The sequence below is a fragment of the Amblyomma americanum genome, chromosome 1, assembly GCF_052857255.1.
Source record: "Amblyomma americanum isolate KBUSLIRL-KWMA chromosome 1, ASM5285725v1, whole genome shotgun sequence".
Taxonomy (NCBI): Eukaryota; Metazoa; Arthropoda; class Arachnida; order Ixodida; family Ixodidae; genus Amblyomma; species Amblyomma americanum.
In genome coordinates, this window is record NC_135497.1 from 382,712,586 (window position 1) to 382,784,290 (window position 71,705).

Genomic DNA, 71,705 nt, shown 5'->3' on the forward strand with positions numbered 1-71,705 from the left:
GACATTCAGATACATCCGTGACTCACTGACGTTTTATTTGCATGCCGACTTACGGCGGTATTCGCTTCTTATCTGCGGCGCACGCGCTGTCATCTTTGTATGCACAGTTCTACCCCATGTGGATGGAATTAATCCGAAGCCCTCCGCTACGGCGGCTCCCCGCATGGCTTCGTGACGTTGCAGCCCACGTACCGCAACCACTGTTTTCTTTTTTTTTTGTTGCGAAATTTTGTATGGTCGATTTATTAGTAACTGTATGATTGGTCGAGAACAGAAGATTGCAAGGCAGACCACTGCCCAAGCAGAATAGCTTGTTTGAAAAATGGATCTTCAGTGAATGACATGAATGAGTGTCGTGCATTGACAGTGCTCTAATACATTTAATCTTGTGTTAATGCAAAGCTGCATGTGGGCTTTGAGAAAAGCCATTGTGGAGGGCTCTGGATTAATTTCAACCACCTGGGGTTCTTTAACCTGCACTGACATTGCTCAGTCCACGGGCATGTTTGCATTTCATCTCGACCGAAACCTGGCTGCTGTGTCTAGGATTTGACTCCAGGACCTAAGGCTCGCAACTGTTATTGTCACTTCTGTTCCTTCTGTTCTATTCCTTCGGTTACTGTTAAAGCCATCTTTTATTCCCACAAGGAAAAATATGAGCAAGAAATTGTGTTTATGTTTGTGCTTGAAACAAAAGTTTGCTTTTAATAGTAAGGGAAGGTGTCATCCCTGAAGTGTTTGTTGCTGCCTATAACTGTAATCATAGGGAAGAAAGAAAGTGAGAGGATGCATGATGAATGAAGTGTTGAAGATTCTGGATGATGGTGTTTGAAGAATGCGTGCATATCAAGAATTTGTGATGTGGTACAAGACAGTGTGCAAATATTAACATCTAACACTCGTGCAGCCTTAGCCAGAACTTTGTGGTGCTCTAGCTATTCTAACTTGTTACATTGGAGAAGAGAGAACATATGTTGCATTTTTTCAGAGTTGTGTGAACTACAGTGTCGTGCACGTATGCAACAAACCCCTCAGTTTCACAAGAACACATCTAACATTTAAAGAGTTTGAACGCTCTGGTGTGCTGTGCATTATTGTGAGCACAACTATGAAACTTGCCAATGTTAAGAGGTGACATATGTGTACAAAGTATACATGCCCGTATCTGTGCACTGTCAAGGAGTTAGCTCGTTATTTTGAGTTAATTTTTCTTTTTTTATGTGTGTGTGTGTGTGGGTGTGCACGTGTGTGCGTGCGTGTGTGTAAGATGTCAACAGCAACACAATAATTGCTGCTGGAATTTTTCACAATGTGCACTGCCATTGCTATATAGCACTTTTTTTTTTCTTTTTTCACTCATCGGTTCCATCTCTGTTCTGCTGTGACTTTATGCTACACTTGGGGGTGTAACCTCTTAAGGTCAAATGGCCTTATAATGTTGAATCCACTTTTTTTTGTTCCTTTCTAAAATATGGCTGAACCTATGTACACGCTGAAAGTTTCCTCTCATCTTTATCTCTCCACCTAAACCTGTGGTCTCCGGCCACCTTAAGGAAGTTTCTGGTTTCAACCCTGACATTTTAATAATGTTGGTGGAGGATTCTATGATTTGGATTTTCTAGTTTATCAGTAAGGCACCAGTGAGGCATTGTCAATGGTCACTTAATGCTGCTGTCATTTTACAAAAATCATTTCGCGCTGTAATGAAAAGCAGCAAACAATGTTACACTACAGTTTTTTTTCATGTGAAAACCACTTTCTAACAGTCGGTTCATTCAAGCAGCTGCAACTTCCAAGAGGGCCAAATGGATTTGTATAGTAATAATGCTATTCAACAAACGTTAAAACTGCCCATGTGAAATCAGTGAAGCATTGGTTACCAATGACATAGACCACAATAGTGAGGGTTTCACTAAGGTAAATGCTGAACAGTCAGACAAGTGCACTTTTAAATAGCTATGGTTTTTCAGCCGTGATACCATATGTGCCACACATAATAAAAAGAGTACTAATTTTTACTTAGAAGAATATAGAGTTCTTGCATTTTAATGCAAATTCACTGTCCCGAAGTGCAGTTGCAGTATCAACTTCCACAGATGCAGAAAGTATAAAACAACGCGACTTGCTGCAAAAGTGAAGCCGCCAGCTAAATAACATAAAATTTGTGCCTGAGGCTGAAATATGCCTGCAATGGGCATTTTTTTCAAATGAATAGGTATTTGATGGATTTGGCTGTTTGCTATTGAGTTGCTGCAGATGCCTAACTATGCATGTACAGATCTGTTGCTGTAAAACAAGAATCATCTTTAGCTTATTTATTGTTCCTCCTCACGTGTTGTGGACAAATTAAAGAAGTCGGCTGACTATCCGTTTTAATTGTTCACAATTAGTTTTTGTTACCAATAGTGAAGCTGCCTTTCTGACTATGCCTGCATACCTACCTTCCTGGTGTATTCATGGCCCCTAGTTTGTCACGATTTTTTGCAAAAACGTGGATTTAAGCATTTTTCGTGCAATTTTGTGTTCGCAGCCAAATTCTGTTTTTTTTTATACGATTGTTGTCGCAGACTATAGTAGGAATGACAGAACCATGGGAAAATGACTAATTTACCTTATTTGCCCAGATGTAACACAAGGGGGAGTTAGAGACATCAGGAAAATTTTAAGAAATAGTACGATTAAACAAAATCCCAAACTGTTCAGGTCAACTGTAGCTAAGGGAGGATGCACTGCAGGTCAGGTTTATACCGGAAAAAAGGTTGGAATTTGCAAGCGTGCCTGGACTTATTTGAGAATTGCCAGTCCCAGCTGCTGAGTGTCCGGCATACCTGAAAACTGCTCGAGAACTGAAATCTAGTTACAGAGACCTCACACAGTTTCTTTCTGAGCAAGACAAGGTGGAGATTTTGTCCTGCCTTTCTTGAGTGGAATGGAAGTGGCCCCAACACACTCTTTTATTGATCTCAAATATTTGTCTGTCACAATCAACTCTGTTGACACAGGTATCATTCAGCCATGATGAAGGTCTAGTATCAAACAAGTGGCATTCTTTTGCGTGGAGATAACAGGAAAGCATTACTTCATGCTGAGTGGCAGCGCAACAACCACCTTCAATTTTAGAAGAGGGAACTCTGCAGCATGCAAGGCATGTGCTCAAAAATAAACTTTCACGTTTCTTTCACGAGTCTTATGCTTCCCACAAAATTTCGCGGCTTCTTAATTCTGCTTCGGCGGAATTTAGAATTTTCCACTGCAGAAAGTTAGGGGCCTTGTTCATGCTGGTGTTAGTTCAACAGAACCTTGCTTGATCAATGTCTTGCCTCATAGTGGTACCTTGAGTTCATTCATAGAAGTTTAACAGTGTAACAAGGCTTTTGTGGACCCCGCCTGCCCACTAGTCATTTACCACTTTTTTCTTCCAGTGAAGGAAAAAAGCCAAGCAATCTGGGAAGGTTGGGCATTGCAGTGCTAGGAAACCATGAAAAAAGAACTAAGTTGCAGATGTTGCAAGAACCTGTGCTAGCTAGAGTTTCAGCGATGTCCTGAAAGCAACTCTAGCTTATGGAAGAAGGACTTCTTGCTGCAATGTGTTGTTGCTAGATACAAGTTTAAAAAAAGGCAGTTGGCAACAGTAAACCATGGTCCACAGTGTCCTGTATTCTGCTGACCAATCGCATCAGTAAACGAAATCACCTTTTTTATGTTTGTCTATATCAAACAGGCCAGAGGTGCCAAAATTTGTGACTTTATAATTTTGTATGGCAGTTATCTTCTTGCTTAGGTAACAAGAAAAATTTTACTTTTTTTGTTATGGAGGAATTTTGTGCGGTGGCCCTGAATATGGGTGGAGCTTCCCTGCAGAGTTAAGTTGTATCCGAATATAATATTTGCTGTGGTGCTGTGTGAGGCTAAGATTGCACTGAACCCTCTGCCCTTAGCGCAAATTTGGGCAGAATTGTAGTGCCTTCCTACTTGATATGTATTGCTTGTCTTGTCATGCATGAACCATATTACTTCTTTTTCTTCTTTCTTTTGGTTCATTGTACACGTCATGATCATTATTTTCTAGTAGAAGTTCTTTTATTTTGGTTCACAGCCAGTTCCGATATCGGTGCTGTTTTCGTTCTACGTTTTTTCCCTGACAGTCAAAATACATTGAGACATTATGCTTTAATTGTGAATGTATGCACAATTGTCACTGCCCTGCATATTTTTCTTCTCACTCATATAGCATTGCCATACTTTGTTATTGGGGGATACTTGTGATGCAATGGCACTAGATAGGAAGAAAAGGTGTTGGATGTGCAGGGGACAAATGCTACAGCCAGTAATGCAGACTTCCTGCGGTGCTCTTTGTAACACGTGTGCAAAAAACTAAGGCTCACATTTTGCTCCAAAACGTATTAAAATTAGTTTTACTGTCATGGGTTTTCAAAGTTTGCCTTTTTATGCATTGTTTTAATGGTATACTGAAAACCCAGTCCAAACTTAATGTGTGATGTGAAGTCTGAAGAGTGCAACAATTGTCAGGGGCTTTTTCTGATGACTGTCATGGTCATTTCTATTTCAGTACAAGCTTATTTTGTACAAAGAGAAGCAACAACAGGTGGCTGTTGCTGCAATAAATGCACAGTTTGTCATCAGAGTAAGTGGAGCCCATCTTTCATACCCTTCTTAATTGCTACTGAGGGGATAATATGGGTAACAAGCCAACTATTGCTCACTGTTCCCTCCCTGAGCATCACATTTTAATCGTGATCCAAAGATTCATTTGTACCTCAAAGAGGCTTTTGAGCAGATTGTATTAGGGGTAGCAGATTGATTGTAGCGCATATGTTATGCTGCACTCACTGGCTTTTCTACTTTGGTAAGGCTGTGTACGCCTCTTTTGCCCTTTCTCTCAGAGCAGACCTCATGTCACTAGGTCTGTAGGCATAAGCTTAAATAAGGGCAGTACATACATGCAATAAGCAAGGTTGATATCTTAAAGCTTTGTTTATACGATCGCAATTTCTGCAAATTCATGGGTATGCAGGCCAGTTTATGCCATGCATATTGACTGAGCAAAAATTGCGCTACAAATTGCACTAGAAAATTGCACTACAAGACCCTGAGGTTCAGTGCGAAAAAGGAAGCAGTGCCAAATGGCGGGGACAAAGAGACTTATGACTCAACTTTCAGGCTGTATTCTGAGCTTCATGAAGGTACAAGACACTTCTAATTTGCAGATTGGCTGTTTGTTTCTGCTTCTTTTTCTCAGTACTATTTCATCCATTTGCTTGTATTTCATTCAAAGAGTATGAAATGTCAGCATTGGCTTGCCTCGTTACGCAAGAGGGGAGTGTGCTTTCATGTCTATAGCCGAAAAAAAAAAAAAGTGAAGAAAGAGAATATGGTGCACTGACATAGAATTGGCTAAGCTATGGAATAGTTTCATATGCAGCACTGGGTACGGCACCAGAGGCATTTTATGGCCCCCTCACATTAGTGCTTTGTGTGTGAAAAGGCATGAACTAGTGAAAGACTTTTCAGTTTTTTTTTCTGCATTTCACTGATGCTTATCTCTATATAGATAGGGCTCTTCATTTTTGGGTTTTATTCTTCTAAAATTCAGGAGGTAAAAATCGCGAAATATTTTTTTAGCTTAAATTCAGGTAGAAATCTGGTTTCTCAATATAAAGATCCATAATGCAGGGTTTTTCCAGCTGAGAGGTTTTGTAGCAGAAGACAATTTACTATAAGCGCTTGTCTTTGTATGGTGCATAAAATGGTCTTTTTTTTCTCATTGTTTTCATGAACAATATCGGAATTGAAATTGCACTAAAAAAAACTGTTTACCTGTTCAAATGCTCTTTTTTTCCTCGTTATCTGCAATAATTATTTTTTTGTACATTGCCATCTCCTGCACAGCACTTCCGTGCCTTTGCAAGACCTCTCTGTCCTTGTACATTGTGAAAACATTCATTCAGCATCACAGTGACTATTTTAAATACACAAGAGCCTTAGAGCAGGATGTCGCTTTAGCAGCGTTGAAACAGTAACATCGATAAAAATATCTAGTCAATATGTCTTTGACTGTCGCTCCTATAACATACTTATCAATCTTATTCTGAAATTCAGCTATGTCATGAATAACACGCGTTAAAAGAGGGTTAAATGATCATTCAGCTGAAAACACTCTTCAGTACTGGATACCTACTATTTTTTTCTGGGCGTCTTCCTTCTCTAGAAGGCGATTTTCATGTAGAAATTGGGTTTAACTCGATCTTTAAGAAATGTGTTTGGGGTGAAAGAATCGGGTAAAACCGTATTTTACACAAAAACGAAGGGCCCTGTATAGAGCATAATGCTGACACTTGCATATTGTCACATATTTGAAACCACTGAAGAGTTATCCCTCAGTGTTATTGTCTTGTGCAAATGCATGCAAATGAGGCTAGAACATAAGCAACATGAATGCTTTTGGTTTGTTGTGGTTTTATTGCTTTGGTGCAGTGAAAGATTGAGCAGTGTTTAAAAAAAAAATTGAATAGAGGTTTTTTCTTTTGTTTGTGGGCCGCCGCGGTGGCTCAGTGGTTATGGCACTCGGCTGCTGACCCGAAAGACGCGGGTTCGATCCCAGCCGCGGCGGTTGAATTTCGATGAAGGCGAAATTCTAGAGGCCCGTGTACTGTGCGATGTCAGTGCACATTAAAGAACCCCAGGTGGACGAAATTTCCGGAGCCCTTCACTACGGCGTCCCTCATAGCCTGAGTCGCTTTGGGACGTTAATCCCCCCTAAACCAAACCAAACGTTTTGTTTGTAGAAATTCTTTAGTCGGGCAACTAAAGTTCGACTTCAGTTTCAGACATGCAAATTACACTGGACATCATTAGAGCAGTGCAAAAACATGAAGACAAAGAAGGGCAGGACAACGCGATGCTTTGTATAATTGTAGCCGAACCAACTCACCCAGCCTTGGCTGCTCTTCTGTGTTCGTTGTCTTTTGCACTGTTGTAACTTTGTCAAATACAAAACCTTCCGTCCTTCTGGTGCAAATAATGTTTACAATGCCGAAAAAAGCTGTTGTATTTTGGTGCAGTTTCCTTTGCTGTATTGATGTATTTTGGTGCCTTTATGCAAGTTGCATTTTTTTTGCTTGCTGCTTGTTACTGATGGGCACAGCCTTTTTGCTTGCTTCATTTGTGGCAACAGCTCTTTGGGAACAACTTCTTGAGCTTTGCCGATGAGAAGCGCTGCAATTGGTCTGTGAAGTTTGGCAGTGAAGAGGCAGTCGTCAGTTTTGCAAAGCAGGTTGGTTGCATCTCTTTTTAACTCTTGAAGACTCTACATGGTGGTAAAAAATAATTTCCTTGTGACATATCTGGCACCTGTCCTGACATATTTGAACGGTTTTCGCTTATCCTTTTCAGGAAAGTCCTTGCTGCTCCTGTTTAGTCGTGTATTATGGTGCTGTCTGTTTTAGTGGAGAATATATACTTTTGAACTTTGGCCTGCATACTGTCTCCTCTGAAGGCAAACTCAGATTCTGAGGGTTTAGATTTTTTGCTTGTTGGGAGCTGTGATTGTGATTGTTGTGGGTTGAAATATGTGTGCGGCATGCACACAACGAGGAGAAAGCTCTCATAGGGCTGAACCAAGTGCGTTTTGTGGAAGAGGCAGGCCCAATTCTCTCCTGCATTGCTGATGGGCTTAACTTTTCTGCCACTCCCATTCCAGGCTGTTATAGCCAAGGCCCTGAGTCTTGGTGGTAGTGTTACCGAACTCAACTACTACATCTGCCAGGACTTGGTGGTTCCTGGTGAAGGTGATGGCGACAGCCTCGTGCATGGCAGCTCAGCAGTCATTAAATACACTGCTTGGCTCTTGACTAGTGAACACAGCCTCAAAAAGGCGAGTATAATGACATTTTCTTGTAGTGTAGTAGACAAGCCAGGTAGCAAATATTGAATTTTTTAAGTGACCATAAATACCAAAATTGAGTCTAATTTATAAGGCTGTCTTTCCACAATATCAGATGTGTAGATGTCTGAAAAAACTGTGTTTTGTAGCGTAACTTGGAAGTATGTGTGGCAGCTTACAGTACGCTTTCCTTCACTATGGGTGACGGTGTTTTGTGATGACCAGAGTTAAAAATAATAAGAGATAGCAATACTCTGAGCTCCTGTAGTGAAACTGTGGTCAGTTACAATCCATGAATGCAGTGGCATATACCCCTCAAGCGAGGCCCGCCAGCCAGTAGTGTTGGCCAATTGTCGTGACGTTGCAGTTAATCCCATTTCACAGAGGCACCAGCCATTTAAGCTAAAGGATCAACCGTGACGTCTGGAGAACTGGTCGATGCCATGGGCTGGAGGTCCTCCTTTGAGGGGCGTCAACTGCTAAGCGTTCTTGAGTTGTATCAGACTGTACGTACATTTTTTAGTTTGTAAATAGTGCAATTCTTTTTTTCCAGTGATGTTTGAATAAGAGTACAAATAACAAAACATGAAAAGGACAAAAAAAATGCCTTCATTAATATTTATGTTCTACGTAGCAGCTGATGATCGAAACTAGCAGTGCTGCAAGACAAGGTGGTGAGAGGAAAGAGCCTGGCTTTGCTCCTTTATTATGCTAGCCTCCTGCCTTGCTTGATTTTATTTAATACGGCTTGTGGGTGATATAACCTTTACTATCGATTTTCTTTCATTCATTTGTTGTAAGCAAACCTTGTTCAAGCTTCCCATGTTGCATGGTCGACCTTTTCTGCTTCCTTTTTTAGTGGTGCAGTCATGTCACAGATGCATAGGTGATCATGCTTGATGTCATGAATTCAGTCACTGGACAGGCAAGACACCCTTATTCCTGAGATCATCAAGTGGAAAAACACCTCTTGTTGCCAAATGAATGCTGAAATAATTTCAAGAGGCGTAGTGATTTGATTTCACTAAACTAATGCAATGCTTAAAAATTGAGGTTGAGTTCATATATATTTTGGATGGCCTGAAAGTGGTCTTCGTTGCAATTTCAAGTGGTCTGTTCAAGTGTAAAGGTGCAGTTCTGCCAAGATTTGAGTGTTCATTTTTCGAATCACTTTACAAAGCACATCGCCAGTCTATGGAGGCCCGTGCTAGTACTTCCCTTGCATCAGTAATCAAAAGATTTTTTTTTTTTTTGAGACATGGCTGACACCAACAAATGATGTGATATGAAGGCCATTTTTTTTTCTTCCCCTAAGGAGTAATAGTCTCAAAGAGAACTCTCAAGAGAACCTTTCTTTGAAACTTGCGAGAGGTTGCCTGTGAAACTTGGCCCAAATGAGCTTTCAAAATGTCCATTTTTAGCAGGATAGATTGTTTAGCAAGTTGGTCACAAGAGAAGCAAGATGAGACAAGCACACTTCCTCGCTAGTCCGGTTTTGTCTCTCTTGTGAACGTCACTTATGCATAACCCATCTTGCCATACTTGTCAGTTTTTAGCCCCATTGTGTATTAGAGCTTCCTTCATTACCTTGACCCTTGAGTTTCATCAAGCCCAGAGTGGAGTGCCTTTTACCATGGACACATTCTTTTAGTAGATAGCTGCGTGTTTTTGCATTCATTTTTTTTTTGTGTGATTGAAGCCGACTCGTCTGTCAGTTGCTGACATATTCCATTCTCCTTGCATTGTAGCAGACATGCATGCCTGACTCCTGTGCTCTTGTTCTGCTTGTGATGTCTCGGCAACTAATCCTTAGCAAGAGGCAGTTTTCGCCAGAAGTTGCTTCTGGCACTAGTGGGAATGATCCTTAAGGAGATGGGTATACGTGACTGGCTCAGATTAATTAGTTAGCTTTGCATATCACATGTGACAGTGATAGGAGGGCCAGATAGTCATGATTTCACTCTCTGCTTTTGCAGGCATTTTTTTTGCACTTGAAATGCATTCTAGGGCTCTTTCAAAAAGTAAACTTTAGGTTATGAGACATTCATAGACTTTCGTGCTTGCAGTGTAAGTGCAGAATAAAGGGGACTGAGGTTGTACCCGTTCTGTTTTTTGTCCATTTGAAGAATCTCAAACGTAAACATTTGTTGTGGGCATGAAGTTTGTTATTAGAAACAAACATAGTAAGGAGTAGACAAATTTGAACTGCCAAATGGCATTCGGTGGTGATTTTTTTTTTTGTAAACGTGTGATTGGCAGCCAAGTTACCTTGCGACTTTAGTCATAAAACCAGAAAGTGCCTGCTTTGATCACTGGGGTTTCAGCTAGGGAACTTTCACAATTGATTGTACATTACTAATGTTAGTATTTAAATGTGGAGATCTGGCTGCTGCATTTTGTTACTGTCTTTTCCAAAGGAATTGTTGTAGTCACGATTCTTTGTCACGGTCAGTTGCAGTACTACCACCAGCATTACCAACATAAGAATACATATAGTAACTCAACTTTTGTTTACCTTCTCTGATTACAGCTAGTGCGCTCTGTATCAATTGTTGTGACAGATTGCTTGGAACATTTTTTTTGTGGGGTGTTTTCAGGCTAGTAACATTAAGAGTGATTTATGACTGTTTTCAGGTCTTTGATACTACTGAGAGTGATGAGCCTCAAAAAATTAAGATTGGAAGAGGAAAACATGTGAAGGTGAAATTGTTTTCACTTGCCTCTTTTTTTTTTTAATCGCTGCTCTCTGTGTGACCTTTGAATGAGTTTGATTTTTTTCAGCCTGTGTCGCACAATTTTGATAACTTAAGGTCAAATGATTTAACATGATGGATTTGCACCCTGGGGAAAAATAACACATTTTGTCAGGCTTTAGCACTGCTTAACATTGTCAGCTAATATGGCTTTTAATTCGTACTGTGCCATTGTTCATGTCTTGCTTGTGTTTGCACATGATTGCCTCAGTTTTCGCTATGCCATTAATCCTCAGCTGTTATTACCATGCAGTTGGTCCCAGATTGAAACAGTTAGGTGTATTGGTAATGCCATTATGATTGGATATGCCAGTAGATCAGCTTATCTGTAACCTAGAAGCAAGAATATGGTGCACCCACACTAGCAGTGTGCCACCTGCCTACATACTCGTAGTACGCCACTCACTGAGTCACGAAGCCTTGCCGGCTTGGCATGGAAGCCACATCAAACGGAGCTTTGCAGCTGGTCACTGACTCCTCATAGAACTGTTATTCTTGGTTTAAAGGTGCCAAAATGAGACAGAAGACGACAGGAAGGTCTGCCACTCGCAACAAATTTTATTGTACCGGACAACATGTACATGTATTGCTTCTGCCTTCACGTATGCATTATGCACCCCCCAAGCGTAAAAAAAAGAGATGCAATAACATAATTATGAAAAATTTGCTGTCAGCCACATACTATGAAATTAGTTTCAGATGTGCCAGTAAGGTATGACTCACAAGTGCAGGAAATGCATGATTTTATGTGCTTTGGCAGATATCCATCTTGCTTTGTGCTGCTCGTATCTGTGTTGTGCTATTGTTGTTCAGTTCTTATTTGTCTGAGCAATTTACCTGCTTGAGTTACCCACCTAGTATAAGTTGTGCCCTCTTTTTGTGTTAGCTGCATAAGCATTTGTGTGCATTGATGCACCCTTTGTTGTGAGTTTGCTTCGATCTAAAGATTCTTTCTGTTCTCTCTTTTTTGATGCTGCAGGGCCTGGAGGAGGGCCTTCTTGGCTGCAAGAAGAATTCTCGCAGGCTCCTCGTACTGCCACCCTCTTTTGGATATGGCTCAAAAGGCTTGGGGACCACAATTCCACCAGACTCTGTTCTGGTGTACGATGTCTCAGTCAGCTCTGTCAGCAAGGTGGGCCATTTTGCCTCTGTGGTCAGCGCATGCAGTACGCCACTTTGCTTATGCATGTTGTATGAGAACTTCTCAAATCCACACCGGCCAAACCATCCAAGGTTCATTCGAATGTCTCCATAGCTTACTTGGTATTTGTGGTTGTATCTACCTCCTCCTTCTGAACCATCTGTGTTCATATAGTTTGTTTATAACCATTGGCTGCAGTACATATGCCAGCACCTCTCTGAGTTGGGAGAAGCAATGAAAGACAATACTGTCTGCTGTGTGTGTTCACATGCAGAAGGAACCAAAAGTGAGCACCAGAATCACTGCATACAAGGCTTGTGTTAGGTCCCGACTTGAATATGCGGCAGCAGTGTGGGACCCGCATAACAAGAAAGACATTGCTCAACTGGAGCGTGTTCAGCGAAAAGCAGTTCGTTTTATGGGAAATATAGAAGGATAGACTCTCCAACTGCATTAATTCGAAAGAGTAATTTACAGTTCTTGGCAATAAGAAGAAAAGTTACCCGTCTAGTACTGCTTCATAATTACATGTCTGGAAATCTGAAGGCAGATCTTCCTGATTGTGTGAAGCTGGCGAGCACTAGGAGAACACGTCATGTACATGAGCAGTCATTAGCACCAATTTTCGCGCGAACTAGTGGGTTTAAGAACAGTTTTTTTCCGAACACTGTCGCGGAGTGGAATGGCCTTCCTTCGGGTCTATGTAAGTCTAGGAATTTTGAGAAGGAGCTCAAGAACTTATTGTATGGCTCCCAGTATCTTGTTTGATGACTCTGGTTTTGTGTCCTGTTTACTGACTCACGGTTTTGTAGCTGGTGCTCTTTTAGAAATTTTTTTAGTTGTATGCCCCTCCTGCTTGGGCCAACTCTGGCTTGCAGTATACTGAAATAAATAAATAAATAAACATAATTTTTATAGCAGGCCTCTTTAGAGTGCAGGCTTCTTTAGAGGGCCTCTTTAGAGGGGGACGACCCATTGCGCCGTGGGCTTCTAACTTAACACCCACCAAGATTAATATTGCTTATTGCAAGAAGCATGTCATTGCACTAATATGTTTGCACATGTGCATTGCCTGTTTCCTGATATCTACAGGTCTGTGGGCACACATAAATGTGGCTGCAGTTATAAATTTACTTATTTACTTTTGTTACTGTACTCATCGGAGCTCCGGTTCATTTTGTGAATGCTGTACAACTCATGCTGCCATTTAATGACTGCACCTCTGAATGCAATATTTTCAGTTTCCTGAAGTGTCTTGATAGGCTCAATTTGCTTTTTGCTGGCAAAGTGTACTCTTGTTAGTTCATACTCACTTCATTTGAACTGGCCTTTTGTTCCTGTTAACCATTGGGGCTTGTCAGTGTTAAGTGCAATAAGGACTTTTTTAATTCAGTCAGAAAAACTCTGAACATTTTTAGTACCCTTTGAATTGTAATTATCAAGAGCCAACTGTACTACAGAGCCAGATGCTGATTTTATATTAGGATTATGCTTCAGTAAAAAACAGGCCAGATGGGTTTTTTTACACTGTGCGATCAAACAATAAAGCACCCACAGACTCTGCATCAACCAAAGCATTCTCGTAGTGATGCATAGGCGCTGCCAAAATAATATGGAGCATGCTTCAGCATTAGAACTTTTCTTGTGCATTCTGTATACACTAGAGTATACTGTATACAGAATGTATGCAACTTATACTGTATACAGAATTTTCACAGGGTCGTGAAAAATATTTGCATTATTCAGAATCCGTTAGCAGAAGCACGGGAAATACATTAATGCAGGTCTTTTTACGGCTGATGGGATTTATTTATGGCTGCGCACGACCGCTCAGTACTCGCGGTGCATACTGCACCACTGGCGATCACGGAGTCAGAGATGTGAGGGGCAACACTTAATGCTCGCTGGTGTGATTAGAGCAACTTATCGTCAATGTGGCGCGGGAAGACATTTGGAACATTTGGAATTTTGCTTATTGCACACAGTACACTTTGGCCAGGGAATTTTACACATTCGTATCAGCTGTGATCGTATTATGAAGATTGCATGGTAAAGACATGACTTTCTTAGGGATATATGTGAGCACAAAAGTGACATTTGCTAGCATATGTATCAAGTGCCTCCTAATTCGCACTGGGTGAGGAGCTTGATCACCAAAGCATGCTCAGTGTTTTTTCGGCTGCGACTGTACATTGGTAGTACACATTGAAAGTTGGTGACACTTTTTAGTACCCACCATTGTGGATGAGAGGCTGCTATTTTGCTGCTGTGCACAGGGCCACATGTGTGGTGCTCAGCCATGGTAACCACGATTGGATGGAGGCAAAACACAAACACCCATGCATATACTTAGATTTCAGAGCATGTTGGACAACTTCAAGTCCTCAAAATTTACGTCTGGGGTGTTTGTGCGGCATCCTTTGTAGCCTGTGTGCAACCTGGAGATGCAGAATTTAGTAGAGTTTGACCATCTCTAACATTGCCACAACTCAAGCTGATGGCAGGGCAGCATTGTTGCTGAGGAAATAGCACTGCTATCAGTGACATGGATCATTTGCTATGGCCCTTTTTGGGTTGCTTTTAAATGTTGGCATACTTTGCAGTTTTCTTAAAGGGACTAGGAAGTGCGTTCGAAGATTGCTGGTAAATGTTTCATGTTTAGAACGAATGCTTTTGAGTATTTGCACAAAGTATGAGTCCTTAGAACGAAGCTAGCAATTTATAAATTTTTAAAAACTGGTTTAAAAACTCACGGGCAAATTGGTGTGCACGTAGTGACTGTTTTTGGCGCTATTTTTCTAAGAGTTATGCGTCACTAGTATGGTGTTGTCACGGTGAGCAACAGGGAGCCCGGCACTGCCATTTGCTGCTAGCATGACGTCACAGCTACACTTCCGCTAGGGGGACAGTCATCTTCTCTGTCATGGCGTCTTGATCGCCCGTAGCTCTGCAGTCATCTCTGTTGCTGCCGGCCACGGTCGTACTGGAAGGGGGGGGGGGGGGGGGGGGGGGGGGAACGACGCCCCTGTGTTGCCGCCTGTGTCAGCCCGTGCGCCAGGCGACGAGCCATTGCTGCTGCCGCCGGCATTCAGTAGCCGGTTTCTACGCACGGCATGCTTGTAGGGTTCAAAGCCTATCACGGTGGTCACTTGTAGAAGCTGTGCCTTGAGATCCGGGTTCAAAATGCTCTCACAATGACAGCGTTGAAACGTACGCAAACGATTGCGCCGATGGGCGGGTAAGGGGATGCTGCCACCGGAAGTAAACAAACTGGGTGGCGACATGTGATGGTTGCATGGGTGGGGTGCAGTACCAGCCTATTTTCTTTATTTTTCGGGTGCACCAGAGTGTATGAGTACAGAGGGGAGTGGAAGAAGGCCATTTTTAAACGTTTCAGTGTTCAGCCATATACTCCCTTATATGGCTGACTAAAAAACCGAATCCGAAACTAGACCACAGTTCTTTTACAACACACTGGGTGGTGCTACCTATTAAACAGCTGTGATAACGACTTATGCCCATTTGCATCATCATTCAAATTGATTAATTTGAATAGGCATAGTAAGGAAAGAGTTAGAATTGCTTGGAAATGGATACCTTACTGGTGCTTGGTGATTTGGTGCTCGCTTTTATTGGCAAAATGTTTCTTTGGGCTAGTTGATCTGGCATATACAGTGGACACATGGATGCAGAAGGGAGCACAGAAAAAGTGACAAGACAGTGCACTGACCAGCTACTAATTGTGTGCTCTTATGTGCTCCTGATTGAATGCACAGAACAACCAAAATAGTGATCAAGAAAAGGAAGGTAACAAACAAAAGGTGATTACAGGACACGACATGTATTGTGTTGGGCGAAGAAAGCATTTTGTTCGATAAAGTCTCCTGTCTGGGATATGTACTTTTGTGCTTCATCTAAGCGACCAATTGAAAAGGCTTCCAATGCAAGCGCTACCAAGTCCGGATTCCACTGGCCTCAGTTATCTCCCTTGTTTCTGGCAGCTGCTATGGGCAATTACACTGGTCTTTGCAAGTTCCAGTATGCAATCACAATCTCTGCAGTGAAATTGTAAAAAGCCAGAGACAAAAGAAAGTTCAGGACAATCTTTTGAAACAAATGTTTGTTGTCGGGTTGGATGCAAGTGCATTTTAAACAAGTATGTACTTGATATGAACTCTTAACACAAAAGTGCCCTCTATGGCCCCTTTATAAGACAGGCAAAAGTAAAAAAGTGAATACTGGGTTCTCGTTAGATTTTACTGACTGTATTTCGTTGTCCTCATTGCTCTCATTGTATGGTTGTATCCGTTTTACTAGATTTATTTTTTTTTGTTTCAACCTCTTTGGCTTTGTTCATATGTTGTTATATGTGTGTCGCCCCCCCCCCCCCCCCCCCTTATGTAATACCCTGTAAAGGGTTCCTTAAGGGTTCAATAAATGATGATGAAAAAAGTTGCCATTCATTGTTTTTGCAACTTCTTTGTTTTATTCAAATACAGCCTAAGCCAGCAGCCAAGGACAGCACCCCACGGTCTTCCACTCCTGTCTCTGCTGCAGCTGTGGATGCAGACAAGAGAGAAGCAAGGAGCTCCTCACATGGGTTAGCTGTGCATCTTTTCATTCTTAATCACAGGGTTCGCCCCTTTGGTCTAGTTGTGGCATGTCGCAACCTGCGACCCTTCCTGTGCATCAAGCAGGAAGGCATAGTTGGTGCTGCGGTGAGGGACAAACTCGTCCAACCACTGGCTTGGCCATTTGATTCCCTGTGGTCTGGATGGCTGAAAACTTCACATTGTGGCAGAGATTGTCTCCAATGTGCAACTTACACTGGAGTGGCCAGTAGTGCAGCGAGCTAGTTCTTTGAGGTAGTTCATAGTGCCATTAAAAGTTGAATGTTAGAGTTGTGCTTACCACTGGTACATTTTGTGACGACAAAGTAGTTGACTGTGCATTCTTAACTGAAGCACTTACCTAGGTTATCTTTTTCTCTTTATTTTTACATTGCCTTTCCGCAGGGGGGCGTCTGCAGCTTGCAGGCGTTGGTGAGTGGCGACACCACGGGTTCCCGAGCATCCGCAGGGACATCCCCCAGGGGGATGATGGTGAACAGTGCATCACCACGGACCCGAGCACCCGCGCCTAGCCGTGCGTGGCATCGCCGTGTCCGGGGAAAAGGGGATCCTGGTAATTGAGCCGATGCCGAGCGTTTGGACTTTTAAGGCCCCTCGGTGGAGGCAATACACCACTTTGGCCCCAGCTTCCTGTAGACGGCACCTCCGGCCTGACCCGACCGGGCGGAAATCGGCAGTCGCCTTTTCCTATCCTCCCCTTCATCTTTCATATTCCTATCTCTTTCTAAAAGCTCTCCTATCTCCTACTCACTTCTTGGTTTTTCCTTCTTTCCTGGCGGCGAGGGTTAACCTTGTGTGACCAACTACCCTGAGTTGCGTCATATTTGGTTATAGTTGAGGTGTACAGCTGGCGTGGGCAGGACTTGCTATTAAGTTCCTGTCCCGTCCCCTTGTTGGCCTCCGTGGTGGGTGGCTGGCACCATGACCGAAAAACATTTTTTTTTATGGCTCCCCTACTTTCAAAACCTGATCGCTCTCTCAAAAGAGGGCGGAACGAGGCAGGCAACTTCTTTCAAAAAAGAAAAGTAACTTTCCCCAAATATCACGTGATCCACAGTGAACAACAAGATAAACAGGCAAGAATAATATCCCCCTTCCTTGTGTCAAAAGTGCTTGACTGAAGCCTTAGGCATTGGCTATAAGCTGTCAAAAATGGCCAGCGGTGACTTATTGCTCGAACTGTGTGACAATGTCCAACACTCTAAGCTCTCCAACCAAACGTCCATAGGGGAAATCCCGGTCTCCGTGACTTCTCATCGCTCACTTAACACTGTCGGAGGCGTAATATCGAAAAATGATTTTGTTCACATAACTGAAAAAGAAATGCTCGAAGGGCTCATCGAGCAAAACGTCATAGATGTCCACCGAATCAAAATCCGGAAGGACAATAAGGAAATAGACACAAAACACATGATCCTGACGTTCAACACCAGCACCCTGCCCGACACAATCGACATGGGATATTTGAAAATCAATGTAAGACCATACATACCAAACCCTCGCAGATGTTTCAACTGCCAAAGGTTCAGCCACGGCTCACAGAGCTGCCGCGGTCGCAAAACTTGCGCAAAATGTGCTTCGAATGATCACAAGTCTGGTGTATGTGACGCAGCCCTGTGCTGTGCAAACTGTTAAGGAGAACATGCTGCATACTCCAGGGCATGTCCGTCCTGGAAGAAAGAAAAAGAGATAATCACCATAAAGACAAAGGAAAACATTTCATTTAAAGAAGCGAGAAGGCATTTTGCGCTTACAAACACATTCTCCTTCACCGCAAAACAAAACTTCGCTGACATGGTGCGCAGGGGCGTAGCACCACACAGCACTCCGGCACCTGCCAAGGCCGCTTCCACCGAGCCTATGGCAGGGCCATCCACGCCCCAGGCAGGGCCAGCGAAAGCTGCCCTGTCATTGCGAAAGCAGGGAGCGCCGGTCCATGGGTCGGCATCCCACAGGACCTCCACCCGTCGGGAGAGGCCTGAAACTAACACAACCGCGGCTGCGCGGTCCTCCAGCACGTCTGTTGAGGTGGTGGATATAACCCCCAGTCCGTTTGCTTTACAGTGGCGGAACAGCTTTCTTGAGCGAAAAAAAGACAGGCCTCTCATAACGGACCCACCATATAAGTAAATCCCCTTTCATTTCCTCTCAAAAGCATAAACTTGGCTTTTTTAATTCACTGGAATTGTAGAGGACTTATGCTGAATTAGTGACATAACACATATTTTAGGGTCAATGTTACCCATAGTTTTATGTCTTCAGGAGACCAATCTTGGTCCACAACATGTGCATATCCTTAAACATTATAAAACTTTTAGACGCGATCGCGAGCAGGCAAATCGACTCTCAGGAGGCGTCGCAGTTGTCGTCCAAAGCAACGTCCCTGCTCAAGAAATCAAGCTCAATACAAAACTTGAGGCGGTTGCAGTCAGCATCGTCAGCTATAAAACACTAAAAATCTGTTCCATATACATTCCTCCACATTTTACATTAACAGTCCATGATCTAGAAGAACTGATAGATGAACTTCCAGAGCCATATCTGGTAGTTGGGGATTTTAATGCTCACTCCCCTTTTTGGGGAAGCGAGCGCTGCGACTCTAGGGGGCAAACAATCGAAGATTTTATTCTCACAAACAATATATGTCTTTTAAACACGGAAAAGGCCACATACTGCTCTCCAACCTCTGGAAATATGAGCTGTTTAGATCTGTCTTTTAGTTCTCCATCTGTTTCTAACGATTTTAAATGGGACGTTATCGACAACCCATATGGCAGCGATCACCTTCCGGTATTAATCAGTTTGACATCCGCGCCAGAAATCATCCCAACTAAACCGCGACGTTGGAAGCTGCATTTAGCAGACTGGGAAATTTTTATAGCACAAGCCAATTTAGAGGATATGGTTTTAGAAAATCTCAGCATCGATGAGATAAACGAAGTGTTCACGAATTGTATCATTAATGCCGCATACTTAGCTATTCCTCAGTCTTCAGGAGTGGTGCGGCAAAAACACAGTGTGGTGGACAAAGGAATTCAAGGAAGCAAAAAAACAACAAAATAGAGCTTGGGGCAAATTTCGCAGGTACCCTACACATGAGAATCTCGTACGTTTTAAAAAGGCAAGAGCAAAAGCTCGGTACATCTGTCGCAGTGCCGAGAAAGCCTCATGGCAGAGTTACATCTCATCTATAAGCTGTCAAATAACATCAAAGAAAATGTGGGAACAGGTTCGGAAATTAAATGGCAACTTCTCACCGTTCACGATTCCTCTTTTGACACCACCCGGCATACAAACAAGCATAGGGGAACAGGCAGACATTTTGGGGTAACATTTCGCTGCAGTTTCTAGTTCATCTCACTATACGCAGTCCTTCCTGAAATACAAAAGTATTGCTGAAAAACAAAAACTTCCGACAAGTGGAGGTGCAAACCAACAATACAACAATTTAATCACTCTCCAAGAAATCAGTGCTGTACTGTCCGCCGGCAAAAAAACTGCTCCAGGACATGACCAGATACACTATCAAATGCTTGCCCATCTTTCCCAGCCTGCCATAGAGGCACTCTTGAATTTCTTTAGCAAAATATTCACAGAAGGAAAAATACCTAAAGAGTGGAAGAAAGCCATCATAGTGCCATTCCTGAAACCTGGAAAACCACCAACTTCCCCAAGTAGCTATAGGCCGATAGCCCTCACAAGCTGTCTCGCGAAATCTTTCGAAAGTGTACTTAATATAAGATTAACATTTGTCCTTGAATCCCGCGAACTTCTTGATGTCCATCAGTGCGGTTATAAAAAGTGATGCTCAACAAAAGACCATTTAGTTCGCCTCGAAAACACAATAAGAGAAGCTTTTATACACAAACAGCTACGAGAGCATTCACGCATGGTGCTCAAATTTTGTTGTAATCTCCTATGGAAATTTCTTTGTTTATGCCACTACACCCTGGCCAATCCTCCCGTGTGGGTATGTGCCATGTATTAAGAGGCAGAAGAAGAAGAAGGTGCGTTATGCGTGTGTTCGAATCATATCCGTTATGAAGAGCTCTGCGTGGTATCGCCGGAATGGATCAATGTGCGCCTCTCGCGCTCGTCTTTATGAACGCGCATGCTTGTTTAACCTATGCAGCGGTGTGCTGTGGGAAAATACAGTGAAATGCTAGCAGAGCTGCTTTGTTGCCAGTACGCTTGTGCTTTTATAGCTCATGTAGCTATTCTGCAGCGCTTGAGCACGATTGCTTGTGAAAACTGTTGTCCCCAATTGTTTTCTGTGCTACAGCGCGCACGATGTTTGAATCCACCTTTCATGGATGGCAGGCATATACAGCGGAAAACGTCAACCTCACTGATCAGGGATATTTCATTGAACATTATGTTCCGAATGTAGCCTTCATTTCTGAAGCGGCGGCCCTTGCTCAGCTGGTGTTCGCATCGCATGCCGGATGATCGGAGATACTGAAGAATTTGCTCTTTGGTGGGCACTGCAGCCTGCCTCAGACTTCGCACCCAGCCATCAGTCAATCCTAGAAATCCTCCAGGTACCAGGTGCTGCCCAGGACACGCCATCGTCGACAGATTCCAACAAAACGTGCTCCGGAGCGGCACTCAGTCCGGCGGGGTCGGACGCGCAGTACCCTACCAGTGAGCTTCCAGCGTTGTACGCGAGGTGGCAGCACAGGAAAATGAAAAAGGCGGATTATTCTGGAGCCCTCCATTACAGCACTTCTTTCTTCCTTTCTTCTCTCAGTCCCTCCTTTATCCCTTCCTGTTGAGCTCCTGCACAATTTCCTTCCCCCAACAACCAATTTTCAACATGGGCGGTATGAGACAAGCGACAACTGCCCGCGACAACGTCGGCGACAAAAACAAGTTGACAACGATGACAATCCGGCTGCCATCTCGAAGTGTCAGAGAGCGCAGGGACCTCTACTGGCAACAATGAGGTACCGAAAGTATGTCAAGCCAATCCAAATGCAGTGTAAATCCACTTCAATCCAAGATGGCCGATTCTGGCCCACAGGCGACTGAAATTAGTCCGAAAAATTGAACTTTCGGACTTTTAAAGTCCGAAATATCCGTCGCGAATATGTATGCGCTTCTATGGGGTGACTGACGGTGCCTCATCGAGGTCTGAAATATCCTACAAGTCCGAATTATTGGAGTCTGAATTACCCGTCGGCTACTGTAAACGCACTGAAAAAGAAAGCCTCCAGATCCCTAAATATACTCAAAGTACTGTCACATAAACGTTGGGGTGCTGATAGGAGACGTCTTTTACAAATCTATCGCTCAGTGGTGCGCTCCACCTTAGACTATGGATGTATTGTTTATGGGTCAGCGAGACCTTCGTACCTGAAACGACTAGATCCAATACATAATTTAGGTTTGTGTCTTTCCTCTGGTGCTTACAGGACGTCGCCGATAAATAGTCTCTATGTAGAAATCAACGAACCGTCACTTACAGATAGAGGAACCATGCTCACCTGCTCATACATCTTAAAAATCCGTTCACTGCCCAAACACTTATGTTACCCAATAGTCACAAAGTGCCCATCTAGAACATTGTTTAACAATTAACCACTCGCTATTAAGCCACTCCTGCGTTTTGAAGCGATGTGCCAAAACCTCGGCGTACTAGATACATTACCTGACATTGCTCGGAGACGAGATTCACTACCTCCTTGGTACAATTTTCCTGCAATCTGTGATCTCACTCTTACTCAGTTCCATAAAAAACAAACTCCACACCAACATATACTACAAGAATTCCTTGCACTCGAAGAAAAATACAGTAGTTATGTAGGAAGCGCAGTGGTCCGAGGGAAGTCGGAGAAAACAGTACGACTTCCACAGTGCTCATCCATCTTCACTGCAGAATGTTACGCAGTCTGTGTGGCCGTAGAAAAAATAGAAAACGAAAACCTCACCAACAGTATTATTTGCACAGACTCCCTCAGTATACTTACAGCTCTGCACTCTAGAAATGCAGTCACTCCGATTCTTGGTGACATCATACACAAAATAGTTGAAGTTGAAGTTTATTCCTTTTTCCTTTCTTACAAAGGAGGAGCCGGGACTAAAAGGTGCGGCGACAGCTTGACAATGGTTCCGGCTCCTTTACATACCCGGCAGTACAGGAGGAAAAGCGACGGCTATACATACAACAAACATACATACATACAAAGCAAAACTAAATAAATCAACACTTCGCAGACCACCTACGCACATCATGCAAAAATGACAAAATAAAATGCGATGCGATGAAAAGGTCATAGATAATCATACAAAGAATGGTGCATAATAATCAGAAAGATTGCATCTGAAATTCTCAAGGAAAAGAATTCTCCCGGCAGTATTCCCGAATTTCGTGTTTTGATTTTCAGGTTATGTCAAAATTTTCTTCGTTAATCTGTTCAGCAGAATTGGAAGGTTATAACATAAGGATTGATTCACATAATAGGCTCTTGGTGTTGGGGTAAACCAAATTTCTCTGTGTCTTGTCTCACGGCAGCTGGCGTTTTCTCTGAGTTGTGCAAGCAAAATGATGAGGTTGTCGGGGTGTTTTAGGTGAGATTTGTAACATGATAGTAGTCTATAAGTATATAACGCAAATATTGGAAGGATTTCATACTTTACAAAAATATTCCTGGTGGGAGAAAAGAGTGGTACATTGGCAATACATCTCACTGCTTTTTTCTGAAGCAGATGTATCTTGTTAAGATTTGTTATGCCTGTTGTGCCCCACACTATGTTACAGTATTGCAAATGAGAAAGTACTAACGCATTGTAAAGTATGATCTTTACCCTTATTGGAAGAATGTGCCTAAACCGCGCAAGTATACCAAAGGCTGAGGCGACCTTTGAACGTATGCAATCAATATGTGTATTCCAAGTTAAATTGCTTGAAAAGGTAACTCCCAGTGTTTTTACGGACTCAACGAGCTCTATAGGCTGGCTATTGAATACGGCTTTGATAGGTCGCGATATTTTCTTTCCCTTAGGACGGAACAACATAATTTTAGTCTTCACTGGATTTATTCGTAGATAATTTGCTTCTGCCCATAAACTGAGTTGAATAAGTGCATTGCTTGTTTGTTTTTCAACGTCTGTTTCGGAAGTACCTGTGATAAAGAAAGATGTGTCATCAGCATATGATACTACATGAGCGCTACTTGTGCTGTAGCAAATATCATTTATATAAATTAAGAACAGTAATGGCCCAAGTATGCTTAGTTGAGGCACTCCAGATGTTATAGGGAGAGTAGAAGAAGTTGCTGCGTTTATATTTACATACTGAGCTCTGTGTGATAAGTAGGATTCTAATAAAGTTAGCGCTACACCATGTACACCATACCAATTTAATTTAAAAAGAAGGACATCATGATTAATGAGTAACAGCGAAAGCTCGAGGACAAAACATAAAACTCTGCTGGGTTCCCAGTCATGTCGGGATAAGAGGCAACGAGAAGGCAGATTTCTGTGCTTCTAAGGCTCGTGGGAAGGAAATAACAAAAGTAAATATACCTTTTAAGGATTGCATAAACTTAGTACAGCGTAAATTAAGAGAAAAATGGCAGTCCGCATGGAACGGCGAAGTGAATAATAAACTACATTTGGTAAAACCGGTTTTAGGTGAATTTAAATCATGTGCTCACCAGGAATGTTTTAAGGAAGTGATTTTATGCCGTCTTTGAATAGACCACACGCACCTTATGCACAACTTCCTGCTAACAAAACAAGACAAACCTGTTTGCGAATGCGGAGATGTTCTTACTGTTAAGCACATTTTATTTTCATATGTGAAACTTGAAACACTAAGAAAGAAGTATTTTACTCAATTTTATAATGAATGCATTCCTTTTCATCCAGCACTGCTCTTAGATGATAATGCTATTGCTAACATACCTTCCGTTTTTAGCTTTTTAAAAGAAGCAGGGCTACTTGAAAAACTAAATTTTAAACCACTGGTTCACTTTATTGCATGGTAAACCTCAGCCACTTTATCATTCCTGAGAAGAAGGCTGAAGTTCTTTATTTGATTGGTTGGGAGCCTCAGGATCCTTGCCCAGCCTAGGATAGCTGCTGAGGCTACCTTACCGTTTTTGGGGCTTTTACTGTTAACTGTTTCCAGATTTCCTCTTCTCTGTTTTTTTCAAAGCAGTTCAATATTTTTAGGCCGTCTACACCATCGACGATTTTTAATATCCCTAAACATTCTACGGAAAACCATCTTTATACCTTGAGCTTGGCGCATGATGGCCTTAGCTGCCTATGTGCCATAAAACCCAACACAACACAACACACACAAGAGCAAGGTAACCATGTGCATAGTAGGAAATGCACCTGGCGAATTATTCTAGCATTCTAGATGCAACGGTCGGTTCTAGGCAGCCTTGCTGAGGCATTTGGCAACTTGGCTGCTGTGGTGGCTCAGTGGTTATGGCACTCGGCTGCTGGCCCAAAAGACGCGGGTTTGGTCCCGCCATGGCGGTCGAATTTCGATGGAGGCGAAATTCTAGAGGCCCGTGGGCTGTGCGATGTCTGTGCACGTTAAAGAACCCCAGGTGGTTGAAATTTCCGGAGCCCTTCACTACGGCGTTCCTCATAGTGGGAGTCTCTTTGGGACATTAAACCACCATAAACCAAACCAAACCATTTGGCAACTGGCAAAGGCACCACACTACACCCATGTGCAGAGGGCCAATTTTTTTGATGTCCTGCCTGTCTCCTTGTACTGCTGGCATGCGAGCAATGCAATAGAAGCTCCATAAAATGCTGAACTAAAATTTTGAAGTCTTCTCTGAGGTGTAGTTCATCATTTTACTCAATAATTTGGCTTTGCCATGTTCCTTGCAGCGTTCATAGGAAGGGAATAGCAAATGTGGTAGCTTTTGACAGCAAATGACAAACATCTGGTCAACAAATGTAGTATTTTATGGGGTTAGGTCGCTTGAGACAGTCAGCAACTTGCACAAAATCTGCTTAAATAAGAAAGAGGCTCAAAATCTCGTGAGAGTCCTTGTGCTCGGGTAGAAATTGAGTGTGTGCATGGTGGCATGAGTTGCTTAAAGGAAACCGTGATTTTTTTTTTGATCTCGTCGAATTTAGCACTATTCAGATAGCTTGCGTGCTTAAGACTGTAGGAGACTTGTCAGGAACAGGAAAGTAGGAAAGATGTTTTTGTATAAGGTGTACCAAGGCACTGTTTCTTTTTATTGTGCTAAGCTGCCGCTGTTGCTCAGTAATAATGGTGCTTGGCTGCTGATCTGAAAAGACGCACCATCAATCCCAGCCACAGTGTCACATTTCGACGAAGGTGAAATGCTGGAGGCCTGTTGCTGCACATTAAAGAACCCCAGTTGGTCTAGACTGTCCGGGGCCCTCATCTACGACGTCCCTCATAGCCTGAATCTCTTTTTGATGCCAAGCCCCGTAACTAAAACCAAACAATTTTTGTGATAAGTGTTTCTGCACCAGAAAGAACCTTGTGTCATATCCGTGTAGTGAGTCTTTGATGCCACCACTGGAGCTTTGCCTTGGAGTTCTTGTTGGACATCATAGAGCAGGCACTCACTTACCCTTGGGTGTGCTCCTGGTTCATTTGAAACGTTGGTGGATGTTTGTTCTATGCTTACACACAACTGACAGTCTGTTTTGTGCAGTTTATGCACCTCTGCTTCAAGCTTAACATTCACTTGCAGGCAAGACAAGTTGTTTCTTTCTTTCTCTGGTGCAGTTCTGCCACCCAGCTTCACAGAGTTCTGCCTCACCACCACTTTCACCACGAGGCCAGGAGAGCTCAGAGGTTTGTCGCTTCCTTCCATGTCCCAGTGCGCCTGCAAGTTGTTTGAACTTGGCCTCCGCTTCATTGATTGTTCGAGCTCTCTCCCTAGATTTATACAGAAAAATACTAAAGGTAGCATTTCCTCACTGGCTTCCAGATGCAGGAAACAGTGGTGGGATGCTGCACCAGCTGCACAGTACCTAACTGCACCACAGAATCTGCACTTTGCATGTTTCCACAAATGCTAGCTTCGCAGTGAAATCGGTCCAGTGTTGCACCCAGCTGTTTCCAATAGGAACGGGAACCATACCCAATATCATAACATCTTCCATGTACTGTTAGTGTGGTGATGCCTGTGGACGCATTAAATAGTTTTCTGTTGGTGGCATTGGCCGTATATAGTAATTAAGAACCAGTATGAATGAACAAACAAAGGGTAAAGATAAAATTTATGAAGCCCATTTAATTGCATTTCAACAGCACATACATAACACAATGGCTGCTATGTACTGCTGTTCATGCTAGAATGTACACCACTTAAATTGCCTCTCGAGAAAGCCATATTTCAGGTCCTGCCTCCCGGCTTTGCTGCTGTGTCTTGAAATCTTGTTTCTTTGGTTCCAGACACTGCATTAAAATTTCACCATTTCATCGTCTGACCCCTCAGTTTGCCTCCTGCATTCTGCATCTCTCTCAGCTTCTCACTGGTGTCACTGCACATTTCTTGTCTGCCTGCATCCAAATTCAAAGTTCTTTCCAAACTGCATGCTCCCATTATTGCATTTTGGGTACTGGCGCAGCAGGGCATTGAGGAATCAACTTCAGCCTATGTTTCTTTATCTTCTATACATCATGCATCTTTTCGTCAATCATCCATTTCCCTCATGATCATATCGCTTCACTCTTTCGAGTGGCTTCTAAATGACATGGGAGCTTTGGCAAGGAGCGCAATATCCTCCTGTGTGCTTTTTTTCTTGCTTTAGTTTTACTGCCTGGTTCAATTTTTTATTCAGAACCAGATGCATGCAAAATGCTATTGCGCACAAGAAGCGACCGTTTTTTTCTTGAGCTGTGATGGAATGGAGTTTGGTAGCACATGGTCATGTCACTTAGAAGTAGTAGATTCGTGAACTTTTTTTTGTTGGGTAATAACCCAGAATAGCACATGAGGCAATGAGCATCTCAACACATAAAACAATGCATTCCACCGATTAAGGAATGAAAGATTAAGAGCAGTCATCAACAGGTGTCTGCATTGCAAAATTTCTTGTTATCTGGCGCAAGCAAGATGCAATGCACCAGTAGCTGTGCATGCTATGTGGGCAGAGTTTGAGGGTTATTTTGGAGCGACTCATTTTCTTTTCTGGCTCCATCTGACCACAAAATATACTCCATGCCAGTAGTTCCTTGCGGCACTACCAAAGCTGCGATGAGTGTGCAGGCAACTTTCTCACGCTGTGGAATGTAGCACTAGTATAAGGTAAGCATACGGGCATATGGGATAGCATTCTTTAAGTGCGCATGTGCCAGACACTCTCATCTTGAGACTTAACGTATTTTCACGTCACATACACTTTTTTCGGAGTTTAACGTTTGCGACTCTCGCATGCTCTAAAACATTGTTTTCAAAATGGGGATACCCTTCGAAGCAGGATCCTTTGCCTCAGACTGCATTCATCGTTGTTACTGCGGTTTTCTGTACATTCCCTAGCCATAAATAAGGCACCAAGCTTTCTCTTCATCTCATCTCGCCTATAACAAAACATATGAGCGATAAATTGGCTCTATTTTTTAGAGTGACAATTTTGCCGTTTGTAATCCTAAAAAAGAAGTGTTTGTTAACAAAAATGGTTCGTGTTTTAAAAACCAGATGGCACCACTTGGCTGGACTTATCGTTGTGTCTCCATTTGCATACTTTGAATTAAAAGTGCAAATGTGACAAATGTCATAATGCCCTGCAAAATGCTTTCGGTTAGGTGATGTAAGCGTGCTTATGCTTATGGTACATACATAGCGCCGATTTATACTCCTAACCATATCTGTCTACACCGCAAACAGACGACGCGCAGACTGATAAGCACGCAAGAACACATTTAATGCACCCTCTTGATTGGGTGAGGAGGTCTCTGCCTTGGGTAGTGCTGCAAGTTATGGGATGCAGTATAGGCTCTGCATTCATGCTCTCGCCATCGTTGTGGGTGAGCAGAAAAGGGGTGCCCTGCATTCGTTAGTGTAGTTTTGATGTCTGTGCATTTTTTTATTGCGGGTGACATATGCCGATGACACCACGCCAAAAGCTGGTGAGTGCATGTCGTGTTCTGAAATGACTGTGTAAGTGCTGTGTTCTATCTCCTTCTACTTTGTGTAGTCTTTTGCAATGACCGATTGCGTGAGCAAAAAGTAGTGCGACAAAGAATGCATATGTAGTAAAAAAAAACGACATCAGGAAATTGCTGGAGCACAACAGATTATTCATTTGATATAGCAGAGCACACGTGTGTGCATCATTGTGAAGAGCACAAACCTATCATGCGACCACTGCAGAAAAATTGGTACTATTGCTTGTGTGGGAATAGATTGCTCTTCAGGAGCACAAATTCACTTATACAAATCGTCACTGAGCTTTTTGCACATCCCTTCTGCTGCTGCTTTCTTCCGTGCTAAATAGGTACCAACTGTTCCAGGTAGCCGCAATTCTCTGTGGGTTAGCGGCACTGGCGTTAACTTGTTTACACAAGTACGACGTTGCAATCAAATGTAACAGGATGAGGAAGTTTGAGTTCTCGCAAAAAGAAAAACAAGTTGATTATAAATTATAATGCAATCTTAACTTGTTCGAACCAATACAGCCAAAGGCTTGGGGGAAAAAAAGGTAACTGAGATTGGTAAAATATACGGAAGCAATGGATTTGTTCATATTTGTGAGGCACGAAAATACATGTGGCACCATTGGGTGAAGCAAAGCCTTTGACGTCTTAAAGGGGCTTTGAAAACGGGCTCTAAGAAAGTTTACGTGTGCCTGTGATGTTAAAAGATGCTGCTTCATGAATGTTCTCTAGGAAAAATTTTTGATGTGCTTTGTAGAAGCTTTGTTATCTGTAATCGAAATTAGAATTTCAGTGTCTTCGCATCTTTTCCTCGCCTCTTGTCACCTTGTGCACACTGAAAGGCCAGAACTCCTCCACCGACCCCATAGCCGGGGGTGCAGCTTCGTGATTCGCTGGAGCTATGCCACTTGTTGGTCACATCCATGGTAGCTGCGTGACGTCTGGAAGACTTTAACCAATAGCCATCTCTGAACAGCTATACATTGGAGCGGTGCAATGGAGGAGGGTGCGAGCATGAAAAAGCAGTCGGAAAGGGCTTGCCAACTTTCGGGCGTGATTGTGGGAACTCTTCTGTGTGCAGAAGTGTATTATTCGGCTCTGGTACTCATGACAAACAATACAATGATTGAGTGAGTTGACGTGCTCTCCTCGGAAGGCATTTCAGAGCCCCTTCCTTTCATGCAGCAGTGGGCGCCGTCAGCACCTTGTCAGCGTTTCTTTCTGTTTCGTGCAGCCCATTCCTATGCCCGTTCTCCCTCCTTTTCTTTCCCTGCTTCACTCAGTGCGTTCTCTTATCAGCGAGTACTCCATCTCTCTAGGGTCTTCTAAAAGGCGGCTTCTGCCAGTGTCTTATGAGTTGTATGGCGCGGGTTGCTGTAGCTCTGTTGAAGGGCAGTGGAAAAGGGATCTTTTTATCGCTGTCTGGCAGGAGTCAAAGTCGGGACACTCAGTCCCGATGTTCGTGTAAAATTTGTGGGCCAACCATTTGCCGCAGAATGTTCCAGTGTCATATGATTCAGCGTTTCGTACAGCATAAACTTACTAGTTAGAGCCTAGCTCGCGGCATGGATTCAAACCGGCGACCTTTGTTCGGTGTGCTAACGCTCGATATTCGATTGCTGCCTCAGCGTCGAGTTGATTTTTTTGCTACGCTGATGCAATTAGGTTGGCTGCTTTTATACGTCGAGCAGTAACGCCACTGTTTGCGCTGCTTACGTGATATACAAGTCCTATTTCAAAACACCCCCTCCCCGCCCAATCCCAGCACTGTGGCTGCTCTTTTTGTGTAGCTGGAGCAATTCATGAAGGTGATACCTTGAATTACCTTTGGCAAAAGAAATCTTTTAATACCTAATTCAAAAAAATTTGTCTGGGTCATATCAAACTGGGTTATATCGCAGCTACCACTTCGGGGCACCCGACTGAGTGATATGTCATCCTCAAGGCTCATTTTACTCGGCGGGGTCCTAGCCGTGTCTCTGGTCCATAGTCATTTCGATATCTGAATGATATAATCGTTACTCCCACTGCCACTTTCCAGGTTGTAATTTTCTGTCTTTCACGCTTCCATGCCACCAACTCTGAGCTTCCAGGCGCGACATCTGAAATGATGCCAGCACGATGCGACCGGAGCAGGCCGCCACGAGACATGTGACATCACCCCCGTCTCGCGCCTGGTAGGCATGCACGCACGAAACCTACGAAATAACGCCATTTGTGCAAAAATACAGGAAATAAAGACTGCAACTTTGGATAATCGCACCTTCAGAATCGAATTTCACAAAACGTCGCAATTTAATGCAGTATCTCTTTAAACAATGATCCCGGGAATAAATGAAAAAAAAAATGGGCTGCGCTCTGTGGCAGATACAATAATGACAGTGTACAGGCACATGCTACTGCAATAAAATGAAACTGCAGTTAAATGATTCTGCTTAGATGCCGATCACTGGTTGATGGCTTCTGGGTGCTGTTGTCCAACTGCTGGATCTTGTATGCTCTGCTCGGTGGCTTGTGCTTCATTGTGTGACGATGTTCAGTTTGAGCTCTGCGTCGATTAGTTTCCTGTATAGCAGCGAGCACAGCTCGGTTTTTTCTTCATCGTCGCTTTCACTCACGGTCATGCACATGAGTCTCTTCTACATCTATACTTATACTGAACAGTAGTGGCTGATGCATGCTCCATGCCAGTTATAATACAGCTGGAATAACATCGCGCCAAGTGTGCAGCTGCTAAAACCCCTGAATGTATTGAAAGCAAGGATAACCTTTGAACTTTGCTGCTTTCCCACTTACCTGCCATGCCCTGGGAGAGCTGATCCTCCCATTCTGATCCTCCCATGGGTCGAAGCGCCATCGTCACGTATTAAAGCGGGCTTTTTTGCTCCACAGCAGATGCCAGCAGCATTCCCGGGCATTCGTCCTCTTGTTTTTGTCCAGCGGACTTTTAGCGGGAAGGGTTTTGCCAGAGTTGAGAGTGTTTGCTTATTGCGATGACGCTGAGCTTTCCGAGCGTTCGTTGTGCTAATGGGCGCAACAGCCAAGGAGTCAACGGCAAAATACTTTTCGTTATACCATCTTGGAGAAACCACACGGCTCACTGAATGGTTTGGCTTCACAGTATGGGCCGGGCAAACTTGGATAATGTGCTGGATCTGCGCCTTTGTGAGCCAAGTGACCATCTTCACTACTCATTAGTGTTTTTTAGGCAGATTTGGTCGGAAGCGCGAGCGAATGCAGTCTTTCTTTGCAGTAAATTACAAGAAAGCATTTGATTCAGTGGAAACCTCAGCAGTCATACAGGCATTGGGGAATCTGGGTGTAGAAGAGCCTTTTGTCAAAATACTGGAAGATACATATAGGGACTACACAGCTATCATAGTCCTCCATAAAGTAAGCAGTAAAATTCCAATAAGGAAGGGCATCACGCAAGGAGACTCAATCTCACCAATACTATTCACTGCCTGTTTACAGGAGGTATTCTGAGGCCTGAATTGGGAACAGTTGTGGTAAGAGTTAAAGGAGAAAACCTAAATAATCTGCGATTCGCTGATGACATTGCCTTGCTGAGTCACTCAGGAGATGAATTTCAAAGCATGATCAATGAGTTAGACAGGCAGAGCAGAATGGTGGGTCTAAAAATTAACATGCAGAAAACCAAAGTAATGTTCAACAGTCAAGCAAGGGAACAACAGTTCACAATTGGTAGCGAGGTGCTGGAAGCGGTGATGGAATCAGTCTACTAAGGGCAGGTAGTGACCACTGATTCGGATCACGAGAGGGAAATAAATAGAAGAATAAGAATGGGGTGGAGCGCGCATCTGGCAGGTTCTCTCAGATCATGAATGGCAGTTTACCAATATCCCTCAAGACAAAAGTGCACAATAGCTGTATCTTACCTGTACTCACCTACGGGGCAGAAACGTGGAGGCCAATGAAAAGGGTTCAGCGCAAGTTAAGGACAACGCAGTGAGCTATGGAAAGAAAAATGATAGGTATAACGCTAAGAGACAGGAAGCTGCAGAGTGGTGGAGGGAACAAATCCGTGTTAATGACATCGTAGTCGAAATCAAGGGGAAGAAATGGGCTTGGGCAGAGCAGGTAATGCAAAGGGAAGTTAACCGCTGGTAACCGCTGGTTCTTAAGGGCAACAGAGTGGATTCCAAGAAAAGGCAAGCATAGCAAGGCGCTGCAGAAGATTAGGTGGGGGACAAGATTAGGAAGTTTGCAGGCATAGGGTGGGCGCAGCTGGCAAAGGACAGGGTTAATTGCAGAGACATGGGAGAGGCCTTTGCCCTGCTATGGGTGTAGTCAGGCTGATGATGATTATGATGATGTGCCGACTACGAAAACCACGCATTGTGTTGTCTGAGCCGTACCGTTTCCACTGCTGGCTCTGCAGCTCAAGGATTGATGTTGCGGGGATTTTCTGGCATATTTGTTAGGTTGTAGTTGGACCCGTTGGCGGGCTCGTCTCAAAAGTTGCGTTTCATGTTTGAGCCTCACTGTTCACGCTGCGCTCACTATGCAGGTCTAGCTGCGATGTTGCATGCATTGCTGGACGTATTTCTTTTGTTGCAGTTGGATTATTTAACTCACAAATTCGCGACTAAAGCGGCGGTTCTCAATATTACATCCCCACTGTTCATGCTGCTCGCAGTGCAGATCTAGCTATGATGTTGCCATTATTGCTGAATGTATTTCCTCTGGCGGGGTTATGAAAGTCAGCCATTACTCTTCCTAGGCACAATAACAGCAGCTCTTCAATGCTCTGGATCTTCGCAATTAACATTTGAGTATGCAAGCGAGGACCTTCGTTAAACATACTCGCAAACATATTCACAGTCGTCGTCGTTGCCGCAGATTACAGGTGCAAAACTGGCTGGCTGCTCCACGTTATGCATGACAATTACACATCAGAAGCCAGTGTCCTCTTATCAGTTAATATTGCCTGTGCTGACGCAAGATGCAGTCACCCAAGCGAACAGCATTCTATTGAGTCACGCAGTGCTGCTGCTTCACACATAGCTGTGGTTATAAAGACTTTGGTGGTTGCTGTTAGTCAACTAAGACAATTCATCCTACATCAAAATTCTTTTGATCACAACCATGTAAAGGGCATCGTGTTCACCAGTCTACACACAAACACAAGTAACTACAGCCACTCAGATCCTTTCAACCTTAGCCTGTGATGTATCTGGGGCATAGTCACTGCAAAACAATTGCCAAGCTTTGCAGAACTAAAAAATTGAAATAAAAATTAAGACTAGTGGGCAACTACGTCCTGAAAGGCACAACAGATTACCCTTGAAAACGCGCCTTTGAGTGTAGAATATGTTACAGAAGCATTACACTGCCACCGGTTCATATAAAGCCTAGACCGCACATGCATCTCTAACAAAAGTAAAAGCTAAATATTTGCACCCAGAGTGCATGTCGTTCCAATTATTGTTGGCAGCGTTAAGTTCCAAGTGGGATTGGGCAGAAGGCGCCATCCGAAAAGCACTTCGAGGGTATCCATTGTCGCGGGCTCGACCACGGGTGTGAGCGTTGGGAGCGTCCGCTACGTGCACCCGGCCTAGGTGCTGCCACTGTTGGTGTCCAGGAAGAGTTGAGAGAAGGAGCACCAGCATAGGAGAAGGAGGAGGGAGGAGATGTCGTTACCTTTAGTTCATTGAGGGGATCTAGCAGCGGCTGCCTACTCCAGTCTATTGATCCTGAGGTGTGACGTCATGCACGCTTGACTGGCAATATCATGCCAGCTGCACGCTGGTCCAGATAAGCTTCCCTGAAGCGCCACCGGACACCTCTTGTAATCCATGACAGATACAGCCCAGGCTGTAAAAAAAAACTAGGGCTACATTGGTGTAAACACAATATGCCGCAGATGTGGCTCTCGTATCCTGTAGCTTCTGGGTTGTGGAGAGAGCACTGATGCTAGCTTTGCCGGAGGAAGCTGAAAATCCTTTGTTTTATCCTCTGTCTTCTTTCTGCTTGTAGCAAGAAAGGAGCATAAAAAAGTTTTGTGCAGTATAAGTGTGCCTTTGGCTAATCTTGATTTTGGGTGCTTGGCTCATCAAGTTTCTTTGGCATCAGTGACATCAAGTGCGGCTGACTCATTTGTTCCAGCGGGCCATGCTGATACAGACCATGGCTGTTTTGAGGTGCTTACATCAAGACCTCCAGTAGATCTGCAACCATCTGGCATCACTGGAGCTGTCAGTAAGCAGAGCTGCCTTTGTATTCGCATTGCAGTCTCTCTCTCTCTGCTTCTCCGGTTTAAGTGGACACCAGCTTTAGGTGGTTCACTCGGCAGTACTTTTGCTTGCCCAATTCACTACCACTTTGATTTTGCATCGAATAATAACAGAGGTGTAGTCAGCACTTAGTCTTTGGGGTCCTTAAAGCTGAAGTAGACTTCTTATGTTAGTGTAGCGTAAAGGGACTGTTTCTATTGCGGAATTAGAAATTAGGTTGCGGTGTAAAGTGGTCCTTTCGATCTTTTTAACCTCTGAAACTGTGCACTGGAAAGATGCAGAGCTGAGCAACTGCCAAGTGTTCACTAGATTATACTGCATAGTCACGTGTGTTGATCATGGTTTAAGAAATTTATCAGCCCCCGATGGTCAGCCGAAGTGTGCTGTGATGTGTGTGCTACCAGGCTTTTTAAAGCACTGTGCAGTATTTATGCTTGACATATCCTCTTGTCTGATGTCAGTTTTGGCAATGTTATTTTGACATGTCTCTAATTGAAACATGCAATGTTTACGCATTATTTTTCTGCACCACACTCGAAACCTGTTTCTTTGCAAGCAGTGGTGTGTGTACTAACTAGTGATCAGTGGTGTTGCTAGAGGGCTATAGGTATACAAGAGTGCAAAATATCTGATCTGTAATGATCATCCACTCCTGTTGAGCTTAACAGACAATTTGCGTTCAGAATATAGTAAGATGCTTTACGAGAATGAAGCAGCAATTGACCCTAAAAGGAGGCTTTGCAACCAGTGATGTTAGTTTAATGTGTGACACTATGGTCAACTACTTTGTTCCTGCTAGCCACCTGCAGTGCTGCGCTTGCAGGTGCTGGGCAGTTGGCCGTGATGTTGGGGCGATAGGTCAGTGCCATTTGTTGGAAGGGGCCTCTACTAAGGGCCATTTGCTACTTTTTTCTGCAGTTGTATCCTTGAAGCTTTTATATACGTTTCTATATCTTTGCTTATAATCTGTTCAGTGGGTTGTGAGATGCGAGTTGTGAAATGCTTTGGTCAATGGCTGGAACTCACTAGAGGAGCAGAAAACAATCTGAGAATTAGTCTCACTGCTTAGTGATCACTGGAGAGAATCAATTTTTTGCAGCAATGAGCCAGTGAAAAAGTGTCTGGCCATGTGTGCCTGGCACATGGAACTATATTAACAGAACTTTTTTGGCAATGCAGCAGAGGCTAGGTAGGAAAGAGGCAGAGACTGGCATTTGTCCGCATGCCATGGGTGGTGGGTTCTTGTTGTTGGGCGGAGGGGTGAAAAGGGGGAATGGGAGAGATGGTACAGGTCACTACGGCTCAGGAGTCCACTCCTCACAACATGGAGAGACAAAGGTCAATCTCCGTCCCTTTCCTACCTAGCCTCTGCTGCATTGCCAAAAAGTTGTCCCCGAGTATCGTAGTGCGTGTTACTTTAGTGGTTTTGGCATCTTTGGCTCTAAATGCTGCCTGCTAGCCATTACACCATCCAGTCCATCGTTGCAGTGCATGTCCACTTTGCTCCATGGCTTGTTTTGCTGTGCAGGCTGTGCCCTCTTTGTTCTACCCACATTGTATACCCCCCTAGATCAATCACATGCTGCCATGTCTCATGCCTGCAAAAAGAATTGTAGGATTGATAAATCGTATGCCATACTCTCTATTCCAGCAGTATCTCTGTTCTCTTCATTATGCATGTTCCTCGCGTTAGCATGGTAAAAAGGAAAAAAAAATTACTGGGAGGCACTTAAGGAGCATGCGAGTAATGCGAAAGTATTGCAATTCCATTATAATTATATTCCCTGTCCATTGAAATTAGTTGCTATTCCTTTGTAGTTGGTGGATTGCAAGTACTAGTAATAACTACTGGTTTCATTTTGTATTTTTTCCGCTCTTGACCAATTGCAAGTTTTTGTAACGGCACCACTCTTTGGGGTCACATTTTGGTACCATGTTTCTGGCAATGTTGGGTTTCTGCTTAAGTGAGATTTCTAATGCTTTCATATTTATTATTAAAGATCACTAGCTCTTGCCCTTTCTCGTATCTCTCCTGCACTCTGCTAGAGTTGGCGGCTTTTCTCGCTTGCACGTGTTGGGCTCCAACTCGGTGTGTGCGATGTGCAGAGCTCAGTAGTGTCTTGGCATGGCTTCATATTAAGGGGGGTTTCTTTTTTGTAGCCGGCCATTCTTACAGCGGTCATGACTCTCCTAAGGTGCACATTACACATGAATGTACAGTGCAACCTCAGCAGCTGCCTGGCAGTCCCAGGGTGACCAGTAAGCAGGGTTTTTTGATCTGGGACAGCCCGTGTCAGGTACATTTGTAAGCCTCCATGCAGTAGGACACATTGAAGTGAAGGCTTGGCATGCCTGCTTTATATACCCCCTGGGACTTGTGTGCCACTTGTGCAGTGGAAAAGTTCAAACCTGTGCCATCGGTGTCAGATGAAACATATGAACAGATTAACTGAAGCGGGAACGCAAGAATAAAAAAATATTAGGTGCTGCTGAAGAAACATGGGCGGGGTCCGTTAAGACTTTCATTCATCGGTCTCTGCGCTGCTGAATTTAAAACCAAGAGCTAGTGTTTAGACTCCCTCAGCTAAAGAATCGCTGGTTCATTGTTTGTTGCAAATAGCTGTTATATTGGGAGTGAAGCTGTTTTCACTCATGTCCACTAGTTCGGTGTAAGTCATTTACTGTAGGGGCTCATATTCTGGTTGATCTTCTCCTCATCTGTGCCACACTAATCCACTCATCTTGCAATCTTTTTCCCTTCGTCACGAGAATTTCTTCTTTTCCGCCTACGAAGCCAGCCTCAAAAATGTAGAATCGTTTCGTTACTTTCTAAGGGAGGGTGGGGAGGCAGAGCTTTTTTCTGCTGTACTGATAAAATTGCTCCGGCATTCTGCATGCACTTGTAGCCTCAACACTGCACTGTGCGCCATCTCATTCAGTGCAGTCTTGTTGCTGACTGTGCAGGCAAAAGCATGAATGATGACGCGCGTGCACAGTGGTGGGTCCCCTCTAGCAAACAGCCAGTTGAAGTGCAAGTTGAGCCTCTGGTTTCAGAAATAAGCTGGCTCTGATGCTATTTAGAGAGATGTTGTAGAGACACATGATGATAATCATCTCTGAGAGGCAAGTTTTGTCTGCTATGGGACCTCATTGATCTCTAACTAGGTGTGTTTAGAGCCAGCTACAGCCCCCCACCCATGCAAATTGCCTGATACCATTGCCCCTGGGGACTAGAATGCCTTCCCCTGCCATGCCTGTATTCTTTGACTGCACCCTGCTGGCCTGAGCGACTTTTGGTTGTTGCTTACTTCATACCCATAAAGGAGGTAAAGGAGAACTCTACGGAAGTGTCGGACAACGCGATCTTTCCTGTGTCGCAAGCACCACGCAGATATGCTGTCATGCTGCGAGTACAGAAAGGCTTGTGCCTGAGAGACTTGGTGACCATTCATGCGAGCAGTACTTGCATCATCTAGTCAGGCAAAATTGGGATCTGCACGACATGCTTCAGGAAATTTGTGGTGTGCAAATATACGAAGTTTGCAATAGCCTGCGAATGGTCTCGTACATTTAAGTGAAGTTGCATCAGAGTCCTCCACCACATCATCTCTGATAGCAGCACTCGAATTTTCTATGTATTTGTTATAGTATTGTAAAGGGGTAAGCTTACAAGCAAACGCCGAAACGGGTCACCGACGTGCCCTAACGAGAGCGCGGAAAGAGCGCCCCGTAAACCGACAGTACACGTTGCTGGCGGGAGTCAGACTGGCCCCTCTCCTTGAAAAGCGGGGGAGCGTTTATTATCTTTTCCCTTTCTCCCGTGCAGCTGGGCGCCGCTGAGCAGGCGCCTGCGGTGTCCTTGGCATATGCTGCCTTGGGGAATCGTCACACCCCTCCCTTTGTTGTGAAGCCTGCTGCATGGCACTGGGGACGAGCCGTGTCTTGTATACGCCTCTACAGTCCATAGTAGATAACAGGCTTCCGGACCCGGGTAGACCGGAGAAGCTGGGGGTGCAAAGGGGCCGCACTTGACTGCTGTTGTCGCACCGAGGCTGTTGTAGATGGCTCGGTGCTTAATGAGCAGCGAGGTGGGGACAGCTGTTCCGTGTCCGTTGTCGCTGCTAGTGCAGGAAGAGGCTTCTCGTCGTCTGAGAGAACGCCGGGTGTCCTTCGCGGTCGCACGTGGTCCGCGTGCCTGTTCCACAGCGTTCCGTCTTCGAGTTCTATTTGAAGCGACGAAGAACTTGTGGGATGGCGAACCGTTCCGGCAATCCAAGCTGGGCCTGGTCGGAAGTTCCTAACAAAGATGGGCTCGCCGGGCGAAGGCAAACAGCTTTTGCGTGCGTTACTGTCGCAGCGCATCTTTTGCTTCATTTGCTTGAAGTCCGCATGCGCCCTTAGGCCGGGGTGCCTTCGCTGAATGGGCGTTTGCAGCTGCCTGCCCATGAGGAGCTCAGCGGGAGGGGACCCAGTAAACGTGTGCGGCGTTGTTCTGTAGGAAAGCAGGACCCTGTCGATGTTTGTTCGGACATCTCCAGGCACTGCCTTTTTGAGTTTCCCCTTAATTGTTTGCACGACGCGTTCCGCTACTCCGTTCGATGCTGGGTGGTATGGTGGGATCAGGATTCGCCGAATGCTGTTCTTGCTCAAGAAATCAGCGTACTTCTCGCTGGTCAATGCAGTGCCGTTGTCGGAGACAATGATGTCTGGAATGCCATGTGTGGAAAATATGGTTCGCAGGCATCGAATTGTGGCGTCCGCTGAAGGTGCCATGAACGGGAACCACCTCTACCCATTTAGAGTAGGCATCAACTGGGACGAAAAAGTAGTGTCGTTGAAATGGACCATCAAAGTCGACATGCAGTCTAGACCATGGTTTCTTCGGAAACGGCCACGGATTAGACTGTGCTTTCCGTCCCATTCTCTGGTGTTCTTGGCAGATTTTGCAAAGTTGCACTTTCTGTGCGATGCTGCTGTCTAGTCCTTCCCACCAAATGTGGCTCCGTGCGACTGCTTTCGTCTTTTCCACGCCTGGGTGAGTTTCATGAAGGAGATCAAGAACATCTGCTTGTAGTTCTTTAGGAACAAAGACTCGTGTTCCTCGCAGGACGCAGTTCTCATGAACACTAAACTCTGTATGGTTCTTTTGAAATAGTGTCCAATCACTTCCTCTTGGCAGCTCTTCACCAGTAAGAAGCGCCAGCCGTAGGCGTGACATAACAGGATCACGATCTGTAGCTTTGGCGATGGCGGATGGTGAAAGAAGTCGAGGATATGTACTTTCAAGCATGAAGATATCAGCAGGCTTGGGTACTGTGCCTGGCTTTGTAGGAAGCGGTAGTCGGCTCAGCGCATCGGCGTTGCTGATGCTAGGGCGGTACATAAGTGTATACTTGTACGCTGACAGGGTAATTGCCCAGCGTATCATTCTCGGTGCTGATCTGTCGGGAATAGGCTTATCCTGTCCGAGAAGTCCCAGAAGTGGATTGTGATCAATCACCACTTCAAAATCTTGGCCCCAGAGATACTTATAAAACTTCGATACGCCGAAAATTAAGGCAAGGGCTTCTTTGTCCAGCTGACTGTAATTCTTTTCTGCTGGAAGAAGGCTTCTCGATGTGAAGGCAATGGGACGTTCCCCTGTTTCATCTTGGTGTGCGAGAACAGCTCTGATTCCGTACGATGAAGCGTCGCAACTGAGAACGATTTGCTTGGAAGAATCGAAATGATGCAGTACCGGCGCAGAAGTCAGGAGAGCTTTACTTTCTCTGAAAGCTTGTTCCTCTACGCTTGTCCACTTCCATGGAGTTTCTTTTGTAAGTAGCAGATTCAAGGGCCGGAGAACTGTCGAAAGGTTAGGTAGAAAACGCCTGTAAAAATTAATGAGTCCAAGGTAGCTTTGAAGTTGCTTGATGTCCTTGGGACATGGAGAATTCACGACAGCTTCTATTTTCTTTGGTGTTGGCCTCAGTGCGTCCGTGTTTCTGACATGGCCCAGGTACTCAGCTTCCGTCGCTAGAAGTGAACACTTCTCTAGCTTGAGTTTGAGGCCTGCTTCCTGTAGATGCTGTAGTACACTGGCTACGTTGCTCAAGTGATCTGCGTCGTCCAATCCCGTTACCAAGATGTCATCAAAGTACACGGTGACATGGCGCATGTCTTGTAGCAAATTTTCCATTTCTCTCTGGAATATGGCCGGCGCTGAAGCTACTCCGAAAGGTAGTCTGGTGTACTGGAAGAGGCCTTGAGGCGTATTGATGGTCACTTGCTTTTGTGAGCTCGTGTCAAGTTCTACCTGCTGGTAAGCGTCTTTCAGGTCCAGCCTCGTAAACTTTTTGCCACCTGAAAGTTTCGCCCAGAGGTCCTCGACTCGCGGCACAGGATATTTTTCCAGCACTGTGGCACTGTTAATTGTGACTTTGAAGTTGCCACATATGCGCACGTGGCCGTCTTGCTTGAGCACAGGAACAATTGGGGCTGCCCACTCAGACGTTTTGACGGGTGTTAGTCCCCCTTCTCGTTGCATCTTTGCAATTCTGCAACTTTGTCTTGCAATGCAAAAGGAATCGTTCGTGGTTTGAAGAATTTTGGAGGTGAATCTTCCTTGACTACAATTTTGGCTTTCACACCTTTGAATGTTCCTAGTCCGCCCGAAAATACTTCTTTGTAGCAAGTAAGCAGCCCGTCAACGCTCGTAAGTGAGTCAACGGATCTGACGTCATTTAGGTCGAGCTGAAGCGCACTGATCCAGTTTCGTCCTAGAAGGGTTGGACACTGGTCTGGAGGTACAAACAAAGGCAGTGTTGCCTCTCTTCGTCCGAACTTTACTGAAACGGTAACCTTGCCCCTAACGGCTGTCAGTCTTCCGCAATAATTCTTCAGAATTACGTCTGATGGGTCTACTGAGAGCTCGGGAAACCGCTGTTGGAATGCGGTCTCCTCTATTACAGAGACACTGGCCCCCGTGTCTAGCTCCATTCTAAGAGGCCTGCCTGCGACTTGCAAAACTGCTACAAACGGAGGAATTGTTTTCTCGCTGTTCATCTGCCACGTCTCGTAGACCTGTGACTGGATTTCAGGAAGATTTCCACTGTCCTCAAGGCTGTGAACTGGCTGCTTTGTTTGCCTTTGCGTACTGTGCTTCCTTGACACGTTCTTTTGCTTCGTGTCGGCAGCCTTTGAGCGGCATACTCTGGCCAGATGCCCGATCTTGCTGCATGCGTTGCACCGGGATTTGGCATGCTGGCATACTGTTGCGTAGTGCGGCTCTCCACAGCGATAACAACTTATCGTCTGTTTCATTTGCTTGCTCATCGCACTGTGAACTGTCTGCGCTTTGGTCATGCCCTGAGCTTGCATCAACATGCTTGAGTCTCTTTTAGCCGTCTCCATTGCAATTAGAAGCTTGACTGCTGACTCGAACGTCAGGTTTGGCTCTTCAAGCAGGCATCGTTGCATTGACGCGTCATTAATGCCGCAAACGAGTCTGTCCCGCAGCATGTCAGGAAGGAAGGTGCTGTACTCACAATTTGCTGAAAGTTTTTTCAGTGATGCGGTGTAGTCGCTGACAGACTCCTCCAGGTTGGCGAGAGCGACTATTGAATCTGAAGCGGCAGACCACCACGGAAGGCTTCGGAATGTAGTGGCCCGAAAGCGCTGAGAATATCTTGTCGATAGAGACTTGATCTGGAGTTTTAGGCGTCGGCAGGCTCCGTAGTAAGGAGTAGGTACTGGACCCGCAGCATGTCAGGAACACGGACCTTTTCTTCTCCTCTGGAACGCTTTTGGTGTCGAAGAACAGCTTGACTCACTCCAAGTACTCCGTCCAGGCTCCTCCTTCCCCGTGGAATGGCTCTAATGCTCCGTACGTCGGCGTGGTTGCAGATGATGCGATGCCGGAAAACTTTTACCTCGTCGCCAGAATTGTTATAGTATTGTAAAAGGGTGAGCTTAGAAGCGAACGCCGAAACGGGTTACCGACGTGCCCTAACGAGGGCGCGGGAAGAGCGCCCCATAAACCGCCAGTACACGTTGCTGGCGGGAGTCAGACTGGCCCCTCTCCTTGAAAAGCGGGGGAGCGTTTATTATCTATTCCCTTTCTCCCGTGCAGCTGGGTGCCGCTGAGCAGGCTCCTGTGGTGTCCTTGGCGTCTGCTGCCTTGGGGAATCGTCACAGTATTTAAAAAAAATTGTACTATTCATCTGTGGTCATGGCTAGTGTGGCACTTCCAAACTGCTACGCTTACCAAGAGAAGTTAAGCGTAGCAGGGGGCAGCAGAAGGTTAGGTGGGCGGATGAGATTAAGAAGTTCGCAGCCATAGGGAGGGCGCAGCTGGCAAAGGACCGGGTTAATTGGAGAGACATGGGCGAGGCCTTTGCCCTTCAGTGGATGTAGTCATGCTGCTGATGATGATGATGATCTTGCCACTGGTTTGTTGGATATGTTTTAGTGCATTAGGACCTAGAAACAACTTTTATGGCATAGAATGAGGGAAAAAGTGCATGAAAATAACAAAAGCTGCTAGAAATTGTAATGTCAGCCTGTGGGTACTGGCCATAATGTCTGCTAGTTCTAAGGACTCGCTCTGCTCAACTCAAGTGCACTTCAGTGCCCACAAGACTTGCCTTTTACATATTTACCATTCCCTAGTACTTTCTGCTTTTGATTACAGGTGTACGATATACAGATCAGCGATGTCGTCTTACCTAAAACAGCTAGACCTGGTGCAAAACTTGGGACTGTGTCTTGCAACAGGCGCACATAGAACATCACCTATAACTAGCCTTTATGTCGAAACCATTGAGCCACCTTTTGAATATAGAACTATGCTGACTTGCGCATACGTCCTTAGAATTCGATCACTTCTAGAGCTCCGGCCACCGCGGTGGCTCAGTGGTTATGGTGCTCAGCTGCTCACCCAAAAGACTGGGTTCGATGCCGACCGTGGCAGTCACATTTCAATTAAGGCGAAATCCTGGAGGCCCATATAGTGTACTATGCCATTGTATGTTAAAGAACTAGAGGCCGTGCAGAATCGAAGTGTCTGTTTCATCGTTGGAAACTATCATCGCACCGGCAGTGTAACAGAAATGGAATCTAATCTTAAACTTCCCTTACTGTCCACTCGCCGTAAACTTTCATGCATTTGCCTTTTCCATAAAATTTACTACAACAATCCTTACCTAAAAGCCATCTGTGTAAAGGCACCATCTTTCATCTCACCTCTCATTGACCACAATCAAAAAGTAGCTGTTCCACACTGCAGCACTGTGACCTGCTCTAATTCCTTTCTCCCTAAAACATGTCGTGACTGGAATAATCTTTCACCCACAGCCACTTGTATCAGCGACCCTGAGCGTTTTAAAAGCTAATGATTCGCACTGTTAGAATCAGACCAGTTGTGATATATTATTTACCCGTATAGAGATTATAATTAGGGTTTTATTTTTGTAAATTAATCCTTTTATTTACTTCTGTACTTTTGCTCTCAATGTTTTAGTCCTCTGTCTTTAGCATTTTTCGATATTGTTCGTATATGTAGCGCTCTTTTTGATCTATGTATTGTTTTTTCACTGGCCCACCCCTCTGAATTGCGAAAGCCCTGAGGGTAAAATAAATGAAATGAAATGAAAAGGTGTTCGAAATTTTCCGTAGTCCTCCACTACATCTTCTCTGATAGTCTGAGTCGCTTTGGAACGTTGAATCCTATAAACCAAATAAACCAAACTTCTAGAGCACCTCCGCTAGCCCATAGTCATTCAGTGCACGTCCTGAACAATATCCGGTAATAAACCACAAGCAGACAAGCCATTACTATTGCGATTTGAGGATAAATGCATCGAACTGGAATTTATGGAAACACAGCCAGGTACGGTGCACAAGCTGAAACCACTTCCTTCATGGTACAACCTCCCTGCAGTATGTGATCGTTCTCTGACACGCTTTCATAAGAAACAAACCCCACCGGAGCACATCCTGTGAGAATACCTTGCACTTAAATTATGAGAATTGTGTTGAATTCGACACAGACGGGTTAAAAACAGCAGTGTATGTTGGAAGAGCAGTTGTACAAGACAACTGGGAGGCAATAAGATTATGGCAGAGCTCATCAATTTTAAAGCCGAATGCTACGCTGTCTGTGTCGCAACTGGGAAAATAATACAAGAGGACTTACACACACTCTATAAGCACTTTAAAAGGGCTCCACTGCAGTTACGCAGTACAACATTAATAGATATAATCCACAGTATAGCAACAGCCAAAAAATATAGACGAACATTAAAATTATGCTAGGTCCCGAGCCATGTCAGCAAAGCCGATAACGAAAGAGCCGACACTCGTGCGGCACGCGCTCACCAAAGCAAACTAGACAATGTAAACACTCCGCACAAAGGTTGGTTAAAACTAGTAAAAAGTAAATTAATAAGAAATGGCAGTCAACTTAGGATGATGAGTGGTGAAGCACATCTTTGGCGTATGGAAGTCGTGTCAATACCAAGAACGCTTTATTGAAGTAATGTCATGTCGTCCTCGCATTGGACATACGCATCCTGCTCAACTTCATAGTCAAAGTGGTCACAGTAAACTATGTTTGATTTTCATGCAGAAAAATCGAAAACCGAAGAAAAAAGTGCCTTACAATATTTTACCACATACATGTCCCTTTCCACCCTAGTTTGCTCTTGGGAGAGAATGCAATAGTTGACTTATCACGAGTGGTTCATTCCCAAAAAAAGAAAATGTTATCAGAAAATTGTGGATTTTTTAAGTAGTCCGCCAGCAGAACAGGGAGATCTGACTACCCTGAGTTTGGTGCATGAAAGCCTCAGCTGCTTATCGCCATAAAACCCAACATGCGCACACACAAGTCAGCTTCCTTGTGCAGTGAAAAATTCTTTTGCAGTGATGGTGTGGTCTTGCTTCAGGGAAATAGCTTGAAACTGTGCTGGCATCATCTAACCCAAACAGACGTACTCACCAGGTGTGGCGACACCTGCTGTGCAGTACGCTGTTAGTGCTGCACTTATCCAATTAACCTCCATCTCAAAGATGGCCGTGAACCAGACTGTGCCTTCTGTGTTTAGGCGGGAACTACATGTGGGCAACTTCATATGCTTGGAAGATGATAGCATTGGACCTAATACATCGCATGCCTTAGTTTGTCATACCATTGCTGGATGAGATGCCATTCGTGGACAGATCTGAGCAGTGACTTCGTGTTGCAAAAATAGTGGAGATTACTAGAAAAACACCCATTCCGATTGTCACTTTTCTCTCCCAGTAGCACCATGCCGCGTAGCGGATGCATCACAAGGTGAAGTGCACGCAGTGGAAGTGCACTAAATTTTTCATTCTTTTACCCTCTTTACCTCCACCTGTAAAAAGGCACTATCATTACCATGTTGCTGAGACGACAGGGCGAAGCCTTGGGCACCATCGTGCCATCCAGGACTGGCTGCACGAGCTACTGTCATGTCTACGAAATGACTTTTTCTACTTTGCGAACAGAATGTGGTGAGCACAATGACTCATCTGCTGGCAGAATATCTTATCTTAAACACTTCACATTCTGTAACCACAAAGTTCAGTAAGCTCACCTGTCAGTCAGCCATGCAGACAAACTGAGAGATCGCCTTTTTTTAGTGTAGCTATGTAGTAAAAACATTGTGTGAAATATTTGCTGTAAAATAAATTTACTATGCATGGCTACATGTCTTGAAAGATTTTACATTTAATCTTATCATGTTAACTTTTGAAAATATTGGAATTTGCAGTGAAGCATCGCATCGCTGCCTAAATTTTTTACTTCCGTAGCTCGACAAGAAATATTTGTGATTGGGAGTGGCGAATTCATAAACAGTGGTCTAGTTTAGATGTGTGTATTTTTAACAAGGCCCCACTGCTCATCCGAATGAACGTTTGGAGAGAAACTTAAAAACTCGTTCATTGTCGCGTACACACAAATGATGTGTACCTAGACTCTTAGCGCGTGGGGGATGGGGGTGGGGGCAGTTCCAGTCTCACATATAATGTCCTCGACTTATGCAACAAGCTCAGGTACAGCCGAACTACCAAGTAAGAAAAAGAGATGGCCGTTTGGTGCCCAGCTTCCAGCAGTCGCAAGGCAGGGGTTGGGTAGGAATCAAAAGTTCACAGAACTATCTTACAACAGAGAGGTGATACAGAGCAGTTACCCTATTAGAGCACTGCAGGGAGGTTGCGATAAGCAGACATCCTACATCAGCAGTGCACTAATACAACAGAGGCAAACAAAAACACTAATTGTTCACTGGGCATTGTGACTGCCCAATAACTGGACGACTCTAAACTCGTGTCAAAGGCTGGTGCATATTCCCTTGCTGTTCTGGTGGCTGAATGACAGTGGTGTTGACGCCAGGAGTTACGCAGTAGTGCTTCCTTCAAAACAACCGAAAACAGCATTTCTAAGGCATAGGCCAATTGTTAGCCCTAAGTGCCTTTTTCTTGTACTCCGTTTCATACGTAGCAGGCAACACAGCAGAGGCTGCAGAGGTAGTGCGTCCGCGAACCTGTATTTCTCCCCCACCTATCATTCATTCTTCTGGAAAAGTCAGGAGTGTTTTAACGAAAACAAAGAGCGATATAAAACGAAGTGGTAGCACTAAAAATTATGGTCGAAGTTGTGAGCCGCTGAGGACTTGAACCCTCTGGCTGTCATTTTCACAGTGTGAACTACTTTTTAGGTGCGGATGGACTAAGGGCGATTTGCCCTGCCTGCCGTGTATCAGACCGCTAGCCATTCTTAGTTCTCGAAGTCTTGACGAGTTGAAGGACGAAAATGTGGCAAGAGGTGAAGCGAAGTCGAGGAGGTTGCCATTGACGGCACTTAAAATATGTCGCAACGAAATATGCTTGTGCTCACTTTGGTTGTAGGGTGAACTACTTTTTGGGCGCGGACTTTGCATGTGCTAACAGGCATGCTAGCTTTGGAAGCGTTGCCTGCTATGTATGCAATGCAGTATAGATATGCTGCATCTGTTTGTTACTTGCCTTCAAGACAGGATGTGCACAAATGTAACCTGCATTGTATAAATGCTATCTCACCCTCCTGCCGGCTTCCACATATCATGATTGGTCAGGAAAGGTGGAAATTTGGAGAATGTGTGCGCCATTGTGCTCCGGCCAGGCACCATCACTTGAGGGATATGAAAAGAGCGTTGCACGCGAAGGCATGCATTCTCTACCAGTATCTGAAGTCCATTTTGGTTTGTTCGGCAGCTTGCGTGGACATGCTTTGTTTTGATCCATTTTATAAACACCCCTTTCAAGGTGCAAGGGGTACAATTACATGTAGGTGATGAATGCAGTGTTTCAATATTATTAGTCATTGTCACAAATGTCAATGGCAAGGTGACGGCAGCAATGACGTGAGGAAGGCCATTTAGGTCAACAGTTGTTTGAGGGATGAAATGAGCCAGCATTGCAGCGGTTCCAAGAAGTGGTCAAGCAATATGAAAAGGACACACAATGCAATAGAATGTACTGCCTTTGCCATAATTACCGAGCAGCTGCGCTAGGAGCCGAGCGATGACGAAGCTATCTTCGCTGCTGGCCGCTGCTTCCTGGCTGTGAGTGTAAATTGGCAGACGTAAGCCTCAGTATGACAGCACTCTGAAGGCCTGAAATTGCTCGCCGCACATACTACCTGCTCACTTCTTATATTCCCAGGAAGGAGGGTGAGAGCGCAGGCTAAAGCCACCAAGTTTACACTCGCAGCCGGGCAGCAGTGGCCAGTGCCAGGGACCGCAGCGTCGCAGTTTGGCTGAAAGCCCACTCCAGCGGCCGTCGCGGCTGCTCGGTTACTTTTGGCAAAGACTGTACATCAGGGTGGGGTTATGTATGGAAGTTGATTGAGCGAACTGTGAAACACCTTATAAAAAAAGCAAAGGCTGGAAATGTGGCAATGAGTGCCAAGGTTCAAAAGTTCGGACTGAAATTTTATTGCTGTTAGGCTGGTATTAGGAGTAATTTGGAGAAAATGAATTTGACGGATGATTTTGTTAAGCTTTAAGTGTGTTAGATAAGTTTTATTTGGCATGCATGTGCATATTCTAGCCTAAACCCGATGAGTGATGTATATGCTAGTAATTTTACTTGCCGCGGTGCATATTTGTTTGCAGATAATATGACGTTAGGAGTATTGTTACGGCCATAGACGTGAACCACATGCTCCGCTCATGCGTGCAACGTGAAGGTAACAAAGTGCGTTGGTGGTGCTGAGTCCAGCTTCCCTGGTTGTTTGGCTGTGCCGTGCTGTGTGCTTTCTCTCTGTAAATATATTTCGTGTTTTTGTTAGACGCCTTCATGTTACATTATTGGTGGAGGTGCTGGGTGGACCGGCGGCCACGGTGATCGAACCCCCGACCCACCGAAGTCGAGGTGAGCACTCAAACACATTGCCACGGATTAAACCCTGAAAGATCACTGCTTAATGTTTTGCCACGGTATTTAGCATAAGGTTGTACAAGTTCACCTGTGGAGGTGATGACCATGTAGTCAAACAGGAGGGGCTGTTAGTGACTGAGAAAAGAGGCAGGTCTGCATTTGTTAGCTTTTAGTTATATGAGGCATTGGTCACACCACTGCTGAAATTGATTAAGATCATTTTTGAATAGCTGCTTCATGGGATGTGTTATTGTGCAATAGATAACAGTCGTCAGCACAAAGACGCAGACTTTACATGTTTGATATGCAATGGTAAATCTTTAACAGCAGCAATGGAGAAAAGACTGAGCTTTGTGAGGTGCCTGTTATAGTGAGGGAGGTAGAAATTTGGCTGTTAACAAAAAAAAAACAGGGACCAGTTAGAAAATCCTTGATCCATGCGAGGATGTAAATTTAGCTGCTCTGGCTTTAGGAGCAAACGTAGGCGAGGTACGGTGTCAAAGGCTGTTACAAAATAATAAAAAATGGCATCTGTTTGAATGTTACAATCAAGATTAGCTTGTAGATCATCACTAAATATGTGAGCTAGGTTTCGCAAGAAAAGCCCTTGCGGGAAGCTATGTTGTGAAGCACAAAATAATTGTCAGTGTCTGGGAAATTCATGATTTGTGAGTAAATAACTTGTCATCATGATACTACATGGTTTGCTGGTTTCAGAAGTGCATCCATCATGCAACATTTGACATCCATAGTTCAAAAGCTGCATTTTTACACTGATTTCGCTAATCACACTAAGTGATGGTGTGGCTAAAGCCGTGAACAAATATGCTTGGTGCCGCTGCAATATCGAATCCCAGTAACTTGAATTAAAGTAGCCTGAAAATTTGTCTTTTTCTTCAGTCACAGCAATCTTGTTGCAGGTCATAGCTCAAAAATACAAAAATTCAGGTGCTCATTTAGGATGCCCTTAAAGTAAGCTTGGCTAGAATTCCTTCAATGCCTTACTGAAGGCTGTTCTGTGAAAAACTGAAGATAGTCAGCATCACTTGAGCGGTTACCGTGGCGGGATTTCTCGTGCTGCTTAAACTATTCCAACACATCACTACTAGCTGCTGAGTGTGTCTTGTGTTGTTTTGTTTGACTGGCTGAAGTGTGGTCAGCCATTAGGGGCATTTTGTTGGAGATGATCGAAAGGGCACGTGCGTATGAAACTTGTGAATTGTGCCCTGGAGTCAAGAGAAGATGGCGTGACCAGCGTTGCTGTTTGTAATGCAGGTGGGTCCAGGACATACAAGGCTGGCAGTAACTACAGGGCGCTGCAGTCCACTCCAAATGCATTGTCAGGGTAAGTCTGGGTCACACAGTGTACCGCTACTTCATCCTCTGATTTCACTAATGACTATAAACAATGGCGTGGCTAAAGCCACGAACAAAGATGCTTGGTGCCACTGCAATATTGAATCCCAGTAACCTGAATTAAAGTAGACTGAAAATTTTATTTTCTTCAGTCACAGGAATCTTGTTACTAGGTCATAGCAGGTCGGAACACAGCTGTGTAAAAAATACAAAAATTCAGGTGCTCATTTAGGATGCCCTTAAAGTAAGCTTGGCTAGAATTTCTTCAATGCCTTACTGAAGGCTGTTCTGTGAAAAACTGAAGATAGCATCACTTGAGCGGTTACCGTGGCGGGATTTCTCGTGCTGCTTAAACTATTCCAACACATCACTACTAGCTGCTGAGTGTGTCTTGTGGTGTTTTGTTTGACTGGCTGAAGTGTGGTCAGCCATTAGGGGCATTTTGTTGGAGATGATCGAAAGGGCACGTGCGTATGAAACTTGTGAATTGTGCCCTGGTGTCAAGAGAAGATGGCGTGACCAGCGTTGCTGTTTGTAATGCAGGTGGGTCCAGGACATACAAGGCTGGCAGTAACTACAGGGCGCTGCAGTCCACTCCAAAAGCATTGTCAGGGTAAGTCAGGGTCACACAGTGTACCGCTACTTCATCCACTGATTTCACTAATGACTATAAACAATGGCGTGGCTAAAGCCACGAACAAAGATGCTTGGTGCCACTGCAATATTGAATCCCAGTAACCTGAATTAAAGTAGACTGAAAATTTTATTTTCTTCAGTCACAGGAATCTTGTTACTAGGTCACAGCAGGTCGGAACACAGCTGTGTAAAAAATACAAAAATTCAGGTGACACAAAAAACTTCCATTAATACAGAATCAACAATGACAACACCAAAGGAGGCTAATTAACAATAGCCATTTAAAGTGTGCATCACGATATACCTGCATCGCAACATCATTACTTAGTGTTCTACTCGATAACGGTCCTCTGAAGAGAAGAGTGTTTAAAGTGATTAACCCTGTAAATTAAGCAGTATTTTAATTAAAGGGACATTTAGACAAATTCAAAGGGGCCTGTATCAACTGACAGCTGAGCTCTAATAGTTTGTGCACTTTTTTTCTAAAATTAAGGCTTCAGATAGGGGATGTGCAAATTGCGTGGAGACTTTGCAAAAACGTCCTAAAAAATTCTACAAAGGTCATAACGCATAATGTACATGATATGTTGTGTATATTCAACTCCTCAACTCGCGCTTCTCGCTGGCCGAAAGATTGACTCCAAAAGTAAGTCTATGCATACCCCCCTTCCCCTTGCACCCGTCCAGACTTGGGTATGTAGTTCCCCATGTGATAGCATGATTAGCCCGTTGTGCCTTAGGCGGTGTGGGCTGGGCAACAATTCTTTCTTTTTCCCTGCCCACACTAATATATGTGATAGCATGACGGCATGTGTGCAGCTGAAAGCAATAAACACAGAGCGATACTTGTGCAAAGCCAGCTGCATGGTGGAAGAAGTGATCCGATGACGAAGCAACGCGGGTCCATTTAGTGTTACTTTTATGCACGGTGCGGCAGTAAGAGAAAGCACTAGCACTGGGGGCCGTTTTGGTTGCTCGCCTTGCTGGCATTTCTATAGGCGCACTTTGCAGAGGGTCTTGATTTCGATGCTTTTATGATGTTCGCCTAATGGAAACAACTCTTTTTAGTTGGAGGGATGTCCCTTTATATCTCGCATTAGTGACCGCTTAGTTCATGGCGCTAGCAGCTGTCTTCTAGGCACTTGGCTGCATTAGACTGCAAATTTGAGGTTTACTAGAAACATAGGTGATAGTGGTATTTATTGAAAACACTCAATTAAGTGGCATGTAAAAAGCAGTCGGAGAAGTACGAGAGCAGATGCACCCCCACAGCTGCAAACATGTGCAAGCTGTGCTTTGCTCAAGCCTGTCAGGTGTCATCCCACATTACGGCGCAACTTTAACGATGCTGTAATCAATTCCTGAATGATATGTGGGGTATAATGACCAAAGAAAACTTGGTAGTCACTTTTTCTTTTTATTGTAAGAAAAGTAATCTCAAGCGTTAAAAATAAGTCGCTAGTATTGTTTAAGGAAACCGGCATCTGCCTGCTTGAATGCCTAAAACAAAAATTGAAATACAGAAAAGCCAGAAGTACAACACGGAAACACAAACAGCACTGCACGTCTTTGCTCCCTTTGGCTGACGCACTTATACACTGTGGCAGTAAGCATGGGCCGTATAAACTACCAGCGAGCGCACGCCTTCGGTTCTATCAAAGTTGCTCTGCAGGTGTTACGTTTCATGTTACGTATCAGATTGCCTTGATATTTGACGCCTCAGACGCCAGAACAGCATGTTGGCTTACTTGAGCTTCGCGAGCTTTCTCAACTTGCACGAATTGCTGCTGTTCGATCTTCTTTGTTTACTGAACTGCCTCATCGTAATTGCAACTTAGTGGTTTGGAAGATGTGCTGTCATAACTTTGATGCAATGCATCCTTATCAAACTTTTTTTCGATCGTGACATTGTAATCAGGCTGCATTGTAATTGGGCTTCGCAGCATGTTTTCGGAAAACTGCTTTCGCGCTCTCCACGCCGACATTCTTCACACGGTGTTGATTTGAGCTGCTTGCGGCAAAGGTATCCTGTTGCATAATAAATTATGCAATTCACCTCTTCTGGCTTTGTGTAGTGATGATCGAGAACCTTTTCGCATTAAGTTAAGTTTCGGTTTCAACAAAGCCGTCAAACGTTTTAAGCTCTTGCAGCTTTTTCTCTTTGACCAGATCTGAGCTGAAAAAAGTCTTCAGATCAGAAAGCGACAAAACCCACTGTTCGCTACTATCATCTCACACTTCAGTTCCCAAACTTAGGTGGCCTTGGAGGAGTCTTTCAAAAACTTGACCTGAGGACACTTCCCTTTTCCATATGTCTAGCCACCTTAAAAATGAATGCAGGGTGTCATTGTCACAGTTGCCTGATTTTATACCTTCTGGTGGAAAATTTCAGTTGGGTGCATTAAAGAGGTCTCTAAAGACATGTGAATTCCGTTGTCCCTTTTAACATTTTCCAGTTCCTCATCCTCAACACTCCTGCTGAATAGTCTGGTTGCATCATCTCACCTCGGCAGTTATTGTGTTGAGATTAAGCTTGGGGCATACTCTTAGACACCCTGGGTCCTTGGTGTCTGCCATATAAAGCTTGTTATAATGGGTCCACAATATTCGTTTCACCACTGATATTCAGAATTTTTGTGCCAGCAGACTATTTTGAACATATCTCATTAGATTTTAGAATCTGAGAAGACCAACACTTTCAGGTTGTCATCAAGGGAGTGCACAATGGACTTCCAGGTGTTTTGAAGATCATCGTTAATATTGCACTGTTCAAACATGCGGCAGTTCCTCGCAGCGTTGTCACGCGTGCATCCTCCAAATGGACTAATGCCTTCATTATTAGCTGACCAAGGACGGTTCCTCGGGTCAGACATTTGCTAGTGAAAACGGCGATTGGTTGTGAATGTTTGTCTCCAAATTAGCCAAACATGAACACCAGTTCATGGTCGGCCAATTCTTTGCTTAATGGGGCTTCCTAATCGTAGTCTACAAAACATGAATACGTAATTGCTTTTGACTGAACTGCCATCTCTTTGCGAACCTAAATTTTATCGAATACTAGAATTGTGTGCCACCGAAAAGCACCTGTAGTGGCCATGTTTTTCTGAATGCTTTAAATAAATTGTGGTAAAATCCACATTTGGTCTTCACCATGCTCAAGTATCTTCTCACGGCCGATGCACATGGGAAAGAGCACGTCCTTTTCCCTCAGTAACATGTATGTTGAATGGGTACAGATATGAAGGCACAAGAGTAATCACGACTCTGCACTACACCGGTTCTTTTTAGTTGTAGCTTTTGCAGCTTACATGCACTGCTTAATGAGAGTTCGCAAGATTTCTGGAAAGTTGATCTGGTCGAGTCTCCCACCTACACCCTCCAGTTCTCTGACTTTATGTTGATCCTTTTTTTACTTGTTCTTCCTGCTTTCGTACACGCTGAATAACTTGCAGTCATCATGGCAGGTATTTTCTCAGGGCCTGAAACCCCGATTCACTTATATGGTCTGTGCTGTTCTCTCCTTGCAAGAACCCTTTTTTGATGAATTTGAAGTGTCTACTCCAATTACACGCAACGACTGCATGTTGCTTGGCTGATTTCGATGTGCACAAAAGCATTACTTATGATGCCAGTTCCCGTGAACATCACTGTGTTATGCGGGCGCACGTCAGGGTATGCACTCACTTCAGGGCCTTCAGCATATTGCATATCTTTCAGTGACACTTCATGAGTAAGACCAAGTGCTTCCAAAGTAATGATTTTCCTCATTATAACTCCTTTTGAATTCATGAAGGCCTCGAACTAGATTAGAACATCAACAAGCTTGGCTGGTCAGGTGCAGTTGATTTTGCTTGGATTTGATTAAATACAAGTGTCGTCTGCTCTCCTAGGTCAACCCTGCTCCACCACTAATATTTGGGCGGTAGCTGTGAAAGGCATGGATTTTGGAAAAGACGCTCGAAACCGTCGAAACCGTCGCTTTTGCTATCACTTCCGTGGCATAAAGCAGCATCAGCGTCGCGATCATTGGCATTCATGAAGTCAGTTTCTCTGTGCTCACTGTGGCTCCCGCTGCACGAAGAACCAGGGCATGGAGAGCCAGCATTTTCAGTGTCCTGGTCACAAATGATAGCAGGCGTTGAATCGGTTTCATGTATGCCTCGCACGCTGTCATTTAGCAGGCTTCACCTTCTGACACCATCTTTTTCTCAGGGGCATCCTTTGGTTCCCTGCTCTCGGGTCTTTTCTTCCTCTTCACAGGCTTTGACAGTTAGCTGGGACCGTTTGGTAAGATCGTTGGAACTGCATCCGATGCAAAAATCACAACTAGTTGTGCTGGTCAACATGATATCATCGTGCTCTGCAGACCACTACTTGCTGACGTAACCGGTGTCAAAATGCTTTTTGCATACATGGGCAGTGGATTGGACAACACTGTCACTGCAGAGATGGCCCTTCGCCACACTTCTAGGCAAGCTTCGTCTTTCGGAGCGCTGAGAAGCGATACCTGCTCCTTGCAGGATGTGTAGCCACTATTTCAGCCATGTACAAAGCACTTCTTGCCCATATTAATGCATAATTAAGCACTTGTTGCAATTGCCAAATGCACAAAACATACAAGACAGTGATCAGAGCACATGTTTGCAGTCACAGTCTAAGGAAATGCTCGAGACGGAAATGCGAGAGTCGCTACTTGAGGCTTTAAGGAAGATGGCAGCAGTTGTCTCAGTTCCTTGCGGATGATTTCGAGGATAACTTCTCGCAAGCTGTTGCTGGTTATGGTGGTGGTGAATGGCACTGGCTTTAGCTGGGTGGTTGTACTGCCGAGTCCGGGTGTTGAAGGTCTTCTCGATCATGGAGGCTTCTTTGGGGAGTTCTGCGACTGTTTTCAGCAGGTGGTGTACGAGGCCGGCAAAGAGTTGGCCCTTGACACCGCACATTAGACACTTCACTTTCTCTTCCTTGATCATCTCGGGGTTGGTGCAGCGAAAGAGGTCCTTCATTTCTTCAACATAACAGAGGGTGAACTCGTTGGGAAGCTGGTCATTGGACTCGAGGAGTCGTTCGGCTCTTTCTTTCCTCGCGACGCTCGGGAACGCCTTTAACAAAGCTCCTTCTTAAATGGCTCCCATGTCTTTGGGAAAGAATTGTGGTTATACCACGCCCATGCTCAGCCCTCCAGTGAGAAGACTTGTCCAATTTTCATCACATCATCCCAATTGTTGAATGATTCCACGCGCTTGCATTGTTCCAACCATTCCTCGGCTCAGTGTCCTTGCCTGGTGTGCCGCTGAAAGTTGACAGCGTCATGGGTGATGCAGGACAATCAGGGTCGACATTGGTGGCAGGCTCATTGTAGATGCTGAGGCGGCTTTTCACTTTCTGGTGCACTCTGCTAGGGTCCCTGCAGATGTCTGCTGCCGTGATGGACTGGTGACAGGTCTTCTGGTGAAAAACAGGGCTGGCATCGCGGCTTGCGAGAAGTGCCTGGTGCATGGAGTATTGCCCAGAACATTCACTAGATGTCGCTTGGTGGTGACAATGCTGTGGACAATGGGTGAGCAAAGTGACGTAAAACACTCTCTTTATTGGGCGGACTTGCACTCGCAAAGAACTGAGCAGCTCGGCAACAGCTGTGACAAGTGTGCTCCGTGGTCAGCGGACACAGTGCGTCCTGCTCTCCACTTCGCTCAGTTTAAAGCTTGCAAGGAACAATTGAGATAAGGCACCAAAGCAACTGCAACAAACTGGGACAATGTGGAAGCAATTGTGCATTGGTGCGATCATTCGAGATAAGTCTGATCACATCTTTCCTCACAAACAAATGACAAAGCCGAGTGTCAGCACCTTTGAGCGTGAACAACAAAGATTCGTGGCAATATCTTGTGGCACTATACTGGCACTGCGTCCAGTTTAGCAGCCAACTACATGTACGTTTTTTTCCATGATGGTGACAAGGCAGTGTATATGGAACGGAGCTGGCAGTAAGGGGTGTGAGCAGACACCAAATTGGTAATGGGGAGCTCCAGGAGGACCGCGAAAACCACACCTCCAAGATAATTGTGCACTTGATTGCCATGGTGAATGGTGCTCTGCAAGTGCAGTTTCATAATATCCTCAGTGTCATAAGTTCAGCCATTGTGGCCAGGAGTATGAATCTTTTGTTCATTTATTAGTTTCCTGGATAAATGCATTTTTTTTGCACTGAGAATAAGTTTTGTGGAGAGGAACTGTGAAGTAACTGTCTCACTTCTCATTTCACACCTCAACTGTACCGTGAGGAGAGTGAGCGAGTGAAAAACAGGAGGAGGGCGCCATAGTGGAGATCTCTGTCAAAATTTCAACCACCTGGTGTTTTTAAACCTCTAATCCTCGACGTAGCACCTGTGCTACAGAGTGTAAAAATCTGAATAATTTTCAGCTGTGCTCGCAGAACTACATGATCGGGTCACTAATTTGAAGAAACTGCCTTTTCAAACGTACTTATCAAAGAAATATATCTGCTGCTAGAAATGCACGAGGTCTGCTGAAAAATAAATGGTTTAAACCTAAACCTAACATCAAAACATTTAAAATTTCTATTTTAATGCTGCACCAGCTAGTGACGGAGCAGTTTTGAATTTTTCTCATTTTACTGTATGCGCCTGCCTATTCGGTGTACAGATTTATTGCCCTTAGACATTTAAAAATCACCACTTTATTTATGCATTTACCATCTTTTTCTTGGTATGTCTCCCAATAGACCATTTGGGATAAAAAGCCTGTGAGTTCATAAATTTTTACAATGTTTTCATTACCTGGGTTTTATGGGGTCAATGTGAACTGACATTGCACACGTACACACACACACGCGCGCATGCATGTGCACACAAACACACAGCGTTATTGTACTTGAAAGTTTTGCATTGTGCTTTGCCTGACCTGTTGTGTTGTCACTCTGCTGGCAGCTATCTTCGAGAGCCCTCTTTTCATAACAGCAATGCTCGATTCTTTCTGCGCTCATTACAGGCTGGGATCTAGCTTGACGGCCATGGGCAGTCGTGAGACAGATGGCATCACTGGCAATGTTGGCATCAGCACCTCAAGTGGTGGTCAATGCAGCCGCTTGCCTGTGGTGCCAGACTTGTTCTCACCGGACTCCACCAACTACCGGGAACTGTTCCACCAGGATCTTCTAGAGTTCTACCACAACTCTGTCCGCTTCATAGTCACTGCAGTCGGTGGGTCTTCTGGCAATGATGTCAAGGCTAAGACCTTGACTGCGTGGATACTGCTTTCAGTGCATCTGGTGTTTTAACTCTTAAATTGTGCAAATGTATATTGTTGAAAAGCTTCCTTTTTTGTTAACACGATTGTATAATGCGGCATCCAGTGACGCAGCCATGGCTGCTCATTGCGCAGCTGCACGTACGGTGCAAAGAGTAGCTCCTGTCAGGAAATTGTAGAGTTGCAGTGGAACGTCAAAACTTGAGTCGCAACATAGCAGGTTTCTAGGACCAACCTCCACATGCTCGGCTTGCGCTCCTGGTACGCGCCACTCCACTTCATTTTCGTCTTCTACCGAACAGCGCAGCCTGCACCAAAGCATCACATGGGAGTGCCGAACTGAGTGTCACCATGGCACGGCGTTGGTTGGTGCTACACTCCTACCACTGTGCACGGAGGGTGCCACAAATCCGTAGAATGACGAATGACTTCACTCCTCTCTGCTTCTCGTTTCTCCTACATGTTAAATCAACAATGCCACAAAACTGAGAAATCTGCCCTTAATGGGAGAAGCGGCTATGCACATTCTTTTTTATTATTTCTTGTTTTATATACATGAAAATTTTTGGGCACTTTAGAAATAATTTCATGACTACTCTCACAAAGTTTCACTATTACATCTCCCAAATATTCCTTTCTAATTATTCCTCTCAAGCTTGTGAAAGGGCTACTGAGTTAGGAAAATGTGGCAGAATGCTGGTTCAATATTCACTGCGTTCCTACTGGCATGCTACAGGTCGAGAGATTCTTAGAATTATTTTTCGCTAAGCAGAAATTTTTATTTTGAATTTTTGTGATGCAGTGTACGTTTAGATATGTCTAGAGTGAAGTAAATTTCATACAAAATGTGTAAAATTCACAAATTTGGAAAGCAAAGAATGTCATGGTCTGCAGTATAGTCCTAGGAGTGCAACAAAACAAATGCGGTCAAAATGGACAAAAAAGTCATGAAGAAATATCCTCCACAAGGTGAGTATCTAGGCAGAAAACTGTAACGGAGCAAAAGGCCGTTGTTCCTTGCAATTAAAAGCCACCGCAGTTAACGAAACAATTTTTTTAGTGTACTTTCTGATCAATTTCAGCAGCGAAAGTTCGAGAGAGCATAGAAACTAGGCATATAAAAAGATACAATTTTCAACAGATTAATTTTTAATCCAAATTTTGGGATTTGAAAGCCGCGTCCCCTTCATGCACCTTTGCCCGTAACTGCAGGGAGTGCTCTTTCTTGGGAACAAGTGGACTTGAGAGAAGGTTTCATGCTGGTTTGATGAAGGCAGGGGACCTTTGGGCCGGGCTGCATGTGCTGCCACAGCACGCATTCAGTGCGGCGCAGAGGCGACCGGATTTGGGCACTGTATGTGCATTGCCTGTGGCAAGGGGAAATACTCATGGTGGACCTGGTCGTAAGGTTGGTAACAACCATGCTGCAGAAGGTATGCACTAAGATGCCCAGCCTTCCGAGTGCTCGGAACACAAATACCATCAATTGTGGCGGAAGAGGCTAAAAAAGATCTCGGTGATACGATGATGATTATGGATTTTTATGGCGCAAGGGCAGCTATGGCCAAAGAGCGCCATGTCACAAGGTATTTTTTCTTTTTCTCAAGGTGGGGTCAGAGACCCATTTCCCAAGCATTTCACCCTAAATAAGCCGAGCACCAGACCAGGGGAAAGCTTGTACCCATTGTATCACCGGTGGGTACCCGGCGGCACTGGGGATCGAACCCCGCACCTCCCGCATACGAGGCGGCTCGGTGATGTGAATCTCACGGAATCGCGCGCAAAAATTCGTATCCGAAATTTTGTATCCAAACGAACAAAATTCGTATGCAAAAGCATGAAAAATGCATTCACACAGATCTGTGTTTACGGCCGACGGCATTTATACTCTGCTGTGCGGCCACAGCTCGCTACTCGCAGTGTGTACCGTGCGATTAGCGGTCGCTACTTTGGCGATGTTTGCGGGCCGCACACCGCCGCTCATTGCATGCGTGCGGTGCGTTAACGCGAGATTAACGATCGCGACGTCAGCGATGTGTGCGGACCGCGCACCGCCGCTCACTGTGCGCGTTGCGTACCGCGCGATTAGTGACCGCGGCATTGTTGATGAGTGTGGGCCGTGCACCACCGCTCACTGTGCGCGGTGCATACCGCGCGATTAGCGATCGCGACGTCAGCGATGTGCGTGCAGCGCTTAATGCTTGAGGGTGCGATCACGGCTCACGTGTTCGTATTGTTACGTGGTGGCAAGCCAAGGAAAGCACGACATGATGACAGAATGAAGATATAATTTGTTGTTGTTAGATATGATTTAATAGCTCAGGGCCTAGCGCGAGCACTCCGTCCCGCACCACTGCACTCTTCTTCGTCTTCATAACATGACCCCGGTCCTCAGAGCGATCGTCCCGATCGATTGCTTGAATTACGAATGGTGAGGTGACGATGAGGATGATCAGGAAGGATAGAATAAGATGAAAGGCTTGCCACCAAGATGAAGGAGATGATCTGGTGGACGGTTGCCCCCGGAGCTTCAGGTCCAGCGGTCGGTCAACCACAGCCGAAGGTCAAGGGTTGAGGGATCGCCGCACAGCCTGGGCGGGGGTGCCGTCTTGGTTCGGGTCGTAGTCGGGTCATCGTACGTCAGGTCCTGGTCGTCGTGTATTGTGTTCGGGGCTTCGTCTTCATAACAGTATCATCCGTAGAGGCAATTGGGAGAGAGTTCGAAAATTCCGCACATCGTACACAATGCACTCTGGCCGGGGAATTTCGCGAAGTCATATCATCGCGAAATTGTTATCAACTGTGTTCGTATCATCGAGACTCTACTGTAAGTAGGATGGCATGAGATTGTGTTCTGCCCTCACTCTCCAGCTCACTTGATGCATGAGGCAATAAATGTTCAATTTTCAAATATATTCTCGCTGCAAGGCAATTATTTATTTGGACACAATTGCCATTCTCTTATTTCGTTTGGGGCACTTTTGAGAAAGCGAAAAATTTATTGGTGTTCCTAAAGGGAGTGTGCTGTATTGATACAACCCACCAGGTTGCCAAAATGTTCTTTTGAAGTGGACTTCCTAGCATCAGGAATTAACAAAATCCATAAGTTCGAGCATGAGAAATGCATTTATGTATTTACGGCTGAAGATGCTGAATGTGCATATATTTTGCTGAAGTTTTTCCCGGGGTCAACTGGGAGGGAATTCTGGACGCTGTAAAGCTGGACTGATCCATCTCCTATGAACATTCTCAATGCTTGGGAAGCTTCGGCTTAATGCAGCTGTGAGAACGCTTGCCCCACCCCACACAGACACTTTCATTTTTTACCTCTCTGTAATTATGGCCATGAAATTGTCACTGGGCATAGCACCATGCTGGAAGGGCCACAAGTGAATGAGAAGAAGAATGTAATGTGCGCAGCACAGTGAAGGGGTGTGAAGTGTATGAAGGAGTATTAAGTGTTTGGAACACCATAAACTTTGGTCTGTAGAGTGCAGTTTAGTGGGAAAATTTGTATCGCTGATATTCTCCTTTCTTCAGAACATATTGGGCCTCACCTCACATGCTGCTGGTGCTGTTGGTGTTTCCAGCTCCAGTGGAGGTGTGGGACAGTGCCACCACATCTCCGCTATTTGCATCTCCTCCCCCTCTGCTGACCCGGGCCCGGGTTAGTCCAGTAGTGCGCTTGGTTCCGAGGCATTGCTTGAGCATGGTGATGGAGTGCTCGGAAGAGGCCACCTGCTCGACCATCCACGGCACTACTGCTCTGGCGAGTCACATGTGGACTTCTTTGTCTTCTTTGTAATGCAGGTTAAGCATAGGCAAGTGCTGCACTGTTGAAATGAAATTGGGATGATGAACTGCATTAGCATGCTGTACCTGTTGGTTTAGGTTTTAATTGCATGCAAGGATCTGCATTCCTTCTGCCTTCTTGGGCCAAATTTTGTCAGTTGTTTGGTTGACATATTTAACTTATTGATGCCCTCTTATTAAGCAGGGCTTGGCTCAAAAAGCTGCTCATTTCATTTTGGCAGAGATCGAGAGGCAGTCAGGTGTAAGAATGCCAAGCTTTGGACACTTCGTATATTTGGCTTTGCTAGTTTAGAGAAGAAAAAAACGAACATGGGTTCGATCACAACACTGCACCATTTCTTGGTGCAAACCTTCAGGTTGTGACATGTTACTGAGGCCCTGACTCAAGGAATCGAGACTGGAACCATTGCATAGTCGTGTGATAATCAATAAAACATGGTGTATTGTGAACAATATCACAGGCTTTGTCAAAAATGTACAACGAGAGGTCTTTGCTGTAGTGCAAGCATCCATGAAAAGGCCAAGTTTTGCAGGGGTGAGGACGAGAATTTTTCCCATTTTCAAGAGGTTTGGTGCTTTGGGGATGCACCATTAGCCACAGAGCAAGGCTAAGAAGCAAGTAGTGTGTGCTGTGCATTTTTGACAAAAGCTGTATACACTTTTCTTTTCGTAAACTTTTTCTGCCGGCATGAACTATGTAGTAGGTAGAGGCCGACTGATATTCAGAGTCAACTTGTGCGTGGTAATATACATTAGATGAAAACTGCCAAACAATTCTTAGTCAAATGTTTAGGGGAATCTTCCAAGGTGGAGTAGATTTGTAATAAGGGAGTAATTACTCCCTTTGCCATTTGGCTCTGCTTGGGTGGATGCCAATGCATAATTACTCCTTTATTGCCAAACAATTCATTGGTAAAGTGCAGCAGACTTGGTGCTGCTTAGCTGATGAGTGAAATGCCAGGTGCCCAGGTAGCTACAGTTAAATCCCGGCACAACGAATACCACTTCAACGAAGTTTTCGCCACAACAATGTATTTTTCATTCCCCGCAAAATCCCCTCAGGAGTTAATGTATTAAAATTCCCTCGAAAACGAATTACTTTGGGAGCACGCACTCGCTTCTACGAATTTTTCGCGAGCCTTCACCGGTCAGTGACCCGCCTTTCTTCAAAAGTTGGGTGCTGTACGAGATTATTTCCTGCTAAAGGAGTGGCTTGGAGCAGCTAAATAATGCATGGAATGTATGTTTATTACATTTTCATCTATTCTTTATTAAAAAATTTCGTTGGGAGTCGTTTATTCGTTACAGGGAAGCAACGAGGGGACTTGTTGGCGCCGTGCGAAGGCTGCCGGCCGTACGAGGGCCAAAGACGAATCCAAATCCAGTCGCCAGCCTCCCCTCCCCACCTTCTCCGCAGCCCTGGCCGCCATTTTCTCGTGTGTTGGTGTATGTTCATCGTCGATCTCTCACTGCAGTCTGATCTCGTCGATCGCCTCTGCCATGTCGCCGCGAACGAAGAAGCGAAAGTTTATTTCGCTAGAAGAAAAGGATAGAATTATCGCCGAAGCGGAAAGCGAAAAGAAGGCAATTATTGCCGCAGATTTTGGCATCGCGCCGAGTTCGCTATCGACGATTTTGAAGAATAAGGACAGCATTAGGAAGGCACTTTCATCGGGCACTTCAGCGCAGCACAAGAAAGTTACGCAACCAACGTATGAAGAGCTCTACAAGGCTGTCTATGCTTGGTTCGTCGATACGCGAGCAAGAAACATGCCCCTGAGCGGTAAAATTGTACAGCAGAAGGCCCTAAATTATGCTTGTTTGCTAGGGCTGAACGACTTTAAGGCAAGCATAGGATGGCTGAATCGCTTTAAAGAAAGGCATAACATCGTCGGCAAGGTTTTGTGCGGTGAATCGGCATCTGCGGACGTTCACGGCGCATCAGCATGGGTGGCGGACAACATGACTGACATAATGAGCAGTTACGCTCTGTCTGATATTTATAACGCAGACGAGACGGGCCTCTTCTATGAGATGCTGCCAGCGGAGACGCTTGATTTTAAAGGGCAGTGTTGCCACGGAGGCAAACATAGCAAGAAACGAGTAACTGTGCTGCTGTGAAAAGATGTGGATGGGTCTGACAAACACCCCCCGTTAGTTATTGGCAAAAGTGCAAAACTGCGCGGCTTCAAGGGGAACAGGAGCCTATCTGTCAAGTATGTGGCAAACAGCCGGTTGTGGACGACCCGTGCCATTTTTGCTGACTGAGTGGTGGCACTTGACCGCGACATGAGCAGACAAAATCGAAAGGTTTGTTTGCTCTTGGACAATTGTTCAGCGCACCACATTGACGACGTCAAGCTGTCAAGTGTGGAGCTGAAGTTCTTCCCGCCGAACTGTACCTCAGTCATTCAACCCCTGGACCAAGGCATCATCCGGAGCATGAAGTCTTCCTACCGGGAGAGGTTGATCCAGCAGCTTCTGAACACCGACACTGGTAGGGAGACGAAAGTCAATCTTTTCATGGCTTTAGAAATGTTGGCTGCGGTATGGAGAGCAACGCGGTGAAGCGTGATCCGCAACTGCTTCAAGCCCGCTGGGTTTGTCGACAGCAAGGCGACCAGCACGACTGCAGCTGCGGAACGTGTACCATCGTCACCGACTCCGGGGATGGACGTTACGTGGAAATCGCTCCAGGTAGCTGGAAACGTCCCTGCTGATATAGCGCTGGACGATTTCCTCGACGCTGACTCGGACGTGATTGTCCACGAGGAACAAAGCGATGAAGACATCATCAAAAGTGTTCGCGAGCCGGAAGAGCCGTCCGATCATGAAGACGACTCCGCTCAAGATTTACCTGCCCCGGCAGCTTCATCGCAGGTACTGGATGCCTTCGACGTTATTAGAAAATTCCTTGGCACACACGATGACGACATTGTGATGTCGCTGTTAACAGAGTGCGAGAGTCGTGTGACGCCGCTGCTGCCACTGAAACGCAAGCAGGCTAAGCTCACAGATTTCTGGCAATAAAACTATGTTTTGATGGAGTTATTGCCTTGCATTTTTGGTTAATTTTTCGACAGCGAAATTTCGCGACAACGAGCTTTCTCGCGCGTCCCGTCGATTTCGTTGTAGCGGGATTCAACTGTATATTCAAAGACTGTACAGAAGGTCATGCCCCTCTTTTGGTTGTTTTCAAAATTTATGTAGATGGCAACAGGTATAGTGCTTGGCAATTTCGAGCAGCGCTTCCGGCTCCAAGAATGGCTTGTGCTCTGAAACCAGCAGGGAAAGGGAAATTGTCTATTGTAATGCATTCAGGATTGTATTTCAAATGCGTACTATATTATATTGCCTTCATCGTGTTTTGACCTCCTTTCCTTTTCCTCTCTTTGCAGAGGGAGGAGCTGTTTGCTGATCCCGTGCTTCATGTTTATAGAGCATGAAAGGATGATCATGATGGAATTCGAAATTAATTACTGTACTAATAATAAGTGCAGCTATCGGCAACAACTGAGTACTTGGTGGATTCTTTGCTGCATGGGTGGCTACTAGTATTGGCTGTGTTTTTAGTGCTTTTAGGTGGCTGGGTGGAATTTTTGGCATCAAAGGTCTTCTGTAGAGTCATTCTTTCTGGCCATTGTTTTTAGATCTTCTAGACAACTCTCAACATACTCTATGGGCTTACATTTTATTTTACCCTACAAATAGTCATAATTGGTATTAAAGGCAAGGACACCCAATTTTGGTATAGTATGGCGTGTTTTGGTGTGGTATGATAAAGCTTCATATGTAGCTATGACAGCCGTAAGGCTCTAGATTAATTTCGATCACCTGGGTTTCATTAACGTGCTCAGCCATCGCACAGCCCATTGGCACAATTTGCAGTTTGCCTTCATAGAAATGCGGCCGCTAGTATTCAATCCCATGCCCTTGGGCCACTAGGCCCATCGCAGTGACTACGAAATTTTAATTGCTCGCTTTATATAGAACAGGGGTGACGACGTCACAAACAGGGTTGAGGCTACATAGAGCATACAAGAACTACTGCTTCGAAGTTTTAATTTGATCTCCTCTTGTATCAACCTACCGTGAAGACTGGAAGATAAAGAGTTGGTTAACAGTTACTGCATTGCAGTTTTCTTGTGCTTCACACAACCACATTCCTACTTGTGGCATTGTAGTCTCAGTTCAGCTGCCGAGACCAGAATCCCTATTGAGTTGGAGGAGAAATTCAATTATAAATTATTGGCAGGTATGGGCAAATTCTACAATGTGATGCATGTTTACTAATGTTTTACAGACCATTCCAGAGAAAGTACTTGATGCTGTATATTTCCTAAAAGATATAACTGAGGAACGGCATGTCAGAAGGCTGCAAACTGGGTCATTTTTAAGCCTCGCAATTTTAAAGCACATTGTCCAGACTTTTTCGGGGTACTGCAATTTTTGTGACATGGGCAGACTCATATCATATGGCCTGCCAGAAAAATCCGCGCGCAAAGAGAATAAATGAGCTAACGAGAGAGGGTTGGGAGGCGACCGTGTCAAACTGCTTGGACCTAGAGTCCCAGAGAGCTCTTGTTCAAAGAGCGCGGTCAGCGGCTACCACCACCGGCGTCCCGGAATGAGGACTACCACCCAGACGATGGACCCTCCACTCCCCTAAAACCCACCCCACTGCATCCAATAAAGATTGTACCACCACATCCTAAAGGCTCCTCCTTTTCTGAACCTCGAGCCCAGGGTGATTGCTTCTCAGCGGCACCCTACCATTTGAGGTGGTCCTGTAGTACCTAGCTCTGCTTTTTCCTGCATTTCCTCCAACAACCTATCTAATTTTAAAGGTTCTTTTGTGCCCCATCATAGCATCTAAAACATCACATCTGGCCTGTCTCTCATGACTAGAGTGGGTGGCATGCTAAAAACCATAGGAGTATGTATACGTTTCGGAAACAAATGTTATTCTTGGTTGCCTTTCCCTGTCAGGGAAATTTTATGTTTTGTGCATGGTGTTTTATTGGCACCAACAGAGAACCTTTGAAAGTCTCATAGAATTCCTTAGTTTCAGTGGTTTCATGCAAGTTCAGGTTTCATATTAGGCTGGCTGCTTTCCATGCTAGGGCTGTCTCTTCAAATTCTTGGCCTGAGATCCGCCGTCCGACTGGCTGAAGAGGCCGCCGGGATACAAGAGATCCTGGCCAGCATCTGACGCGACTACCCCATGCGGCCGGATCTCTCCTGATCCTCCTCCCTCAACTGAGGGTATGGGACAGGGGAGGTCTGGATGAGGTGGTCTCATTCTGTTGGACAATAAAGTTTGGACTACTACTACTTGGCCTGAGATTCTTTAAAACATCTGTATTGATACCTGCATGAGACGTTTGATGTATTTGTCGCGTCAGTTCTGGCACCACCATTTAGTTTTTCAGTCCAGGGCCCTTTTTTTGCTGTTTCTATGGTTTTGGTTTATGGGGGTTTTACGTCCCAAAGCGACTCTGACTATGATGGACGCCGTAGTGAAGAGCTCCGGAAATTTCGACCACCTGGGGTTCTTTAACGTGCACTGATATCACACAGTACACGGGCTTCTAGAATTTCGTCTCCATCGAAATTCGACCGTCGCGACATTTCTGCGAGCTAGTAGGGCCACTGTTTTTCGCTCAAACACCATTGTGTAGTTGTTCAAGAATTTCGTCTCCATCGAAATTCGACCGTCGCGACATTTCTGCGAGCTAGTAGGGCCACTGTTTTTCGCTCAAACACCATTGTGTAGTTGTTCACAATAAATGCGTGCAGTTTGTCCCTCCTTTACGCTGCAAGTTAGCACCTGTACACTGTAGCCCACAAAACGTGACCATTAAGAGTAGAACTATTCAATTTCCCAGAAGTAAGTATCAACTGCTAACAGAAAAGAATTTTTGTTCAAGTTGGTCACATTTTCAAAGTGATGCGAAGCGAAATTTTCATCACAAAACAGTATTTCATATTTTTTTAGTATGCTCTGTATGTGCAGTGTTGATAGTTATTTCTCTATTCTATATACATTTCATTCACTTATGAAGGCTTATTCGCTCTGAAAGGGGCGTTTGTACACAAATAGAAAAGGGAAGGAGTTCACGGCGGGCAGCGCAGAAAACGGCCAGTCCAACCGAAGCAATAGACAGTTGTAGTATAGCGTTTGCGTTTTTTGCGTACACAACACGCAAGACTGTTGCGCACGCGAAATCCAAAGTGCGAACGACGCCTTTAGATGAGCGTTTGCGGACCGTTCCGCAACAGGCGGTCAGTGGACAAACAACACCCAGGTTCAGCCACGTTTGGGGAAGTACCTAGCGCCACCACACGTCAGATATCTTCCCTTTCGCTGTACTGCTCTTCAGTTCCAGACCTGCGTGTCAACCAAGAGAACGCTTTGAAACTTTTCACTGTATACTTTTCGACTATATTTTCATGCAATCGAAATAGCTTACTTGCGCAGGTTCACACGATCGTTGGCCGCGTACTGGCTCAGCAGCAGCTAAGCTCGTTCGCGCACAGCGCGAACTGCGAACGCCTTAGCCGAATACCCGCCGAGAGTTGTTGCGATCTCGGCCCACTTGAGCGGGTTCCCCAATGGGTTGCATTCGCGAACCTCGCGCAGGAGCTCTATGTCCTCCGCCACCGAAAAACGCGCGCGGCTGGCGGCCATGGTCCTCACACGTGTGCGAAACCGAAACTTTGATAAAATAGCCATACAAAATTGACACAAACGTCCGTTGCCATGACGACAGTGTAAACAGTCTGTTTTTAGGCTTACAGGAATAGACTGTTATCTCCAAATTACCGACAACTTATCACATATAACATTGTGTCCGACTGAGATAACAAGAATCGGAAGCCAATGCAACCATTTACAGCCAGCTGAGCGCCGAATAACGCAATGACGAGGTATTTTAGAACCGAAGCGGGCAAGCAGGGTGCCGCCATGTTGCCTCCGTAAGCCCTGCAAAGAAGATGCGCTATTTCCAGGAAAATGCGTGCGTACGCTAAACGCTAAGCTTCCTTTAGCGTTCTGCGCATGCGCATTCTACATACGCTATTTTATTGCGACGCAAAGGTTTTGCGTACGCGAGAAAACAGGAAGTGGACCTGGAAGAGCCCCAATGGTGAGATTAAAAATGAAATCGACTTCATACTATGCACTAAACCTGGCATCATTAAGGATGTGGCCGTCCTCGGAAGGGTGCGTTGCAGCGACCATAGAATGGTAAGGTCTAGAATTAGCTTAGACTTGAAGAGGGAACGGAAGAAGCTAGCGAAGAAGAAGACCATTAACGAGTTAGCCGTAAGAGGGAAAGCACAGGAGTTTAGGATAGCGCTGCAAAACAGATACTCGGCTTTAACTGAGGAAGATGATCTTGATGTTCATTCAATGCACGATAACCTGACATCAATAATTACGGAGTGCGCAGTAGAAGTAGGCGGTAGGGCAGTTCGAAAAGATACCGGGAAGCTATCTCAGGTGACGAAAGATCTGATTAAGAAGCGCCAAAACATGAAGGCATCTAACACTACCGATAGAATAGAACTAACGGAGCTATCAAAGTTAATAAATAAGCGCAAGGTAGCCGACATAAGGAAGTTTAATATGGAGAGAATCGAGCATGCTATAAAGAACGGAGGTAGCCTAAAAACAGTGAAGAGGAAACTAGGCATAGGTAAAAACCAGATGTATGCATTAAGAGACAAGCAGGGCAATGTCATTAGCAATATGGATAAGATAGTTAACGTAGCCGAAGAGTTCTACACAGACCTGTACAGTAGCCAATGTAATCAGAGCGCTAATGAGAAAGACAGCAGTGCACAGCAATACGTCATCCCGCCAGTCACGAAAGATGAAGTAAAGAAAGCCTTAGAAGCAATGAAAAGGGGAAAAGCAGCTGGGGAGGATCAGGTAACAGCAGATCTGTTGAAGGATGGAGGGGACATCGTGCTAGAGAAACTAGCCACCCTGTATACGCAATGCCTTATGACCTCGACTGTACCAGAAGCTTGGAAGAATGCAAACATTATCTTAATTCATAAGAAGGGAGACGCCAAGGACTTGAAAAAATTACAGGCCGATCAGCTTACTATCCGTTGCCTACAAAGTATTTACTAAGGTGATCGCTAATAGAGTCAGGGCAACGTTAGACTTTAATCAACCAAATGATCAGGCAGGCTTTCGTAAAGGATATTCTACAATAGATCATATTCACACTATCAATCAGGTGATAGAGAAATGCGCAGAATATAACCAACCTCTATATATAGCTTTCATTGATTACGAGAAAGCATTCGACTCAGTGGAAACCTCAGCAGTCATACAGGCATTGCGTAATCAGGGGGTAGAAGAGCCTTATGTCAAAATACTGGAAGATATATATAGCAACTGCACAGCTACTATAGTCCTCCATAAAGTCAGCAATAAAATTCCAATAAGGAAGGGCGTCAGGCAAGGAGACACGATCTCGCCAATGCTGTTCACCGCATGTTTGCAGGAGGTATTTCGAGGCCTGAATTGGGAAGAGTTGGGAATAAGAATAAATGGAGAATACCTAAATAATCTGAGATTTGCTGATGACATTGCCTTGCTGAGTCACTCAGGAGGTGAACTGCAAATCATGATCAACGAGTTAGACAGGCAGAGCAGATCGATGGGTCTAAAAATTAACATGCAGAAAACCAAGGTAATGTTCAACAGCCTAGCAAGGGAACAACAGTTCACAATTGGCAGCGAGAGCCTAGAAATGGTGCCGGAATACGTCTACTTAGGGCAGGTAGTGACAGCTGATCCGGATCATGAGAGGGAGATAACTAGAAGGATAAGAATGGGATGGAGCGCATATGGCAAATTCTCGCAGATCATGAGTGGCAGTTTACCAATTTCCCTCAAGAAGAAAGTGTACAACAGCATAATCTTACCGGTACTCACCTACGGGGCAGAAACGTGGAGGCTAACGAAAAGAGTTCAGCTTAAGTTAAGGACAACGCAGCGAGCCATGGAAAGAAAAATGATAGGTGTAACGTTAAGAGATCGGAAGCGGGCAGAGTGGGTGAGGGAACAAACACGGGTTAATGACATCCTAGTCGAAATCAAGAGAAAGAAATGGGCTTGGGCAGGGCATGTAATGCGAAGGCAAGATAACCGCTGGTCTTTAAGGGTAACGGAGTGGGTTCCAAGAGAAAATAAGCGTAGCAGGGGGCGGCAGAAGGTTAGATGGGCAGATGAGATTAAGAAGTTTGCAGGCAAAGGGTGGATGCAGCTGGCAAAGGATAGGGTTAATTGGAGAGACATGGGAGAGGCCTTTGCCCTGCAGTGGGTGTAGTAGGGCTGATGATGATGATGATGATACTAAACTGACTAATCTCGGGCTGCGCGGCGGCGC

The 71,705-nt window shown here is 44.8% G+C and overlaps 2 protein-coding genes and 1 long non-coding RNA gene across 3 annotated transcripts; all 3 read left to right on the forward strand.

The window, feature by feature from the left end:
* Positions 1-3,015: 3,015 nt before the first annotated feature.
* On the forward strand, positions 3,016-26,282 carry LOC144122853 (FK506-binding protein 15-like). The gene is made up of 8 exons (XM_077655839.1): positions 3,016-3,024; positions 4,571-4,645; positions 7,196-7,294; positions 7,721-7,894; positions 10,538-10,603; positions 11,636-11,788; positions 16,297-16,397; positions 26,168-26,282. The coding sequence occupies exons 1-8, from the start codon at positions 3,016-3,018 to the stop codon at positions 26,280-26,282; spliced, it is 792 nt and encodes a 263-aa protein (XP_077511965.1).
* Positions 26,283-34,671: 8,389 nt separating this feature from the next.
* LOC144101673 (uncharacterized) lies at positions 34,672-50,571 on the forward strand. The gene is made up of 3 exons (XR_013308031.1): positions 34,672-34,765; positions 49,136-49,218; positions 50,500-50,571. It is a non-coding gene; the product is annotated as an uncharacterized LOC144101673 (long non-coding RNA).
* A 6,167-nt stretch (positions 50,572-56,738) lies between these two features.
* LOC144122861 (uncharacterized) lies at positions 56,739-65,741 on the forward strand. Its single transcript, XM_077655845.1, has 4 exons — positions 56,739-56,773; positions 58,225-58,436; positions 62,073-62,251; positions 65,694-65,741. Exons 1-4 carry the CDS (start codon positions 56,739-56,741, stop codon positions 65,739-65,741), a joined length of 474 nt encoding a protein of 157 aa, XP_077511971.1.
* The last annotated feature ends 5,964 nt before the right edge of the window (positions 65,742-71,705 follow it).

What these genes read in the sequence shown, in the direction of transcription:
- LOC144122853 (XM_077655839.1), top strand. An exon ending in ATGCACAGTTTGTCATCAGA is followed by an intron (nt 4,646 to 7,195) that starts GTAAGTGGAGCC and finishes TTGTGGCAACAG; the next exon opens with CTCTTTGGGAACAACTTCTT. An exon ending in GTGAACACAGCCTCAAAAAG is followed by an intron (nt 7,895 to 10,537) that starts GCGAGTATAATG and finishes GACTGTTTTCAG; the next exon opens with GTCTTTGATACTACTGAGAG.
- LOC144122861 (XM_077655845.1), top strand. Translation starts at nt 56,739, where the DNA reads ATGTCGCTTGGTGGTGACAATGCTGTGGACAATGG. An exon ending in GACAATGCTGTGGACAATGG is followed by an intron (nt 56,774 to 58,224) that starts GTGAGCAAAGTG and finishes CGCTCATTACAG; the next exon opens with GCTGGGATCTAGCTTGACGG. An exon ending in CTTCATAGTCACTGCAGTCG is followed by an intron (nt 58,437 to 62,072) that starts GTGGGTCTTCTG and finishes TGGTGTTTCCAG; the next exon opens with CTCCAGTGGAGGTGTGGGAC.